Source organism: Setaria viridis, chromosome 4 (assembly GCF_005286985.2).
Source record: "Setaria viridis chromosome 4, Setaria_viridis_v4.0, whole genome shotgun sequence".
Taxonomy (NCBI): Eukaryota; Viridiplantae; Streptophyta; class Magnoliopsida; order Poales; family Poaceae; genus Setaria; species Setaria viridis.
The window spans coordinates 13,373,696-13,444,560 of record NC_048266.2 but is presented as its reverse complement, the minus strand read 5'-3'; the positions used below and the strand labels follow the sequence as shown (position 1 = coordinate 13,444,560).

Here is a 70,865-nt window from a genome sequence, read left to right as displayed (position 1 = left end):
TTTGTGAGCATATTGATTCAAACAGAAGTTGCTAAAGAAGTAAGGCCAAACACGCACAATAGCTGCGAGAGTTGCAAGAACATGTAGCTTTGACAGAGGCAAGAATGGAGGAAGAAATCGATCGGTGTGTGGCTCTAACTCTTAGCAAACAAGCTACTGAATAAGCAGTTGCATCATCAGGGGCTAATGTCGACGTAAGCCCCTCTCAGCTTTGAAGCAGCGTTGTTTCCATGAAAGCTCCAGTTGGAGGATCTTCTGACATATTTCAGGACAACCAACGCTACCCCGTGGACGACATCACTGGGAGAGCCCCTTGTGAGCTTGTTACTCCCGTGAAAAACAAGGTCATCATGGTGGCTTATGGTGTGGCTGAACAACCGACACAATGCCAAACAATTCATGGCGTGGAGATTCTAGCTCGCGGTTATGCTAAAGTTGGGGTGGACTGAGTGGTCGACGGTTGGGATGACCTGCAGAAACTGGAGATCCCTAGAGGTGACGGGGAAAAGAATCTTGGAGAAGCCATCCATGGTTGAATTCTATGGCCCAAGCGCTACATAAGGATTATGCAGCCGAATCCCCCGACCTTGGGATCATCTCCTCAAGGCTCAACGGCAAGATCACCTACGCGATCTGCCAAGACACCCTCTCTACTACTAGACAGGGATCCTAGCATGAGTCCACCAGCTGGCAGGGATCCTAGCATGAGTCCACATCCCCCTGTTATGAGCAAGGCTACACGGGGAAATACGACTTCAGTTCCGCCTACTGCGGCTATAAAGAAGCAGAATAACCCAAAGGAGAAGCAACCAGAGCCTAAGAAGCCTTGTGATATGACTGATGTGGAACTCCGCGCAATAGTGGATACTAAGGTTAAAGCTCACTTCGCACCAAAGCCTCCCGTGAAGAAAGATCCACCACTTGATAAGGTTAAACTTCGAGCTTTCATTAGAAGCATGTAGAAAAAGGAAAAGAAACCACCGCTATCTGACTACGACCGACAAATAACAAAGACTTTTTAGAAGAAGAAGAAGAAAAGTGAGTCAAGTATTCTACAGCTCGGAACCCAATCCAACCAATCGATTACCCTGCTCCAGGTGCTTTTGGAGTTTGATGAAAACCTGCTTAAATTCGCCAAAGATACAAATCTCACCCCAGCTCAACTTCGATGGGAGGATCACATCCCAAAGCATCCCGGGGCTGCTAAATGGAAATATGAGTTAGGGAAACCACTTGTGTGGCCGCAGTTGGTGGACCGTCTTCCAATGAAGATGTACATATTGCACCAATGGTACATGGAGACTTCAGACAATAGTTTACTCATGCTCGAAGTTCGGATTGGAGATCAACATTATTTCCGTGGGGAAGACATTATAAATGTGCCGCTGGAGGAACTCTATTATCTTTACAATCAAGACGCACTTGACAAGTCACTCATCAGTTCTTGGGTTCTGTAAGTCTTTAATTTGCTCTAACTTCAAAATCTCCGCTTTAGTCATTGTGTGATGTCTTAACTCCTATTTGATTTTGTATCATGCAGGATGGAGATTCAAACTTGTCGGAGGAAAAGATACTATGACATATGCTTCATGGACTCGAATATTATAAACGAGTCAACTCTAAGAGATAGACCAAATCGGACCTTGAAGAACATATATAAGTTCCTCAACAACCAACATTACAAGAAGTATATACTTCTACCATACAACTTCAAGTGAGCGTATTTCCCATCTCTTTTTTTTGAACTCAGCTAAATATAAGACTAACTACCTTTAGCTATGCATATATGTATAGCTTCCACTAGCTACTTGTTATCGCGGTTGATCTAAGCGTGGTCTATGTCATGGACTCTTTGAGGAAACCAAGAGATCAATACAAAAACCTTATAAACATTCTGAACAAAGTATGGGCTCGCTTCCGTCGACATCACGCAGGTGAATTCAAGAAGGAACTTGATTTCAAGCCTGAATTCCCGGTATGTGTTGAATTTCCACATCTCGTGACACTTCCTTGAACACAACAAATATTTCATAACTTCTTTTGCCATATATATAGTGTTTGAGATAGGATCTGGGGAATAATTTATGCGGATACTACGTATGTGAGTTCATCCATGGTTTTGTAGGTCCGAAGCGTGTGACAGACCACGAAATTAGAGTATGTAGACAAAATTCTTAACAATAAATTAGTTCTAATTGTGCAGACCCATTGATCTACTATATAATAACCTTTGATAATGACACAGATGAGAGACATGAAGGTAGCACTTCTCAATACGGAAAACAATCAGGGCAATTCAAGAATAACTCAGTGGATTTCTTCTGAACGAGGTAATAAATTCATCGGGGGAGTTCCATAACGATGGATCAAATCTGCATCACCGTCAGGACTCGGGTTCAGAATAGTTGATTCGAAATGTTGAACTTGGAAAGTTGATGCGATGTAATATTATTCATATATGTATATGCACAATAAGTATATATATATATAATATTATATCAAATGTAATACTATAGATAAATACAACTTTATATATATTAGCATATTAGAACTCGTATATGTAAAGAAAATAAATATAAAATACTAATATACAATAAAGAAACAGAAAAGAAAATGAGAAAAGAAACAGAAAAAAAATAAATTAGTACCGGTTGGGGAGACCAACCTAGTACCGGTTGGTCTCGCCAACCGGTAATAAAGGACCCCTTAGAACCGATTTTTAGTACCGAACTAGTAATACCGGTTGCACAACCGAAGTAAAGGGGGTTACGAACGGGTACTGATGATGAAGATTCGATGAATCTTTGTACCTTTCTTTTATATAATGCGGCCGCCCCAGCTACCGACGGCATGTTCGCCTGGAATAATCCCTTTCCTCTTCCTGTCGAACTCCTGCCTCTCGCTGTCCCCTCCGTTCCCATGCCTGACGCCTAGACTGCCATTGCAGGCGAGACCGCGAGATTGAGACGATGACGACTAGGCGAGCCGCGAGCAGGCAGGTGCCCAACCCATCAGCCAGTAGGACTAGGTCGCGCGTGAAAGGCCCAGACTCGCCGCTAAATCCGGCGATAATAATCCAGATCACGCATGCTGAAGCGCACCGCACCTTGCTTCTTCCTTTTTTCGTGGGCCAGCCCACATCGCCGCAAGAATCGTAGCATTTTGTGGTCTTCTAGGCCACACAAATCAGCGCTAGCTGTTACAAAAAAAAAAAATCAGCGCTAGCTGGATCGAGTCATGAAGTTCTTTTTTGTGAATGCTTGTAGACGCTGATTGCAGGTCCTACATAGCTGATAGCTACGTGCCGACCTAATGACGTCGTCTCATTTTTTTCTTCTTTTTATTTTCTATTTCTATTTATGTTTCTTTTATTCATCTTTTACTTTATCTATTTATAACTGGCTCAACATTTCTCATGAGACTAGTTGATCAAAAAAGTTGATACAACATTTCTTTGGAATGACCCAACATTTTCATCTAGGAATGTGGTTGATTAATTTTTATTTTTTTGTATTTTGCGATGTATATGGCGCAAGAACTATTCAAATTTAAGGTAACATTTTTATAAATTCAATTGTGTTGTTCATCCACTTTTTGGTTTAGTTTTACCCCTATAAAAGTCAACCCAGCTAAATTTTTTTTGCTGGCTTCACCACTGGCACGATTCACTAATGAAGTCGTCACATGTATGAGTAAATTGATCATGTCATACATATGATTCACATATTCGATTTTGTCCTTAAAACTTGGTGAGGCAATCGAAGTCATGCTTCATAAAAAGAATTATATCACCAAAGTATTTGCAAAATAAAATGACCATTGTAAACTAGATGTGGTACAACCCATTTCAATTACCTCAGCCATTGCAGTGAAAACAAAACGGCTAGTTTCGTATCCACTATTACATGACAAAGAAACAGCATATCCACTACGACATTAAAAGAAATATGTTATGTCTATTTTTGTTTGGAAAAAAATCATTTTACTACAAGACTTTGTCCTCTTAACATACTCAACAAAATCTAGGCTTGATTTACTCACGCACACTATTTTAGTTGCTCCAATTTTTCCCTAATGAGATTTGTCTTTTTTATTTTTCTTGTACAAGTTGAGTTTTAAGTTCAACTTTGCGAGGTGACTTATAACACGATGTTCTCTATTATAAAAATATATTATGAATTTTCATGATTACTTTTCATGTGGTTTTCTATTCGTAGGATCAATTTCATATTTAGATATTCCTAACTTATGTAAATAAAAAAAAGATCTTAATGTATTTTTCTAAGATAAGGCATCATGTTCTCTATCACCTTACAAAATTTGAATTTAGAACAAACTTGTATTTGGAGAGAAAAAAACAAATCTCTTTAGAGGTAGATTGGACCAATTGAAATAGTTCAAAGAAGTGAATCGAGCCTAAATTTTGTTGAGGGGGTTGGATGGACAAAGGGTATAGATGAGGGTAGTAAAATGGATTTTTCTTCCTTTTATTAGTTTTGAAGTATCAACTACAATCCATATTTTATGATAATATTTATAAACAAAACATTCCCCCTGCCTGCGTTCCACCAGCTAATTTTGGGCAGCTCTGGTTAATCAGTGGCAGCTGCTGGGGAAATGGTTACATGCTACGTCGTCACGTGATCCGGCTGGGATTAGAAGGATGTGCTGCAATTGTACAACCACGCTTGTTCTTTGGCAATTCGGAGCACAGTTGGTCGTTGGTAGTTGGATCGAACGATGGAGCCCTTTGGAAAGGCGATAGGCCGATGGTTAGATAGCTATGCCCAAGCTCCTCTTGCTTTGAACGTGATTGTTCGAGTGACATACCTAGGCACGTAGCTTCAGTACCAGTTTCCTGCTGATGTCATGTTCAGACACATCTCACGAGGCCACTCTGAAAGTCTCCGTTAGCTTCTTTAATTTGTTGTTTCTCAAAAAGAAAATTCATTCCAGACTTGTACTTTGTACCATACCACGCGCTTCTTAAAAAAAATGACGCGACGCCTCTGAAAAAAATAAAAGAAAAAGGAAGAAAATGACGTACGGCAGGAACGACTACTCATGCCCGTCCAACACTCGGACAACACGGGAAGGAACACTCCTCGCCTAGATTGTTCATATGCAGAGGCAAGTAGAAATTCGTTCCATTTTTCCCTTCTCTTGTCCTAGGTCTAAGAAGCGAGGCACGACCGCGCACGAATGAGCAATCCATGCCTCAGATGATGAAGATCATCACCAGCTTCCTCCTCCTCGGAGTCGTCCAAACCATTGCTGCACTCGTCGCCGGAGGCGGTGCCGATGACCAGTTCGTCTACTCGGGCTTCACCGGCGCCAATCTCACCATGGACGGCACGGCCACTGTCACGCCGGTCGGCCTCCTCGAGCTGACCAACGGCACCCTCCAGCTCAAGGGCCACGCCTTCCACCCGACGCCGCTCCGCTTCCGGGAGGGCGGCGGCGCAGGCGCGGTGAGGTCGTTCTCCGCCTCCTTCGTCTTCGGCATCCTCTCCGCTTACCCCGACATCAGCGCCCACGGCATCGTCTTCGTCGTGTCCCCGACCACGAACTTCTCCGCCGCGCTGGCGAGCCAGTACCTGGGCCTCGTCAACGTCACCAGCAACGGCGACGAGCGCAACCGGATGTTCGCCGTCGAGCTGGACACCTTGCAGCAGGACGAGTTCCGCGACATCAACGACAACCACGTCGGTATCGACATCAACAGCCTCATCTCTCTTAACTCCAGTGATGCCGGCTACTACGACGATGATGGAAGCTTTAAGAATCTCTCGCTGATAAGCCATGAGGATATGCGAGTGTGGGTCGACTACGACGCAGTTAGCAACCGGATCAACGTGACCTTAGCTCCTCTCGGGTTGGTAAAACCTGCCAAACCCCTGATCTCGGCCATCTATAACCTATCTGCGGTGCTGACCGACATGGCGTATGTCGGCTTCTCGTCGGCAACAGGCTCGTTCAACTCGAGGCACTACGTGTTGGGTTTCAGCTTTGCCATGGATGTTCCTGCTCCGGATATCGACATTACCAAGCTGCCAAAGTTGCCCCGTGAAGGCCCAAAGGCTCGGTCCAAGGTCTTGGAGATTGTCCTCCCAATAGCATCTGCAGCAGTCGTCTTCTGCCTCGGCACTGTCATCATTTTATTCATGCGTAGAAGAACGAAGTACTCTGAGCTACGGGAAGATTGGGAGGTCGAGTTCGGGCCACACAGGTTTCCCTACAAGGATCTGCACCGTGCCACTGAAGGATTCAGAAACAAGAACTTGCTCGGCGTCGGAGGGTTTGGGAGAGTGTACAAGGGTGTGCTTCCTATTTCTGATCTTGATATTGCTGTGAAGAGGGTGTCACATAACTCAAGTCAGGGCATGAAGGAATTCATCGCAGAGGTTGTCAGTCTAGGCCGCCTCCAACACCGCAATCTTGTGCAGTTACTTGGTTATTGCCGAAGAAAAGGTGAACTCTTTCTAGTCTACGACTACATGTCTAATGGAAGCCTTGACAAGTACCTGTATGATCATGAAAGAAGGCCAACTCTGAGTTGGCCGCAAAGGTTTAAGATTATCAAGAACATAGCCTCTGGCCTACTGTACCTCCACGAGGAGTGGGAGAAAGTTGTCATTCACCGAGATATCAAAGCAAGTAATGTGCTCCTCGACAGTGGGATGAATGGACGCCTTGGCGATTTCGGCCTAGCAAGGTTGTACAACCATGGCACAGACCCACAGACCACTCATGTGGTTGGTACCATAGGTTACCTAGCCCCAGAGCTTGCTCGCACAAGCAAGGCAACCCCGCTAACAGACGTCTTCGCCTTCGGTACATTCATCCTTGAGGTCACTTGTGGGAGAAGGCCTATTTTCCAAGACGCAAGTGACAAACAGGTTATGCTGGTTGACTGGGTGCTAGAGCACTGGCGCGAAGGAACGCTTGTTGACACGGTTGATGCGAACCTCCGGGGTGACTTCATTGTTAGTGAGGCATGTCTAGTGCTCGAGTTGGGGCTCATGTGCTCACATCCTTTTGTGAATGCAAGGCCCAGCATGCGGCAAGTGGTGCAGTACCTGAGTAAGGAGGTACCACTGCCGGAGCTGATCCCTACCAATATGAGCTTCCACATGCTGGCACTGACGCAGAACCAAGGATTTGACTCGTACATACGATCATATCCATCGTCGTCTAGGGAAAGCATTAGAACAACATCTCTGGCCTCTCAGTAGGAAGATGGCATGCATGCAGTGCTATCTATTGTGCTTTGTCCCATACAAAATATATATTTGTATCAAGTGATTTTTCCCCCGATCAATGTAAATAGTTGGAGCCAAGTGGTGGCTAATAATTGCGCATCGTAAAACATTAGGTCTCAATTTAATATCAGGATTGCACAATTAACATTCAAAGAGTTGGGAATATAAATATATACTCCATCAATTTTACAAAAAAATCCGCCCGCATATAGCCTCCACCATGTCCAATCCACGAAAGTATCAATGAGAAAAAAGCATGCTACATAGCAGTGTGGAATTAACTGAAAAATAAAACACTTCACCTCTTACAAAATATCTGGTTACAGAGAGTGAAAAGACTTTAGGACAACTACATTGTTGATTTCTTCTGCGAACAAAAAAAAAATCATCGCACATATTTGCAAGCACATTGTCACTACACCATAACATCAAATTAGCATCGCACACGGGTCGGTAAAAGTCTGTTATCACCTATAAATCGTCGGTCGGTAAAAGGTTACAAAGAACCAATAGTCGGTGTGAACCATTGTTTGAAACTGTGGAAGCATAAAGATCCTCAAAGTTGTGGGCCGTTCATCTTCAATTCTGAATCCGACCATGCGCCACCGACTGTACTGGGTACTAATCAACCCTTCCTGGTCAATGACGGCATCTCTACATGTATTGATTGTTCATCTCGCATCGATGAAGGGTTGTGTTGGTTGGTGGCTCACATCAAATACCTTGTTCACAAGGCAGCCGTGAATTATTGACAAGTACGTACTATATGTCTGTATCTCTGATGTGGATGGGACTTGAACCTGCTTCTTTGACGTGTTTAAAGGTAATCTGAGATATTTCAACAGGTTCAAATCGCAGAGGAAACTGCAACAGGGTTTTCGTACGTGTTAAAAAGTCAGATCAGCACGCCGCGGAAGATATTTTGGATTCTCTCTCCGAGGTTGCAGCTTACAGGATGGTCAATTTTTTGCTTTCTCTGTTACGTGTGGCAGCTATGACCTATGGTCCACACTGACGGCAGCTGGACAATCAGGTGACCTTGAAGACTTGAACCACCGGGAAGCCACCAAACACGACTTGTCAGATTGTAGAATACTCCATCCATTCTACAAAAGTTCGTCCATATATACATCCAGAAAACAAGATCTTTAATTAGGCGATTTCTGCTGAATCTAGATGTTTGGTGTTCATAGTTATGTACCTTCCCTCTACATTCCATGAAAGTTGCTAGAAGGACAGGGGAATCGTTAAATAAATTTAAATTCCCCTGGAAATCCCCCTAACGTGCCCACAAGTTTAACCTTGATGCAAAATCCACCTCAAGTTTTTTAGAACACGGAATTACCATAGGAGCCTCAATGAGCAAGGTCATTTTTTAAGGCACAACCTTTTTATAGATGACATCATGTACTGCATTTTTGTCAATGTTTTGATCTGAGAAGGACACCCAAGGAAGTTTGTAGACAAGGGACCAGGACACGTGCCTTACTTCATTCAATGAATCATCCAATTGCAAGTGAACTTTTGACAATACATAGCAGACAGGATATGAAAACCATGAGTCTAAGGCTTTCCCAAGAGAATTTATACTCACTTCAAAACATCGCATGATCCTTCCTCAGAGGCCACAACCCAGCTTCGATTTCACAAGAGGAAAAATGTTCTTCCTTCTACACCTTCTCCTCATCGTATCCCTTGGCCCAAACCTGCTTGAAGTATCTGCCGATGGCGGCCAATTCACCTGCTCCGGCTTTGCAGGGTCGAACCTCACCTTGGACGGCACCGCCACCATCACCTCTGATGGCCTGCTCCAGCTAACCGATGGCACGGCCTACCTCAAGGGCCATGCTTTCCACCCAGCTCCCCTGCGCCTCCGCAATTCGACCAACGGCACAGTGCAGTCCTTCTCGGTCACCTTCGTCTTTGGCATCGTCTCCATCTACCCCGACTTCAGTGCACATGGCATGACCTTCTTCATCGCCCCAGGGAAGGACTTCGCCGCCGCTCTGCCGGCCAAGTATCTGGGCCTCACCAACGTCCAGAACAACGGCAACGCGAGCAACAACCTCTTCGCCGTGGAACTCGACACCATCCAGAGCGTCGAGTTCAAGGATATCAACAACAACCACGTCGGGATCGACATCAATGGCCTCCAATCCCTGCGATCCTACAACGCTGGGTACTACGACGACAAGAGTGGTGAGTTCCAGAAACTCAAGCTTATCAGCCGTCAGGCCATGCAGGTTTGGGTGGATTACAATGGCGAGAAGAAGCAGATCAACGTGACCCTGGCACCCCTCAGAATGACCAGACCACTCAAGCCACTGCTCTCAACCATCTACGACCTCTCAACGGTGCTCACTGACCAAGTGTATCTCGGCTTCTCGGCGGCAACTGGTCGTGTGAATTCGCGGCACTGTGTTCTTGGCTGGAGCTTCGGATTGAACAGACAAGCTCCTGCCATCGACATCGCCAAGCTGCCGAACCTACCTCGTGCTGGTCCGAAACCGCGTTCCAAGGTTTTGGAAATCGTTCTACCAATTGTTACCGCAACATTTGTGCTTTGTTTGGGCAGTATCGTTGTTCTAGTTGTCCGGAGGAGATTTAGGTACGCTGAGCTACGTGAGGATTGGGAGGTTGAGTTTGGGCCGCACCGGTTCTCGTACAAGGATCTTTACCGTGCAACCGATGGATTCAAGGATAAACATCTTCTCGGTGAAGGAGGTTTTGGTAGGGTTTACAAAGGAATTCTTCGGACGTCTAGGATGGAGGTTGCCGTGAAGAGAGTGTCCCATGAATCAAGGCAAGGAATGAAGGAGTTTGTTGCCGAGATAACCAGTATCGGCCGCATCCGGCACCGCAATCTAGTACAATTACTTGGTTATTGCCGGCGGAAAGGTGAACTTCTCTTGGTTTATGACTATATGCCAAATGGTAGCCTTGACAAATATCTGTATACGGACGACGGGGATAAGTCAAATCTGACCTGGGCACAAAGACTTCACATCATAAAAGGTGTTGCAGCAGGATTGGTCTACCTGCACGAGAGGTGGGAGAAAGTGGTTGTCCACAGAGATGTCAAAGCAAGCAACGTACTGCTTGACAGAGACATGAACGGGCAGCTTGGTGACTTTGGGCTGGCGAGGCTGTACGACCATGGCAAGGACTCCCAAACCACACATGTGGTCGGCACCATGGGATACCTATCCCCGGAGCTCATGCGCACAGGCAAAGCCTCCCCTCTAACTGACGTGTTCGCTTTCGGCGTATTCCTCCTGGAGCTCACCTGTGGGCAGAAACCCATCAAGGAGAACGGGCAAAGTGGCGGCGGCCATGTTGTGCTGGTCGATTGGGTGCTCCAGCACTGGCGCAATGGGTCACTCATGGAGACAGTAGACGGGAGGCTCCATGGTGAGTACGACGTCGAGGAAGCGGCATTGGTGCTGAAACTAGGGCTTCTTTGCTCACACCCGTTTGCCGATGCAAGACCTGCCATGGGGCAGGTCGTGCGCTATCTCGACGGCGTGACGCCACTCCCAGAGCTGGCATCGACGGATTTGAGCTTCCATGTACTAGCGATGATGCAGAACAAAGAATTTGACATGTCCACCATCTCGTATCCGGATATGGTGACGAGCTTTGGTACAATCTCTAGTCTATCAGGAGGAAGATAACAACAATAATACGTCCATGGAAGCGTTAGTGTGTTGGTTGCTGTTCTGTGTTGTAAACTTGTAATTGTTTTTTTATTTTGTATTTTTCACCTTCTCTATTAGTACATAGACCAGCAGTTAACCTGTCGGCTTCTGTTTAAGAGAGAGAGAGAGAGAGAGTGTGTTAGGAGTAGCATGCAGCATTTTGTGGTCTGGTTCTATGGAGAGAAGTAGCATATGTCGTGTGTATTGTGGAAGTGATACAAGTAATGTGTTGTACCTGTATAATCTCCTGGTCTGATCTCAGCCAACGCATAGACCTCTGTAATGGTAACAGAATAAATATAACAAGTGAGGCCTCTGTTTTCTTTATTGATGGCTGCTTGATTTTTTTTTGTTTTCCATCAGGTCACAAATCCATTGTCTCCTGGCTACTTTCATAAACTAGCACGCAGTTCCCATGGTCGTGAGCTACTTTGTTACCAGATCAGGGATGAGCAAAATAAGCAGAGGCAGATGATGCCTCTAGTACCCTTCCACATCATCAAGAAACAATAATGGTGAGAACTTCTGCGCCATGGATTGTTGATTAGGAGGTCTGTGTAATCTCTAGTTCTTACATGGACAAAAAAAATATGTTGATCAATTATTGTGTAAATTTTATCTTTGTGGCCTGCTACATGTACGTGCAATAATCCAAATGCAGAAAGGTTAGTTTGGCTTTTGATTGAGCATCAGAGAATCAAATTCAACCGTGTATCTCCCACCGTTGAAGAAACGAGCATCAGTCCCGGTTCGGAAACCTTACGGGTCTCGATTTTTCCAACCAGGACTAATTATTTAGGAGTAAAGGTCCCGATCTTTCACCTAGAACTAAAGCCATATCTTTAGAAATACCAACCGGGACTAGAGGGTTTTACGCAAAAAAATATTAGAAATTCCCGGGAGGCCCCCACATGCATAAGTCATGAGTTACAAGTCACACGATTTTTCACGTGAAATATGCATGTGCGCTATGTGTGGGATTAGAATCCACGACCTCAAGCCTCACATGTAGTTTCCTTACTATCTCACCTACACAACACATCTAACTAAGTAGGGGATACAATCATTTTATTTTAACTCGTGAAGGATCTTTAGTCCCGGTTGGTAACTGTTGGTAACTGGATGGAATCAATTCTTCCGGCGATGTTTCCAGCCATCAACTCTATTCCAGAGGCGATCGTTGTCGCACTGACTTAGCAAAGAAATCTCAAAAAAAATGTTTTCGTAACGGGCTGTTTGTCACGGTGGTGGAGCAAGAACTAAATTCATTATATGGTGAGGATGTCAAAATAGTACTGCTAGCAGCTAGACGTCAAATTTGGATGCTAGTTACCACGTACTTCTCTTTTATTGATCTATTTTTGTTCTGAGGAGGAAAAGATCCCACCACAGCAAATGTCTTGTTCTAACTAAAATAGTTCGTCCTCCAATTTGAAATTTGAGCACCATCTCGTTTGTAGTATGTACAGGTGCAAGCTGTGCGGATACTGATTTGGAGCCATGTTTGGAAGATCCTAATAATGTTTTGATATCTTATTATTACTAATTGGAGGTTCCTTTTGAGGTCTTCAGGTGAAGCCACCTAGGATTTCTAGGTGGATAGTTTTTCTAGAAAAAGAGAGAAATCCTAGAAATTCTCACAAAAAGCAAAACATCCGACCATCAATCGATAGATTGAAATCATTTGGATCTATTATGTTTTCTAAATAATTACCCACCTATGCCATTATGTAAATAGCCTAAAGTAACCCCCTAAATCTACATATAAATTACCCACCTAAAGTAACCCCTAATCTTCATCCAAATTACCCACTTATACCATTATAAACAATATTTAAAATAACCCCTAATTGCAATTGAATTGCCTACCACTATTCTTAAAAACCTTAAAGGAACCCTAAATTTGCATCTATATTACCCACACATGCCATTATTAAAAATAACATGGGGTAACCCTACGTTTGAATCAAATAACCTTAATTAAAAATATACAACAATATATGATTTCTAAATCTTCTATATCTTTCACTATTGATATACGATATAATAATTAAGGTCTATACAAAAGATGTGTGTCACCGTTTATAAGGATATAAAGTGATGAGAATATAGATTTCTATGCTAAAATTGTATCTCAAACTTAAGGTTCATTAAACAAATTCAAGCGCATACCTGCGATGCAAAGTGAAAAGTTAAAGATTACAAATGTGGATGAAAATATTATAGAGTAATTACTAACTAAAATATATCATAATTGGTCTAATTGGAGGCTCCTTTTGAAGCCTCCAGATGAAGCCACCTAGAATTGCTAGTGGGCACTCTAGAAAAAGAGAGAAATCCTAGAAATTCTCACAAAAAATCAAAACATCCGACCATCAATCGATAGATTCAAATCATCATAGCTATTGGATCTATTATGTTTTCTAAATAATTACCCACCTATGCCATTATGAAAATAGCCTAAAGTAACCCCCTAAATCTATATATAAATAACCCACCTCTGCCATTATAAAAAATAAACTAAAGTAACCCCCTAATCTTCATCAAAATTACCCACTTATACCATTATAAACAATATTTAAAATAACCCCCTAATTTGCAACTGAATTGCCTACCACTATTACTTAAAAAACTTAAAGTAACACCTTAAATTTGCATCTATATTACCCACACATGCCATTATTAAAAATAATATGAGGTAACTCTACGTTTGAATCAAATAACCTTAATTAAAAATATACAGCAATATATGATTTCTAAATCGTTTATATCTTGCACTATTGGTATACGATATAATAATTAAGGTCTATACGCATGACATGTGTCACCATTTATAAGGATATAAAGTGATTAGAATATAGATTTCTATGCTAAAATTGTATCTCAAACTTAAGGTTCATTAAACAAATTCAAGCGCATACCGGCGATGCAAAGTGAAAAGTTAAAGATTATAAATGTGGATGAAAATATTATAGAGTAATTACTAACTAAAATATATCATAATTGGATGAAGATATTAAGTATATATATACATAAGCATTGTGTGTTCGAATATATTTAACAAACAAGAGCTACTTATGGTAATAGTTTTCTAGCAATGTAGTCTTATTTTTTTCCATTGGAGGCTCCGCATTAGTTCCCATGAGACAAGCCAGAAAAAAGAGACAAATTCTCATAAAAATTAAAAACGTCAAACACCAATCCTGTAAACTCTAATAATCATAGCCATTGATCTATTATATTTTCTAAAAAGTTACCCACTACTATTATTGTGAAAATATTCAAAAATAAGCTCTAAACCTATATTTCAATTACCGAGCTCAGCTATTATAAAAAATAATCTAAAATAACCCCGTAACCTTCATCCAATTTACTAATACACATCATTATAAAGCATAACTTAAAATGTCATTCTAAAATTTTATCTATGTTATCCACGTATGTCATCAATAAAAATAACCTAAAGTAAACACCTAAATCTTAGTCTAATTATCTTCATGTGCATCATACAGAAATGTCAAAAAGTAAATTAATATATGATTTTAAATTACCTATTTATATCATTATTAATATAAAAATAATAAGTTAAAGTATATACACATGATGAGTGCCACCATTTAGACCATTTATACATGTATGTGAGGAATCGTTGAAAAATATTGATTTGTATGCTAAACATAATGTATGGAGGATTGGAGGTGTGATACAAAATGGAAAAAATATGAATATGGATAAAAAAGTGCATTGAGTAATTATTAATTAAAAATCAATCACAACTAGACAAAGATAGGTACATATATATATAAGTATTATGTTAAAGTACTGAAAAATAAGATAGTAGTAGATAAACAATTTTAATTATTAGCTAGGAGTTTAATTCTAAATAATTTTTAAATACAATAGCTTCTAAAAATATTTGCCCGTGCGGGAGCACGGGTTCATGGACTAGTTAGATACAAATTCGGATAGTTTTGTTCGGTGTCAGATTTGGATACAAGGAGAATGTCTGTTGTGGATATCGGATAATCCTGATAATTCATTTGACATAAGATTTCGGGTAGTTGGATCAAGTACCGATTAAGCATTGTCTATAGGCCCAACTAAAGGCCCAAGAGGATAAGTGAAGCATATTTTCTTATTTTCTTTTCCTTAAATTTTTATATATTCAAATAAATAACTCGTTCAAATTATAACTTCATAAAATATTTTAGTAAATTAAAAATAAATCTAGAAACGTAATATAAAATGTAATTTCATAAATTAAAAATAAATATATAAACAATAAGAAATTGTTAATTAACATAAGTTTGTGTATATAAAACTTTACTTTTGGATTTATTTAGGATGGTTTGAAGGAAATCTGCCGCTAGGACAAAAAGAAGGGGTGAAAGAAGATCTGCTTGCCTGACCCCTCTCTTGCAATGAAAAACTTTGTCTGGGACTCCATTTACCATGAGTGAAAAGGTTCCAGAGGTGATGATGCTGGGCCTGTTCGCTTCAGCTTATAAGCCGGCTGAAAAGCTGAAACGGTTGATTTGTTGTGAGAGGAAAACACTGTTTGATGGCTGATAAGCCAGCTGAATAAACTGAAGCGAACAGGCTCGCTATCCATCCAGTTAAGACATTTCTGACCAAAACCTTTATGCTTCATAATTTCTAGCATAAACTGGTGCTCCACCTTATCAAAAGCTTTTTCAAAATGAAACTTGAGGATGACTAATTTTTTCTTGGACTGATGGAAGAGATGTAGATATTCAAATTACCATGCTAGACAATCTTGGATTGTTTTTGTCTTAATAAGCCCATATCGATTCAGATGTATTAGCTCTGTTACCTTCTACTGAAGTCTATTGGCTACTCCCTCCATCCCAAATTGTAGTTTGTTTTAGCATTTTTAGGTTCATAGCATTTTCTATATGTACATAGATATACATCATGTCTAAATACATATCAAAAATTATGTATCTAAAAAAGTTAAAACGATCTATAATTTGAAACAGAAGGAGTAGTAGTTTGGTGATTACAGTTCAGTAGAGAAATTGGTGTATAATCAGAGTGTTGACGCTAAAAATCGGACGATGACTCCAGCTCCTGCATCGGACACACGACCCGAGAGAATCTGCTTAGCTCCTGTTCGAGTTATTTGCCCTGGTATGGTTCGCGTGGTGTGCTATTCAATCTGACCTGTTGATTGACAAGGAAGAAAAAATATCAAATTCCAAAGACTCGATCGGCTGAAATTCCGATCTATTCCAAAAGATGGATCAGCGAATTGGCCGATTTAATGTAAAGATGACCGGCTATGAAACAATCGATAATCACGTAGCAATTGAAAGAGAAACTACCGGAGTAACCTAAACAATGCTACAGGGACAACACTTGGAGCAGATCTAATCGGTTGTATGATAATAAACAGAGTATTGATATAGCCGATAGTTCGTACCTCAAGCTGCATAACCGGTGATAAAAACTAAAATAACAGGTAAAACCTATAATTCTAGTAAATATCAATAACCAATGAATAAATCTAAACGAAACAACAGCGATACGCCTGAAGTTAAAGCTTACATATTACTCGATACGTGGAACTTACAAATTGGCTAGAGATCGTGTTGATGCAGCACTGCAACTCCCACGAACTCGTGAAAAGAAAAAGGATTTGGCGAAGTCGCCAACTTGAAAGTAAAGTTGCGCGAAAAAGTAGATTTGTATTGATGATTGTTATGTTGTTTTACAAGCCTCACGAGGCGCCTATTTATACCTTGTTACAACTGATTCCCTAAGCGACTATGATTTTATCTCTTATTCAAAATAACAAAAATTTACATACGGATATAGCTCACATCGGAGTTGAACACCAATTAATTCTCTATGGACCAAACCCTGTCTTCGTCTTGTCACCGCCTTGGCCCATTCAAGCCCATATCGGTCGAGCTGCTCTGGCCTCCAATCGGCCAATCCTTATCGACTCCCTCGGCTAATCGGCCGAAACACTATAGCTCTGTCGGCCGATTCCTCCAGCCATATCTTCTTGTTTAACCGCATCGGCCACTTTTTCTCTTCTTGACGCCGATCCTAACACATGTCAAAAACCGGCATCAACACATGCCCCCTAGTTTCGAAGTGAAATATATCTTTTGCTCCGAAATTTTCTCAACTCCGATTCCTTTCTCCGGAGAAAACGCAACAATAAATGCGGAAAAACCCTTTTCGTTCCGAAATCTTCTCCTTGATGATTGCATTTTTTCGAACAGAGTGCCCGCAGGCAACCGCTCTTTTCGAAATTAGCGCGGACGGTGTGGTAAAAATTCCATATTTACCCCTCTCTCAAGCCATCCTCCAGATATTCATCTCTTTCGCCGCTTCTTCTTCCCTGGGCGAAAAAAGTTTCCTTTCTGGCGAATCATCTCCAGATGCACTCCAGCGCCTCCGCTTGTTCCAGTGCATTCCCGTGACTTTCTCCCATTCTTCGTCAACTGCACCAGTCTTCTAAGTCTCAATGGCGATTCCTACAGCCACCATGGCCTTCGTCCCGGAGGTAAATCTTCTGAACTCCCCTTTTCCTTTTACCTTTTCGTGATTCCTAGATCTGTTCTTAGTCTTTCTTTGCACTTCCTTAGGAACTCAGGCAGAGAATTACCATCCCCATGGCCGACCTGATTAACCTGGAGACTCATAGGATTCCATTTAAACAATCGACCATGGATTTAGACAATTGGACGAACACCTTCAGGTCCTGGCCAAATGAAACTCCTGGCTGGAGAGAGTGGTTTTTCAGGATGTTGAATTCTAAGAGAGTCTTCTGGGACAAGCAGAAAATCAGCCACTGCATAAATCTGTCCTTCTCTCATATGGAAAGGAATGACTCTTTGCTCATCGCGGCATCTTATTTCTGGTCCGACGTCCTCAATGCATTTGTTTTCGGCCACGGACCAATGACTTCCACCTTGGCCGATGTTCTGATGCTGACTGACCTCGATATCTCCTCCACCGATACACTTTTTGATCTTTTAATCAAACCCACCCACCGGCTGGAAATGAAAGCCATCGGCGGATGGAAAGGCTTCATCGAGAAGAACATGAAGACCGGACCCATCACGGAAAAGGAACACACAACCTTCTTGATGATGTGGCTAGAAAAACATCTCTTCTGTGGCAAATTGGTAAGTCCTACCTCCAATACGCAAGCTTTGACCGAAGCACTAGCAAGAGGCGCCGTTGTCCCTTTGGGAAAACACTTGTTGGGGTCAGTGTATTACATGTTGCATCAAGTCACTGTGAAGCTGTCATCTAGGGAACCCATTGGGAACCCTGGTGGTCCCTGGTGGTTTATTAGCCTCTGGCTCAATTTATACATGAGCAAAATCTTCAAAGAGCGGATCAAAACCAAGTCCTTCCCCAATGTCGAATCAAAGACTGACCCATCAGCGAGGCGCCGCTGCACCTCCTTCGGTGAAGTCGTATCTTGTTTCGCAGGTGGCAAGTTTGCTCCCTCAAGAACAACTGAGCACTTCAGATGCTTTTATAATGGCTTTAGAGAAGAAATGACAAACTGGTATCCATGCTAGAGAGAAAGTCCAACTTTTGAGAACCCTAACTGCTTTGACTTGAATACCAATACCTTTGATGAAGGAGTCATGGATATCTTGATTAAACCTGGAATTCTGCCAGCAAACTTCTTTTTTGGGAAGGACTCCCCAACATACGAATTCTACAACCCATCGGTGGCAGCCAGACAATTTGGTCTAGGGAAAATGCCAATCGGAGTCTACTTTGTTGGCCGAGTGAAATTTCAAGAACCACTTTCAACAGGATTTCAATACAACAAATTATGCAATCTGACACCGGACTCCAACACCATTGATCTGAGCACTTGGCTGGTAGTACCCTTCTCTACTCAGCAATTCAAATTATGGTGGGCCGAGTGGAAACAACACCTTCTCTGCGCAGCCCCTATAGTGTACTGCAATCAGCTGGACCCTGCTCACGCCGATCCAAATGCAGAGGTAACAGTACTTTTTCTGCCGGTTTTTACTCTCATGCCGCAAAATTGACAACGTTCTGGAACATCATGCCATATGCCATGTTTCAGAAACTTGGCAAGGGAGAAGAAGACTTGATCAAGACGGACATGATGCTCAAGGACTTCGAAGGCAACATATCCCCAGCCTGGGGGGCACTCTACGTCGACCTCACCATTGGCAGTAAGACCCTACCCACCACTTTCTTTATCATTAATGGTAAAGGGTCCTATAATATGCTGCTTGGGCGAGACTGGATCCACACAAACTGCTGCATCCCATCTACAATGCACTAATGCCTCGTCCAGTGGATCGGCGACACGATTGAAGTGGTAACCACCAATTTCTCTTACAGCACTGCCACAGCCGATGCGCAGTAATGGAGTTACAAACACGTCAGATGCATATCTGGTAGGACCTGGGACACCGACTTCTTGAAGGTGTCCGATTTCAGTCTACAGCCGATCCAAGCAGTCGGCTCAGAAGGATCGTCTTAATGGATGAGTTTGTCCGATAAGATGGAAAGCTTGGGCATGGGTTTACGTCAACCGATTCGTTAGAGATGGTAGACCTTGGAGATGGTAGCAAGCCAAGGCTGACGTATATTAGTGCTAAATTAGACCCTTTGTACATGCGTGAGTTAGCAGATTTGTTAAGGGAGTTTAAAGATTGCTTTGCTTGGGAGTATCATGAAATGCCTGGTCAAGACCGGTCATTTGTTGAACATCGGTTGCCCATAAAACTAGGGTATCGGCCATATCAGCAACCCGCGCGATGTTTTCCTCTACGCAGGTTGATAGCCAAGTGCCTCCAACACACAGTCGGAGCGGCAGATTGATAGAAACCCACCATCTGTACACGTTGTACCCCCTCATCGGCTACCACGCCCCATCAATGGAAGATATAGCGACCGGCCGACTGAAGCACAAGCTCAAAATATCCACCACAATGAAAACAAGTCGTAGGGTACGAGCTCGTACCGAATCGGCGACAACTCGAACGGCAGACCAATCGGCGGCAACATCGGCCGAGCCTTTAGCCGCACCAATCCAAGTATATGTCCTGCCGACAATTCAGGATATTGATCCCCTGGTGGCATCAGAAGCTGGGTCGGCGGTTGCATCTCTCTTGGTGGAGGTCATACAGGTAATCTTACTGCTAGAGCTTCTTCATATGTATCCTAATGCTAAATTCAACCCTTTTTAACAGGCCACACAAGTCACTCCAGAGCAGACTATTTCTCAATTGGCTGATCCCCAAGCTGAAACCATGCCACCAGCAAATCTTCAGATTGAGGTAAAGAACATGCTCTTCACTTAATCTCCATAATTTTTTCAACTAAAATCGGCTGATTCTTGGCACAGGATGCTCCAGACACATCAGTCGTCCCTTTTGAGCGACCATCGGCCGCACAATTTCCAGAGGTAGGAAAAGCAAGACCCACATTTAGATCTAATATTCTTTTTGTACTTACAAATTCTTCCCTTTCCCTTCTCCAGGAGGCTGGCCTAAGCACCTTACCGGCAATTACCAGAGAGCCGATTATTGTTGAATCTTCTCCCTCTGACGACCTACCGCCACCGATTCCTGAGACGGGAGCAGCAATCCTACCAACCCAGGCAGAAGAGATTCGTTTTAAAGAGGTAAGAGCTTTCTATCTCAACTAGCCGATTTCTTGCTTCTGTTGGCTAAAACGTTTTTTCCCTTTCCCTACAGGAACAAGATACGCCAAACAACAGTTTCTTCTCCTTTGCAAATGCGGTCTCCGATGATGAGGAAGTTACATCACACCAGGTAACCTTGGGCTCAATACTAGAAGAGATCCGCGCTAAGCTTCAAAACATGCAAGCCCTTCTCTAGGAAAACGTCGACTGATTGGTGGAGGATGCCGAACCGATACGGCAAATATTCAACGAGATCAAAGGCCACGTCCAGAAGACGCAGAAGAGGCTCTCGCACCCGCAGCATACATTGAAATCATGTAGGTTCCAGTGTTTAGAGCCTTGCGACACATGGCTAATCGTGCTAAACTGCAGAAGGCGCGTCAAGAAGAAGAACCTTACAAGCATCGTGCGCAAGAGGTACACCGACGGATTGGTATCTTTGAGACTTCCCGTCCGAGCATTATTAGTGCAATAGACCAGCTCAAACAGCGCAGAGAAGAACTTGCCAAAGAAATTGAACAGGTCGTAAAAGCTATCACCACCGAAGAGAAGAAGCTTGAAGACCTCCCGACTGTCATCGCTGATTTGAAACAAGAAAGACAGACCCTCGCTCATGAGGCTATCCGTCCCCATCGTAACATGCTAGAAATCCTAGGGTCGGCCGATGATGATCAATGAGTGCTGGATGCGGCCGACTAGGTTCGCCTGTGAGCAATCGAGGCCATAAACAACCTCCTTGGATAGTTAGACTGAACCTAAACGGCCTTTGAATATCTCGTATAACATTGACACTTTTGACATTTCTATCTTGAATGCGAATCTGAACAGCTTTTCCCGCGGCCTTTTGACTCAACGGTCACTTGCTTTGAATGCCTTCCTTTTACCAACAGTTGCCCGTCGTCCTCTTAATCTATAAATACAAGTTCTTCGCATCCTCTCCAAAGGCATTCGCATAGCACCCATTAAACTCGCCCCATGTAGATGTTTTCAAGTCTTTGATCAGGCAACCCGAATGGCTTCCTCCTCTTCCATCAATCAGGTACAAAGTTATCTCTTTCCCTCTTCGACTGATTTTTCTATCAATTGATCATCTATTACCCTCTCAACCAAACTGGCTCAACCCCGATCTTGAACGAGCCATTGAGATCATGCACTCTGACGAACCGCTGACCCAGGCAGACAAAGATCTAATCCAAACTCCTCGTAAGGAACTCAGGGATCACCTTCCTGCGCATATCAAAAGGATTGTAGACAACATCGAGGCCAACGCTTCTAGAAGGCCAACTCAGCAACCAGTCGAAAGGAGTCACCAACTGCCTCGTCAAGTTGTACTCGAAGATGACATGGTGGAAGTAGAGGAGAAGAATGCCCATCTTCAGATCAAATTAGACCGGCTTCAGAAAGAGATTGACATGAATAAAGCCCGACTGAAACTAGATCTATTCTTAGTCTTTTTACATTTTCTCAGGAACTCAGGCAAAGAATTACCATCCCCATAGCCGACACCCTTGGATTCATCGAACTTGGCCCTATGGGAGATCCTAACCCAACCAATCTGATTAACCTAGAATCTCATAGGATCCCATTTAAACAATCAACCATGGATTTGGATAATTGGACGGGCACCTTCAGGTCTTGGCTGAATGAAACTCCCAGCTGAAGAGAGTGGTTCTTTAGGATGTCAAATTCCAAGAGAGTCTTCTAGGACGAGTAGAAAATTGGCCACTACATAAATCTATCCCTGTCTCATATGGAAAGGAATGACTCTCTTCTCATCGCGGCGTCTTATTTCTGGTCCGACGCCCTCAATGCATTTCTTTTTTGTCACGAACCAATGACGCCAACCCTGGCCGATGTTCTAATGCTGACCAGCCTCGATATCTCCTCCGCCGATACGCCTTTTGATCTTCTAATCAAACCCACTCACCAACTGGAGACAAAAGCCATCGGCGGATGGAAAGGCTTTATTGAGAAGAATATAAAGATCGAGCCCATCACGGAAAAAGAGCACACAGCTTTCTTGATGATGTGGTTGGAAAAACACTTTTTTGTGGCAAATCGGCCAGTTGTTCCAACACGCAAGCCTTAGCCGAAGCACTGGCAAGAGGCACCGTTGTTCCTTTGGGAAAACACCTGCTGGGGTTAGTATACTACATGTTGCATCAAATCGTCGTGAAGCTATCATCTAGCGAGCCCATTGGGAATCCTGATGGTCCCTGGTGGTTTATCAACCTCTGGCTCAATTTATATATGAGCAAAATCTTCAGAGAACGAATCAAAACCAAGACCTTCCCCAACGTCGAATCAAAAACTGACCCATCAGCAAGGCGCCGCTGCACCTCTATCGGAGAAGTTGTATCCTCTTTTCCAGGTAGTAAGCTTACTCCCTCAAGAACAGCCGAGTACTTTAGATGCTTTTATAATAGCTTCAGCGAAGAAACGACGAGTTGGTATCCATACTAGAGAGAAAGTCCAACTTTTGAGAATCCTAATTGCTTCGACTCGAGTACCAACTCTTTTGACGACAGGATTATGGATATTTTGATCAAACTTGGAATCTTGCTGGAAAACTTCTTCTCTGGGAAGGACTCTCCGACATACAAATTCTACAACCCGTCGGTAGCAGCCCGGCAACTCGGCTTAGGACAAATGCCCATCGGGATTTACTTTGTCAGCCGAGTGAAATTTTGAGAGTCAGTCTCAAGAGGATTTGAATACAGCAGATTATGTAATCTAACACCGGACTCCAGCACTATAGACTTGAGCACTTGGCTAGTAGCACCCTTTTCTACTCAGCAATTCAAGTTATGGTGGGCCGAGTAGAAACAACACCTTTTTTGTGCGACTCATGTGGTATATTGCAATCAGCTAGACCCTGCTCATGCCGATCCAAATGCAGAGGTAACAAAACATTCTCGGTCCATTCCTCGCTTTTACTTTTTATGCCACAAAGCTTTCATCACTGTCTTCTCTTCTCTGCACAGGTTGATAACCGAGTGCCGCCAACGCACAGCCGGAGCGGCAGGCCGATAGACACCCATCACCCGTACATGTCGTACCCTCTTATCGGCTATCATGCCCCATTGATGGAAGATATAGCCACCGGCCGATTGAAGCACAAGCTCAAGATGTCCACTACAAAGAAAACAAGCCATAGGGTACGAGCCCGCACTGAATCGGCAACAATCTAGATAGCTGACCAATCGGCCACGACATTGGCCGAGCCCTCAGCTGCACCCATCCAAGTAGATGTTTTGTCGACCATTCAGGACATCGCCCCATAGGCAGCATCAGAAGCTGGGTTGGCGGCTGCATTTCTTCTGGTGGAGGTCATACAGGTAATCTCACTGCTCTAACTTCTTCAAGTGTATTGCCAATACTAAATTCGTCTCTTCTTATCAGGCTGCACAACTTACTTCAGAGCAAACTGCTCCTCAATCAGTCGATCCCTGAGCAGAAGTTGTACCACCAGCAAACCTTCCAATTGAGGTAAGGAACATGCTTTTCACTTAGTCTCCCTAATTTTTCAACTAAAATTGGCTGATTCTTGGCACAGGATACTCCAGACACATCGGTCGTCCCCTTTGAGAAACCATCGGCTGCACGATTTCTAGAGGTAGGAAGACCCAGATCCACATTTAGATCTAATATTCTTTTTATACTCACAAATACTTCCCCTTTCATTCTTCAGGAGGCTGGCCCAAGCACTTTACCAGCTATCACCAAAGAGCCGATTATTGTTGTATCTTCTTATTGTGGTGAACTACCGCCGCCGATTCCTGAGATGGGAGCAGCAATTCTGCCAACTCAGGTGGAGGAGATTCGTTTTAAAGAGGTAAGGGCCTCCTATCTCCACTAGCTGATTTCTTACTTCTGCCGGCTAAAACAGTTTTTTCCCCTTCTTTACAGGAACAGGATACGCCCAACAACAGCCTCTTCTCCTTCGCAGTTGTGGTCTCTGATGATGAGGAAGTTGCATCACGTCAGATAACCTAGGGCTCGATACAAGAAGAGATCCGCGCCAAGCTTCAAAACATGTAATTCCTTCTCCAAGACAACGTTGGCCGATTGGTGGAGGATGCTGAACCGATTCGGCGAATATTCAACAAAATCAAAGACCAAGTCCCAGCAGACGTAGAAGAAGCTCTCACGCTCGCAGCATACATTGAAGTCATGTAGATTCCAGTGTTTAGAGCCTTGCGACATATGGCCGATCGAGCTAAACTGGAGAAGGCATGTCAAGAAGAAGAATCTTACAAGCATCATGCGTAGGAGGTACACCAGCGGATCAGCATCCTCGAGACCTCTCGTCCGAGCATCATCAGTGCAATAGACCGGCTTAAGCGGCGCAGAGCAGAACTCACCAAAGAAATGGAGCAAGTTGTAAAAGGCATCGCTGCCAAAGAAAAGAAGCTTGAAGACCTCCCGACTGTCATCGCCGATTTGAAACAGGAAAGGAAGACCCTCACTCATGAGGCCATCCAACTTCATCGTAACATGCCAGAAATCCCCGGGTCGGCCGATGACAATAGGCGAGTACTGGATGCGGCAGATCAGGTTCACTACGGGCAATTGAAGCCATAAACACCCTCCTCGGATAGTTGTACTGAACTTAAATGACCTTTGAATATCTTGTATAGTATTGACGTTTCTATCTTGAATGTGAATCTGAACAGCTTTTTCCGCAGCCTTTTGACTCAATGATCACTTTCTTTAAAAGCCTTCTTTTACCAACCGTTGCCCATTGTCCTCTTGGTCTATAAATACAAGTCCTTCGCATCCTATCCAGAGGCATTCGCATAACACCCATTAGACTCGTCCCCGTAGACACTTCCAAGTCTCCAATCAGGCACCCGAATGGCTTCCTCCTCCTCCGTCAATCAGGTACGAAGTTAACTCTTTTACTCTTCGACTGATTCTTCTGTTAATCGATCGTCTATTATCCTTTCAGCCAAACTGGCTCAGCTTCGGTCTTGAACGAGCCATCGAGATTATGCACTCCAATGAGCCATTGACCCAGGCAGACAAAAATCTAATCCAAACTTACCACGAGGAACTCAGGGATCACCTTCCTGCGCATATCAAAAGAATTGTAGACAACATTGAGGCCAACACTTCTAGAAGGCCAACTCAGCAACCAACAGAAAGGAGTCACCAACTACCCACATCCAATTGCCCTCGAACATGACATGGCGGAAGTGGAGGAGAAGAAAACCCATCTTCTGATCGAATTAGGCCGGCTTCAGAGAGAGATTGACATGAATAAAGCCCGACTGAAACGTCGTTGAATCATTGTAATTTATGAGTGTGTTGGTACCTTTTATTCTAAGGGCCACTTGTACCTTGTCGGTCATGTATCCAGTTGAATAATAATCGGCTTATCCACACGAATCCTTTCTTGCCTCCTTCACCCTTAAGGCGATGCCCTTCGCATCGGGTATATGAACACGAGTCAATAGGCATCGGCCGTGAGAGCCCGATATGCCACATTATCGGCTAAGCGTCTACCCATATACTGGGGTAGTATCTTTTCAAATATCTTCCATTCAGAGCTCTTGTAAATTGTTCTCCCTCGAAGGTCTCCAGTATGTATGCATTTCTTGGGGCACATTGGCTAATCTTGTACGGCCCTTCCCAAGTAGGCGTCCACTTTCCATATTTGGGATCTTTAGATCCTATCGGCAGGACCAACTTCCAGACTAAGTCCCCTTGGGAAAACTGCTTGACCTTGACCTTCTTGTCATACCATCTGGCAACTCTTTTCTTATTTTCCTCAATACTAATCAAGGCCCTTAGCCATTGACTTGCCAAATCCTCCAACTCTCCTTTCATGAGAGTGGAATAGTCATCGGATGACAACTGATCCTAAAGCGACATACTCCTAGACCCAGTCTTCAACTCCCAAGGCAATACTGCTTCATGCCCATATACTAACTAGTAAGGGGACACCTTAGTGGCACCATGGCAAGCCATCCTATAGGCCCACAAGGACTCACTCAACTTCGTATGCCACCATCTTGGTTGTTCTTCGATCTTCCTCTTAATCAGTTTAATAACTCCTTTGTTGGACGATTCGGCCTCACCATTGGCCTGAGCGTAATACGGAGAAGAATTTAACAACTTAATCCCCATACCGGCAGTGAACTCCTCGAACTCTCCTGAGGTAAACATTGACCCCTGATCAGTCGTAATAGTCTAAGGAATACCAAACCAATAAATAATATGCTCCTTCACAAACTCAATCATGGCTTTTAAAGGAATTGCCTCAACCCATTTAGTGAAATAATCGGTAGCCACCAATATGAACTTATGCCCTTTGCTCGACGGTGGATATATCTGACAGATGAGGTCAATTCCCCAGCCTCTAAATAGCCACGGCTTTATTATTGGGTTCATAGCCGAAGCCGGAGCGCGTTGTACGTTGCCGAATTTTTGACAATCCTGACAGCCTTTATAATACTTAAAACAATCTTCAAGTATTGTCGACCAGTAATACCCATTGTTTATAATCATCCATTTCATCTTAAAGGCCGATTGATGGGCTCCACATACACCTTCATGAATCTCACCCATCAGTCTTTGCTTCCTCTACGCCGAGGCATTTGAGTAATATTCCATCAATCGTCTGATAAAATAGATCATCTTCGAGTAATACGTACTTTGTGGCTTGGAAGCGTATCCGCCGGTCGACTTTCTTTGATGGATCTTTCAGATAGTCGGCAATCTCTCTCCTCCAGTCGTCGGGTGCCAACTCTAGAGCCAAAGTGCCAAGAATCGGCTGATAACCAGAAGCGTGCTGGTCAAGTCTGTTGGCTTCTTCGTTGTAATCCCTGAGGATATGTTCAATAACTACGGTTTTGAACTCCTTTAGTAATTTGAGGCATTCTTCATAATAAATCCTTAGAATATCATCCTTACACTCACATTTCCCAATCAACTGATCGACGATAAGCATGGAATCCCCAAATATTTCCACCGCGTCAGCCTTGACCTCCCTCAACAGTTGGATGCCCTTTAAAATAGCCCGATACTCTACTTGATTATTAGTGGCGGAAGCCTCAATCGGTAGGGAGAAATCATAACTTGCCCCCCGAGGCGATATAAGGATGATGCCGATTCCTGATCCAGCCCCACACGAAGATCCATCAAAGTACAATGTCCACAGAGCTGGTTCAACGATAGTAATTTCTGGTCCAAAGTGCTAGGTTACGAAGTCGGCCATTACTTGACCCTTGATGGCTTTGGCCGATTCGTACCTCAAATCGAATTCTGAGAGGGCCAGAATCCAGTTTCCAATTCTTCCCTTCAAGATCGGCAGAGATAACATATACTTTACGACATCATCCTTACATACGACCACACGTTCCGCCGATAACAGGTAGTGCCTGAACTTGGTACAAGAGAAATACAAGCAAAGGCACAACCTTTCCACCAGAGAATACCTGGTTTTGTTGTCCAAGAGTCTTCTGCTAACGTAATAAATCACCCTTTCCTTTCCTTCAAACTCCTGGACCAGCGTCGAACTGATAGCTCGTGTATCAGCCGATAGGTACAATTTGAAAGGCTTGTTAGCCTGAGGAGGAACCAATACGGGAGGGGACACCAGGTATTGTTTGATGTCATCTAATGCTTTCTATTGTTCTTTACCCCCAAATAAATGCTTGGTCGGGCCTCAACTTCAATAATGGGCTGAAAGCTTGAATGCGTCCAGACAGGTTTGATATGAATCTCCGGATGAAGTTGATCTTGTCGATTAAGAACTGCAACTCAGTCATGTCTTGTGGGGCCACAACTTTGTTGATGGCGGTTATGATCTTCTGGTTGATCTCAATGCCGTGCTCGTGGACCATGAAATCTAGAAACTGACCAGCCGAGACGCCAAAAGCACACTTGTTAGGATTCACTTTAACCATGCTTCCTCGTGCACTCCAGCACTTTGCACAAATTGGCCAAATGCTGTTGATGTCCTTTTGACTTGACAACAACATCATCAATGTAAATTTCCACCAGAACACTGATAAGCTTGTGGAATATATAATTCATGGCCCTCTGATATGTAGCTCCAGCATTTTTCAAACCGAAAGTCATGACTACCCATTCAAACAAACTGAGATGACCCGGACACCTGAAGGCAGTTTTGGAGATGTCTTCTTCGGCCATTAATACTTGATTATATCTAGCATTACCGTCCATAAAGCTGATGACCTTGTGTCCCGCGGCATCATCTATCAAAACATCGATCGTCGGCATCGGGTATCCGTCCATTGGCATAGCTTGGTTAAGATTTCTGAAATCAATGCAAACACGTAGCTTTCCATTTTTCTTGTACACATCAACAATATTAGAGATCCAGTCAGCATACCGACATTGCCGAATGAACCCTGCTTCAATCAATCTTGTGATTTTGGCCTTTATATCAGGTAGAATTTTTGGATTACAACGTTGTGCAGGCTGCTGATATAGCCGATACCCTGGTTTTATGGGCAAATCAGTGTTCAACAATTGACCGGTCTAGACCAAGCATCTCATGATACTCCCAAGCAAAGCAACCTTTAAATTCTCTTAGCAAATCTACTAACTCACGGTTATACTCAGGATCTAATGTAGCACTAATATACGTCGGCCTTGTCTTGCTACCATCTCCAAGGTCTGCCATTTCTAACGAATCGGCCGACGTGAACCCGTGCCCAAGCTTCCCATCTTCTCAAACGAACTCATCCATTAAGATGATTCTTCTGAGCCGACTGCTTGGATCGGCTGTAGACCGAAGTCAGACACTTTCAAGAAATCGGTATCCCAGGTCATGCTAGATATGCATCTGACGTGTTCGTAACTCCATTGTTACGTGTCGGCTGTGGCAACGCTGTAAGAGGAATCGGCGGTGACTACTTCAATCGTGTCGCCGGTCCACTGGATGAGGCACTGGTGCATTGTAGATGGGATGCAGCAGTTTGCGTGGATCCAATCTCGCCCAAGCAGCATATTATAGGATCCTTTACCATTAATGATAAAGAAAATGGTAGGTAGGGTCTTACTGCTGATGGTGAGGTCAACACAAAGTGCCCCCTGAGTTGGAGATATGTTGACTTCAAAGTCCTTGAGCATCATGTTTGTCTTGATCAAGTCTTCTCCCCCCTTGCCAAGTTTCCAAAACATGGCATATGGCATGATGTTCACTACCGTGCCTCCATCTACCAACAGCTTGGTGATAGGTCTGCCGTCGACTTGTCCATTGAGGAATAGCACTTTGAGATGCTGGCATTTTTCATCTTCGGGTTTTTCAAAAGTGGCAGTCATTAGCTCCAAAGCCAACTGTGCCATCTGGTCTTCTATCTTTGTTGCGTTATCACGGTCAGCGGGAGCCATGAACTCCATTGGTAAGATGAACACCATGTTCACGTCGGCAGCTGAACCCTAGTCATCGTTTTCTTCATCGCCTTTTCTTCTGAGGTGCCAAACTTGAGATTTGACTCCTTTCTTATCCAATGCTTGCCTCTGTTCTTCCTCTTGTTGTTCCCATTGGTGCAAGAGCTGGACCCTTCTCTTCTAGGACTTGGTCAAACCATCCGAGCACCATTTGGGGTTCACTGGTTTACCCGGCGGCTTCATACGTTTCCAACTTGGTTCTTGGCCCAATGGATTTTCGTTGAAGACTCTTGTGTCGGCTATCTCTCCCAGCCGATTATACGCGCTATCTCTCCCCAGCTAATTATGCTCGTGTACTCTGCCCCCCAGCTGATCACGCACTGATATGCGCCTGTCGTCTCATTCGGGCCAGTTTCTATTGATCGGTTCCTGCCCTCGATCTTCGGAGCATAACCTCTTGAATGGGCGGCTGCTGTGGTATTGACCGTTGCACTCAGGACAGTTATCAGCCGACGGCAGTCTGAGATTGTTCTCCCAACTGTGGATGAAGAACAGACATCTCCAGTGGTCCTCGTGCTGGCGCATCATCTCTTCTCTGCGTCTTGTGTCTTCCTGTTGCCTTTGATAGTTGTTGAGTAGATCCCGAGACATGATAGGCCGATGGGGCCTTTCCAAGTTCTCATCCTCTGTTTCTATTTGGCCTTTTCCTTTAACATCACCGGCCGAGACCTAGTTCCTGGGGTCCACAGCCCCACTCCTTCTGGCCGATTCTGATATCAGCACCTTGGTTTGGAGTGCATTCTTTCCGCCGACGTCAACCATGTTGGCTGGGAAGGGATGCTGGTGAATCTTCATCGGTTTTGCTGGCTCTGTGGGGACCTCGAATTTAAGTCTCCCTTGCTCAAAGGCTGACTGTATTTGTTGATGTAAGTCTTTGCACTCATTGGTGTCGTGAGATGTGGCATTGTGCCACTTGCAGTACTTCATCTTCTTAAGTTGTTCAGCGGACGAGATTGTGTGATAGGGTGAGAGTTTGATCTATCCTGCCTGTAGCAGCAAGTTGAAGATCTTATCGGCCTTAGATGTATCGAAGCCGAACATTTCTGGTTCCTTTTTTCCAAACAGGCATGAGATTGGCTTTTTGCCTTTGACCCATTCTGCCAGGCCGATTTCTGCCTCCTCTTCTGAGTCAAATCCTCCCACGTACGCTACCTTTTTCTGAAAGTTTCTTCGTTAGTCAAAGGGGCGCGTCTCCTAACCGGACAGTCGGTGAACTATCTGGCTCAGACTCTCAAACTCTTGGGAAGCGTATTTTTCTTTGATGTGCGGCAGGAGCCCTTGGAAAGCGGTATAGGTAAGCTGACCATCAGTCAAAATCATACTGTAGCATTTGTTCCTGACCTCTCTGAACCTCTGTATATAGCTGGCCACCGACTCGACTCTTCTCTGCTTGAGGCTAGTTAGATCCAAAAGCTTCATCTTGTGGACCCCGCAAAGAAGTACTTGTGGAATTGTTTTTCCAAATCAGCCCAAGTGACGATAGAGTTAGGCGGTAGCATCGTAAACCATTAGAAGGTTGACCCAGATAGAGACGATGAAAACAACCGCACCCTCAGAGCGTCCTGTGTAGCAGCTTCTTCACACTTGATGATGAATATGTTGACGTGCTCGACTGTGGACGTGTCATCTTGGCTCGAAAATTTAGTGAAGTCGGGCACCTTATACTGATGAGGAAACGGCAATAGGTCATAGGTGGGTGGGTACGGCGTCCTGTACGTGTAGGTCTGCACCTTTGGCTTCAGTTCGAATTGATCTTGTCTTATATCAGCTATTCTTGCGGTCCAATCCACCTGTTGTTCCTGCTGCTGATGCGCAATCAGCTGAGCCATCGGCATATGCTGTTGAACTTGCAGCACCGTGATTGGGTGGAAGATTGGAGCGTGCTGTAGATCTTGCGACTAGACTGTCGGCTGAGGAGCCAATGGCTGCTGATGAGTAGGATCAACGTGTCATAGCGCATCTGTTGCCTTGTCATACAACACCATTGGCGCTGAAGTTCTGAGAAAATCTTGGGCGCCTGTCCCCCTGCCGATCTCCAGAGTAGCCTGTTGATATTGCGGGACTGTCGACCAAGAAGCTAATGGAAATAATGTCTGTACCGGAGATTTTGGGGCGTGAGCTCCTGGAGGCACCCCGTAACTAGTGGATGGGTCTAGATCGGCAGGTACTCCCGCCGTTCCCCACTGCACCGACGTCATCAACGGCGATTGTACGGAAGGGACAGGTGTAGGGTGAAACGGTACTTGCGATTGGAAATGTGGTGCACCGCTATAACTTAGGGGCAATGTGGTGTTGTACCCCCCCTCCCCCGCTCTGCATCTGCATCAGCTGAGGAGCCGATTGGAACTTGTTGGGTGCCGCCGAAAAGTTTCTGACCGGTGTGCTGATGGGAGGGGCGTAAGTTGGTCCTTGATACCCCAGCGCCACACCATTGGCCATGGAGCTAATGACGGCAATGTACATCGTGTAGGTCATCACCTTGGACTGATCAATCATAGCTTGATAAACAAACTGCTGGATCATCTCGGACATCCTCCCTGAGTCTTAGGTAATGGTGATCTGGCGAGGAGTCGGAAGGGCGGTCTTCTTGACGGGTTCCCCGCTTCTAGTACGACTATAGGATTGCAGGCATGTCTTCTTGAACTCTTCCATAGCCTTTGCCATCTCATCCCTCTGGTCGTCCTTGAGATCTACCTTGGTGACTTCAATGACGTTGTCTTCCAAGATTTCAGCAGCTCTTGACATATTGGATCTTGCTTCGGTCCCACTGGGCGTGCCAAAAGTGTGTTGATGCTAAAAAATCGGAGATGGTTCCGGCTCCTGCATCGGACACACGACCCGGGAGAATCTGTTTATCTCCTGTTCAGGTTATTGCCTTGGTGCAGTTCGCGCGGCGTGCCAGTCAATCTGACCTGTTAATTGACAAGGAAGAAAAGATATCAAATTCCAAAGATTCGATCGGCTGAAGATCCGATCTATTCCAAAAGATGTATCAGCAAATCGGTCGATTTAGTGTAAGGTTGACCGGCTATGAAATAGCCAATAACCACGTGGCAATTGTAAAAGAAACTACTGGAGTAACCTAAATAATGCTATAGAGACAACACTTGGAACAGATCTAATCAATTGTGTGATGATAAACAAAATATTGATATAGTCGACAGTTCATGTCTCAAGCTAGATAACTGGTGATAAAAATTAAAATAACAGGTAAAACCTATAATTCTAGTAAATATTGATAACTGGTGAATAAATCTAAACGAAACAATAGCGATGCGCCCGAAGTTAAAGCTAAGATATTACTCGATACGCGGAACTTACAAATTGGCCGAAGGTCATGTTGATGCACCCCTGCCAACTCGCACGAACTCGTGAAAAGAAAAAGAATTTGGCGAAGTCACCGACTTCAAAGTAAAGTTACATGAAAAAGTAGATTTGTATTCATGATTGTTGTGTTCCTTTACAAGCCTTACGAGGAATCTATTTATACCCTGCTTCAACTGATTCCCTAACTGACTATGATTTTATCTCTAATTCAAAATAATAATTATTTACACATGGATACAACTCGCATGAGAATCGAGCACTAATCAATCCTTTGTGGGCCAACTCTATCTTCATTTTGCTACCGTCTTGGCCCATTTAAGCCCATATCGGCCGAGCTGCTCTGGCTTCCAATCGGCCAGTCCTCATTGACTTCTTCAGCTAATCGGCCGAAACACTATAGCTCTATTGGCCGATTCCCCAGCCACAGCTTCTTGCTTATCTGCATCGGCCACTTTTCTCTCCTTGACGCCAACCCTAACACGTGTCAAAAACCGGCGTCAACAGTATCATATTGCACCTTGTACACTTTGCACTAGATGAGCTTCTTCTATATATTCTTAGCATTTCCTTATGCTATTTGTGAGCTAGTGCATTGGTTGATGATTGTGTAGCAATGTGCAGTTATGCTCTTGATGATATTGTCTTATAAGCATGATGAGATAACTATTTTTGAATCCAATACTATTTCTAAGCTATAAACTTGACTTTCTTATCGCCCATGAGTAGTTGCTTGGTTATGCATTGTTCTAGCTTGAATGCTAGTTCCATTTAGCTTTTGCTTGGAATTCATATTCTTTTCAATTGGATCAAAGATCTAAGTATCATTGCAAATGTTTAGCCCATGATACATTCCTTGGGGAAGCATGGCTTCTTTGTGCCGCAAAGGCACTTCATGTACCTTGTTTTATGTGAATGATGAAAAGAAAAATTTAGTAATTCACCAAGGTTTTGTGCTTAATGTTAATATTCTTGCTTGCTTAGTTGTTACAAGATGTCTACCAAAAGAATTAGGCACCTGGTTTCAACAAGCTTTCACATGACTTGTGATGCATATGTGGGTGTTTGCAATGATCTCTTATTGAGAATGTATCTTCCTTGTATGAGCTCTGATGGCCTAGTTTACTTCTTGCTTGAGTGAGTCATGACTAGGTGCTTGCTCATGTGGTGATACTTTTATAAACTACAAAACTTGACAACTTGCTTCGTCTTTTGCTTTTATCATAATATCCTCTTGATGGCAATGCAATTGCTCTTTATGACCTACCTACTTGTGCATTATCTCACTTGTAGCCTTTGTAAATGCTTTGTGTTGTATTTGAGAAGCTTGGTAGGTTGTACACCCATGGCATGCATTTTATGCTCCCATGCAAATCTTGATGTTTGCATTAAGGGGGAGTCTTGCATTTAATGAGGAGTTTTGCGGGGAGCATGCATTCTTTTGCTCTTGTACATGCATTTCATTGTGGCATATTTTCAAGGGGAGTGCATGTGTTTAGGGAAAGCTTGTGAATTTTGTGCTCTCTTTTGCTCTTTTGCCGGTTGTGTTGAGCTTTTACCTCTTCTCAAGGAACCGACGTTTGGTTTGAGCTTTCAATCTTCACATGATTGGTGTTGAACCCTTTTCTACCTCTTCTTAAGAGATCATGTGTTTTCGATCTTCACATGATTGGTGTTGAACCCTTTCTGCCTCTTCTTGAGGGATCATGTGTTTTTGTCTCGGTTGTGGCGAGCTGTTGCCTAAGTCTCTGAGGACCGAGACTTTCCAGGTTGATTTGGCCTTTGTGATGCTTCTCATGCCGAGTAACTTTGATCTTTGCCTTTATGTGATTTTTGATCAATTGGATGAGAGTTTTACCTAATTGGAGTCACAACTTGGCTTTTATGGTTCTTCTCATCTCTAGTGACTTTGATCTCGATTTTTACTTAGCATTCGATCACTTGTATGAGATTTTCGACTTTTGCCTTTCAAACCATTTCTTTGTGCTTGAATGTTGTCAACACACTCATCAAAGGGGAGATTGAGAAATCAAGTTGATATGAACCTTGATTTGATTGTGATGAGTGTTTGACAATTTTTGAAATGGCTTTGACGGTTTTTGGGATGCATGAAGCTCTTGTGTCTTTTTCTTGACTTTTCGGTTGTGTTAAGTCTTTGCCCTTTTCTTTGTGAACCGAGAGTCTTTTGTTTGGAGCTTGCATAATCCCTTCTCATTTCAAATGGTCTTGTGTTTGCTTCTACTTGGATTTTGGGCACTTAAATGAGTTCTCTTGTGCCTTCAAATCATCTTTTGTCAATGCACTTATCAAGGGGAAGATTGAGAGACCAAGTTGACATGTGCCTTGGTCTATTTGTGATAAGTGATTGACTAAATGATTTGAGGCTTTTCCGGTTGAGTCAATATTTCATATGTGCTTGATTGTGCTAACGGCTAACCAGAGGTGTTGTGTTGAGTGCGTTGTGTTGTTGTGTGTGTTGTAGAACATATCTTGTGTGTTGTGTCTCTTGGCTTGTGATGTGCAGGTGTAGGATGTGACATGGCGGTTGATGGCATGAGGTGAAGGTCAAGCGAAAGGTTCATGCCAATGTACTAGGGCTGTGAAGGGTGGACACAAGTAGGCTTGGACTGAGGGACCCAAGGAATCCAAGCAGAGTCATGGGCGATCCACACGGTGCACAGAAGAGTAAGAGTACACGAATAGTGATGAAGACGGCGTCGGCCGAGTCAAGCAGGATGGAGGCAAGACGAGTAGGCGGCCAGGAGCTGGGAGCCAAGAGCAAAAGACTTGGAGGCATCGAAGGTTTGGCGGAGGCCGGACATGCGTCGACATCGGTGAGTCACGTCGTGCGCGGCGTGCAAGAGGGTTTAACCGGCTTGACCTCAAAACCGAGGACGAGTCACGCCTGCGGGGTGTGCAAGAGGGTTTGACTGGTTTGGCCTCAAAACTAGGGATGAGTCACGCCTACGGGGTGTGCATGAGGGTTTGACAGGTTTGACCTCAAAACCGGGGGACGAGTTCAGTGCGGCTGGACGGCGTCGAGTTGGAGGATGCATGGCACCATCGTGAAGCTTGCGTCAAGGCGAAGCGAAGTCGTGAAGGCACTGGGTCTGTCCGATGTACGAGGAAAAATTTTGACAATTTTACCCCTGGGGTATTTCAATTGTGTGCTTTATGTAAGGGCATTCTGATCATTTTTCGGATGCCTATATATATGTGCAGAGGGCTGTTGGACAGCCACATCTCATTGGTGGTGGGCTTCTCATTTGTTTGTGAGAGCCTTTGGGTGTGTGTGAGAGAGAGGAGGGATCTTTGATTTGATCTTTTTACCATCTTAGCTTTGTTTATGCCTAAGAGTGGCTTGTAATCGAACATGGTGCAGTAATCTAAGGATCAATTTCGTGCTCAATTGCTTCTCCTTTCCTAGATCTATGTTTTATCTTTTTCAGTATTTTCGGAGCTATTTTTGGGGATTTTTCATTCTTCGTGTTTGAGCCCAAATCCCATGAGGTTTGTTATGGGAAATTGTTGCTAGGACCCTTGTGAGCATCTTTGATGTGATCCTCCCCCCCCCCCAAATCCCCCACGAATTCGGCTTGAATTTGAAAATTTCCCAAAACTCTCTCTCTTTTGTGTTCTTGACTATATTCCATGAAATCCATAGTGAAGTCTTGATCTTTTTGAGGGGATCTTTTGGGCAAGGACTCGTTAGGCTATTGCGGAGCTATGGTTAAAATTTTGTGAATTTTGGAGGTCATTAGATTGAATTTTGAAGCATTGACTTAAACTTTTCGGGTTGTTTTTTTGAGCTGTAGGAAGTTCTGACGGGATGAAAATTCCGACACCGAACCGGAAGTTTTGATGATTTATTTTTGAAAGCTTGAGAGTCCTTTTACGGCAGTTTCTCAATACATCCAATAGCTGCCGGAAGTTCCGATACAGGATCGAAAGTTCCAACAAAACCGCTGAGGACCTCTTGTCGGAGCTTTCCAGACAGTTTTGATCCTATTTTTGGAAGTTTCGATAAGAGGTCGGAAGTTCCGATACCTGGAAGGTGTTTTGAGATTGGTTTTGCCTTAATCTTTTGTGTTTTCTTCCGTGTTGCTTCCGAGCCCTCCTGGCATCGTTCCTAAGGTTAGTAGGTCCAGTGTGACTACATGATCTTGATAATAACTAGAAGAGAGGGTTGAAGGTTACTTTGGGAATTAGGCCGAGTTTCTTGGAGATATTTTTGAATTGGCTCCCATTCACCCCCCCCCCCCCCTTCTGATCGCCTGTTTCGGTCCTTTACTACCTCGAACCATTTGAGGATTGTAGGTGTTGCTGGTTCAATGGACATAATCTCTCAGAGGGCGAGCTTCTGGGACCGCCTAGTAGCAGTAACCGGTGTGTCGCCAAAGATGACGTTGATGGTGTTGGAAGGGTTCTAGAATTTGTTGTTGTTGCCATCATCTTCATCTTCCTTGGCCTTGCCCTTGTCCTTAGTTCCAGAAGGTTCTAACAGATCTTTCATAACTCTGCGTAGACTGTAGCAATCCATCATAGAGTGCTTATGATACGGGTGCCATGGGCACTGCTTCTTCAGGAGCTCGCTGAACAGAGACCTGTCTTGATTCCTGTCGCCTTTCTTGGATGACTGAGACATTGCCGCGATAGTATTGTCTGGCTTCCTCTTGCGATTCTGATCTCCCAAGTAGTTATTTCGGTTGTCATTGTTGGTGCGATCGTTACGGTTTTTGTCATTGCACTGGCCATTACTCTGATTGTTGTTGTTCTGACCCTTGTTGCGACTAGACTCGAACCTCTGGATCTCCTTATCTTCTTTGTCTGCCCACTCCTGTATCATGATCTTAAGAGATTTGATGTCTTTGGGGCATCTCCTTCCAAAATCCTAGAACATCTAGCGGTCGTAAAGACTGTTCTGGAAGCAATATATGGTGTCGCACTCTGTGATGTCCATGATTGTGGCCTTCTTGTCGAAGAAATGACGTAGGTAACTGCGCAGGGTCTCGCCTTGTTATTGTTTGACTTGAGACAAGTCGATCCTATTGTTAGGACGCTGCATTGCCCCTGCGAAGTTGTTGATGAACGCCACCTTGAGATCTTTCCACGTGTCGATGGAGTTCTTGTCTAGTGACTCGAGCCACATGAGTGGCGCTGCCTCCATGCAGATAGGGAAGTAGATGACCTTGGTGCCGTTGTTTCCTCTTGCCACCTGGACTGACAGTGAGTAACACCACAGCTATTGGACTAGGTCCTGCTTGCCATCGTACTTGGTGGTACCCGGAGGTTTGAATTTATCGAGTAGAATTGTCCTCCTTACTCATCTTGAGAAGGCAGGAAACCCGTCGGAATCCTCTTCTTGGTACTCGACTTCTTGCTCACGCTCGCAGCGGCGTCCGTCAATGATTGTACGGGCATCGCGGCTGGCGTTGATCTTGTGACGGAGATCTTGTACTGGGCGTTCAGTCTCTGGGTTGGGCCCACAGTAGCCACGGCCTCCCAAGAGTTCCGCCCGACTAACCTCTGCTCCGGCTTGACTTGGTCTAGCACCTCCAATTTGACTTGGTCTAGATTGAGTGCGCTTATGGCTACTGCCATGCTGGGATGAGGTGTGTGGAACTGAATGTATCGGGTTTTGTTGATCGAGTTGCTCGTACGCGCGCTCCGCCAGCTCAGCCAGTTGCCTAGTATACTTGTTTTGTGGCATTGCTCGAGTAATGAGATCGATGGATGCGATGGTGGCAAGAGAAGTACAATATTGACGCGATTGAACTGTTTCAAACGCGTGATCCAAGTTCACGATTGGGACGGAGGAAGAGGATTGCATCGCTCTCCTGAAGTCACTATTTGCATCTCTTGTCTTTATATTTATATTGTTTGGCCCCTTACTTTGGGGGATGGTTTCCTACCCCAACATCTAGGTAGAGTTGACTCAAAGTCATAGAAAGTGCTTAGGAACATGTCCATCTTTCATCTATTACCATGGATTTCTCATGTGTGCATTATAGAACATTGCTCCTATCATTTCATTTGGTTTACTCCCACTCGTGCCTCGCTGCTATTTTCATTAGTGGATTCATAATGTTAGTTATCAATGCTTTTTAGCCTTGGACACCTAAGGATGCCATTAGCCCTGTTTGGAACATGAGGCGCTAGCTGCTTTTCTAAAAATCGGTATATCCATATGCTTTTCGTCCAACGATGTTAGAGGGACGTGTGGTGGACACAGATCATCCAGCGGGCTTTTCTCGCATTTCTCCGTGAGAAGAAACGTCAGCACGGTCCCAAACAGGACCGATGTTTTGTGTGCCTTCGCCCTATCTAGGTCCACCACGGATAAAAAGGTTTGCAGAGGATAGCCTCTTATTAGCAAATTAAACTAGTTAAACCACAATACTAGGTAATTTTGACCAAACGTGGTTACCAAGGCAATTCACTTTTTCAACGATGAAATGACCAAAATACTCTTACAAAGCTACTCCCTCTGTCCCAAGTTGTAGATCATTTTAGCATTTCTAAGTTTATAGATTTTACTACTAATCTGGACATAAGTGTATATCTAGATGCATAGTGAAATTTATGAATTTAACCAAAACGATCTATAATTTGGGACGGAGGACATTCATGCAATATTTGCGTAAAGGGCAAAATAGAAAAGTGTTTTCGGGGAAACATGGAGTGCCACATATTTTGAAACAAATAAAGTGATCAAAAGTGACAAGTATTTGGAAATGGAGGTTGGTATCGTATTAGCGCCTATCAGTTCGTACTGTTGCGAGTGGGAGAGGGAGACTAGTCCTTTGCTTCGTTTTAACGTTTGTGCTTCGGAAGGATCGATGTTGGGAGATGAGCGTAAACCTCCCCGAGCGCACTCGCGCATAAATTTTGTGTTGCACTAGCAATGGGCAGCGCCAGCGGTCTGCAACGAAGTGGATCTGAAAATGTTAAGCAACCGTAAGCACCCGTGGTGCCCCTTCACGTAGCAACGAACCCCGGCAGATCTCTTCGCGTTCCCGTCCCGGTGCACACGGCGCCGGTGCACGTACGCACGCGCCCACAACCGCCGCGTCGGCCATCACGTCCACGTCCACTCCCACTCTATCTCCCGTCTATTTATCACCGACGATCACTCTCGCCGTCGCCTGCACTACCACTATCCAGTTCGCCCTTTCGTCTTGCCAGTTGCCGTGCACAAGATCGGAGCGAGATCGCGTTCCCGTACCATGGCTCCGGCGAACGAGGCATCCCCGCGATCGTCGTCGCCGTTGCTCCTAATGGGGCTCTCGCCGGACGCGCCCGCGGAGGACATCGCTTACGTGCTCGGCGACGTGCGGCGGGCGCAGTCCCGGGTCGAGTCCAAGCGCGCCGCGCTGCAGGAGCAGATCGCCGCCGCGTCGTCCCGTCGCGGCAACAAGCGGCGCGCCCCTCCACGGAGGGCGCAGCTGCCGGCCGCCAACGACGCGCCGCTTCTTCCTGCTGCGGCTGACGATCCCGGCGCGTGCGGGTACACCAGGAAGGGTGGCGCCGGCGCCGTCCGTAGGAGGCTGCGGGCCGCGGCCGCCGACGTCAAGAAGGAGCGGAAGCGCCTGGAGGCCGTCCGCGGCGATCTGGAGGAGGCGCTCGTGGACGCCAGGGAGATGCTCGCCCTCCATGGGGGAGGAACCGCCTAGGCCTCTCGCGCGCCCGCGGGAACTACTAAGTTCATTCGTTCTTGGTTCTTGTACTGTTCCGTACTTCCCGTTCGGTCTTCACTTGGTTCTTCCACTGCCTTTTGTTGCTGCTGCTTCGTGGGCAGCAGAATGAAATTGAAGGAGTTTGTTGTTGGGGAGATTGCTTCCTTTTCACCACTGACTTGGCACCTTGATTCCCTTTCATTACTTCGAATCCCATTGTTGCCGCTCGCAGCTCTCTCACTGACACTGATGACAGTGAGATGTATGTCAAAATTCTACCCGGTGGTGAAGGCGGAATGAGGTTACAATGGTCCAGTGATGATATAGAAAACAGACATGTGCACGAAGTTTAAGTTTGTAGCAATTGTGCATTTGTGAATCTGATACGGCGGCGTCTGTGTATCCCATACAAACGTGTCCGCCTTTACAATAGCTTCCTCTGGCTCTATGACAGAAATTCTATATTACTTGGAGCTAAGAATTTTGGGCTGCTAAACATTTTTGAGCATCAGTTGGGCCGCTAAAAGGCCTCACTGTTTGATTACGCTTTCTTGAAAGCCCATCATCACACCTTAGGCGCCTTCTTCCATCACTCTCCTCCTCGGCGGCGCCGCAATAAACCCCAGCAAGAGACCCCACCCCGCCTCGCCACCGGCGGCTCACCGGAGACGGCACCCATGGCCTCCCGCCGGGCGCTCCACCTCCTCACGGCCAACCGCGGGATCTCCTCGACCCCGCACCTCGCCTCCCTCGGCTGGTTCGACAAGATCAAGTCCACCTTCACCGGCAAGAAGCCCGACGCGGCCTCCGAGGCGGACTCCTTCACCCTCATCAGTAAGTCGCCGATGAACCCGGCCGCTGCTTCGAATCCTCTCCTTATAGCTAATAGCGAAGCCGCGGCTTGAACGGCCTCTGGGATTGGGTCTGATTTACAGAGTTCGCGGACACCATGGAGACGGCGAGGAAGATGGGGGCGTTCAAGAACTTCGTCGCCGGGCGGGCCAGCGAGGCCACCGTCGTCAACGCCTTCGAGAAGCACTCCGCCGTGCTGCGCTACCTCGGTGCCATCGACCCCACTGGCGAGGTACACACTGATTTGATGTTTCTTTTTTTGGATAGAGGGCCTGGCATTTGGGTTGGAGATTAATTGATTGTCTACTCTGTAATTTTTTTTTTCTTCAGAAACTCCAAAACAGTGACAAGATCAACGCGACCAAGCACTGCAACTGCACGATTGCTGATGTGGAGCACATACTGGCCAAGTATACATGGGCTAAAGAGGCTCAGAAGAAGATGACAAAGCTCAAGGAAGAAGGAAAGGCACTGCCGAAGACATTTAATGAGGTAAAATTATAAGACAAACTGAAAAACTGACAAGGACATGGAGCTATGTGTGTTATTAAGCTTGTGTGGGATGTTTATGCAGCTTTGTGTGTTATTAAGCTTGTGAGGAATGGCTGCAAAATACACTCTTGAGGGGTATTGGGGATTGTTACTTTGTTTAATTTGATTTATAGTCTATTATTCTACAATGCATTGAAGAGGAACGAATGGATATTATAGACAATTGAGGCAAACAAATAAAAACATACAAGCGAGTGAGGAGATGAAAAGAACAGAATATACCAGTAAAGTGCATATTTTGAGTAATGTAAACTTGTAGCCACATTTAGCTGGATAAAGGACATTATATCATACCGAAAGTGAGGTGTGTTGTTACAGATATATAGACAAGGAAATGCAGTAGCCGGTTTTTTCCATATTAGCTTGAAATTATTCATCATTAAACATCTTAATTGGTATGCCAAGGTGAAAACATAATAATTCAGTAGCAGCAGGCTGGTTATGCTTCTGGTACCTTTTTCTCTTTTTTTATCAGCTTTTGTGTGGTCATGTTTGGTATGTCTGACTTATGATCTTGCTCCATTCACAAATGCTATTCTTAGTGTCCTCCTTTCATCATAAACAACTTTCTGGATTATATTTGAGGAATTCTGTAAAGCACTCTGTGTAACTCAGTTGGGCTGCAAAAAGTGTTGGGTGCGATTAGATTAGATTCTAATTTTCTTCTTCTATTAACATCATATTCCGATCGCCTTGATTACCTCGCATGAATAGATATTTCATTTAGGTTTTTTGCATTGTGGTGAATCATTTGATATTTCTAACCATACTTTTGCTTGTAGATCCAAAATCTAATGGGTTCTACACCAATGGATGTCGGCCAATCTAATCTGGCAAAGAGTGGTCAGATAAGTAGGAATGCTCTCTGCCCATGTGGTTCTAAGAAACGATATAAAAGGTTCGATACTTCAAGAACTAGTTGTCTAGTTCCATTACTAAACTGCCATGCTGCTCTTCGATTGATGACCTTTCCGATTGCTATGATTCACATAAGCCATAATGCCTGCAATACGGTTACTCGTAGAACATAATCCGCACATTGTATAATTGTTCTGCTATATACATTGTATAGCATTGTAGTATTATATACAGTGGAATTTGACTAAATAGTAGATTTTGGATTGACTAAATAGTAGATTTTGGATTGACTAAATAGTAGATTTTGGGAAAAGGGTAACTTTTACCAGCATTAGTTTTGTATGTCTACGGATTCTTGCTGGCTGATTTTAGGTAGATATTATTTCATATGTATTGTATAGAGGGTTTGGCAACTATAATAGTATAATCTAGTTTATTTCCCTTGTATTATTATAACAATTTGTTCTTTTCTGCCTCAAATGTGAAGGTGCTGTGGAGCTTCATGAGGTGAACAACCATGCTACTTCGTGGGCAGAATGTAAAGGAGTTTGTTGTTCTGGAAATTTCTTCCTTCTCACCACTGATTTGGCACCTTGATTCCTTTTCGTTACTTAGAATCTCATTCTTGCCACTGGAAGCTCTCACTAAGATACTGAGATGTATGTCAAAATTCTACCTGGTGGTGAAAACGGAATGAGGTTACAGTACTCCACGGATGAAATACAAAATAGACATGTGCACGGCGTCCTAATTTGTGCTTGAAATGGAGCTTTTACTGGTTGGAGTAGTTGTGATTTTTGTGAATTTAATAGTGCGGCGTCTGTGGGTGCATGTATTTCGCTGTCTTTGCAACAGCATTCCTCTTATTGACAAATTTTGGATGGAGCTAAGCATTTTGGGCTGCTAAACATTTTGAACATCAGTTGGGCCGTCGTGAAAGGCCTCACTGCTTGATTACGCTTTCTTGAAAGCCCATCAGCTTACGCGTCTTCCATTCCCCCTTCTCGCCGGCGCCGCAATAAAACCCAAGCAAGAAACCCATCCCGCTCGCCGCCGGCGGCTCACCGGAGACGGCACCCATGGCCTCCCGCCGGGCGCTCCACCTCCTCACGGCCAGCCGCGGGATCTCCTCGACCCCGCACCTCGCCTCCCTCGGCTGGTTCGACAAGATCAAGTCCACCTTCACCGGCAAGAAGCCCGACGCGGCCTCCGAGGCAGACTCCTTCACCCTCATCAGTAAGTCGCCGATGCGCCCGGCCGTTGCTTCGGTTCCGCTCTCGTCGGGCTGGTAGCGGTGCGGCGGCTTGACCGGCCTCTCAGATTGGGTTCGATTTTGCAGAGTTCGCGGACTCGATTGAGACGGCGAGGAAGCTGGGAAAGTTGAAGAACTTCGTCTCCGGGCGGGCCAGCGAGGCCACCGCCGTAAGCGCCTTCGAGAAGCACTCCTCCGTGCTGCGCTACCTCGGCGCCATCGACCCCACTGGCCAGGTACACGCAGATTTTATGTTTCTTTCTTTTTCTTCTTTTTTTCTTTGGATTTGAATAGAGGGTTTGGCATATTGGTTGGAGATTGATTGATTGGCTGCACTGTAATTTTTCTTCAGAAACTCCAAAACAGTGACAAGATTAATGCCTCCAAGCACTGCAACTGCACTATTGCTGATGTGGAGCACATACTGGCCAAGTATACATGGGCTAAAGAGGCTCAGAAGAAGTTAGTAAAGCTCAAGGAAGAAGGAAAGCCACTGCCAAAGACATTTAATGAGGTAAAAAATATAAGAAAAACTGACAAGGATATGGAGCTATATGTTATTAAGCTTGTGTGGGATATATATTCAGCTATGTGTATTAAGTATTATTAAGCTTGTGTGGGATGACTGCAAAATACACTCTTGAGGGGGTGTTGGGGACTGTTACTTTTGGTCAATTTGATTTATAATCTATAATTCTACAATGAATTGAAGAGGAGCAAATGGGCAGTATAGACAACTGAGGCGAACAAATAAAGACAATACAACCTAGTGTGGGGAGGGTGCATATTTTGAGTAATGTAAAGTTGCAGGCATATTCAGCTGGATAAAGGACATTAGATCATATTATCATACCAAAAGTGAGGTGTGATGTTACAGACATATGGAGAAGGAAAATGCAGTAGCCTTGTTTTTCCATATTAGCTTGAAATTAATTATCATTAGACATTTTAATTGGTAATCTGGTATGTCAAGGTGTCAACATAATAATTTAGTAGCAGCAAGCTGGTTATGCTTCTGGTACCTTTTTCTCCTTTTTTCAGTTTTTATGTGGTCATGTTTGATATATCTGATAAATGCTATTCTTAGTGTCATCTTCATTGTTACAACTTTCTGGATTATATTTACAGAACTTTGTAAAGTGCTCTGTGTAACTCATTCTGTCTGCAAAATGTGTTGGATGCCATTATATAAGATTCTAACTTTCTTCTTCTGTTAACATCAGTTTTCGATCTCCTTGATTGCCTCGCATGAATAGACTTTTCGTTTATGTTTTTTCATTGTGCAGAATCATTTGATATTTCTAACCATATATTTGTTTGTAGATCCAAAATCTAGTGGGTTCTACACCAATGGACATCGGCCAATCTAATCTGGCAAAGAGTGGTCAGATAAGTAGGAATGCTCTCTGCCCGTGTGGTTCTAAGAAACGATATAAAAGGTTTGATGCTTCGAGAACTAGTTCCATTCCTAAACTGCCATGCCACTTTCTGATTGATGACCTTTCTGATTGCTGTGGTTCACAACTTCACATGTTTGTGGGTAATAATCCACTTCTATAAATATGCATGATTTTAGTGTAATAGTATAGCATTGTAGTATTATATGTTGTGGAATATTACTAAATAGTAGATCTTGACAAAAGGATAACTTTTATAGGCATTAGTTATGTATGTACACAGGTTCTTGCTTGCAAATATAATCTAGTTTATTTCCCTTGCATTAGTATGACAGTTTGTTCTTTGCTGCCTCAAATGTGAAGGTGCTGTGGAGCTTCATGAGGTGAACAACCATGCTTTTGTTTGCTTGCAAATGACGAAAGCCGGAGGCAGCATTTTGCTTTGCTGTGATCAAGAAAAGCTTTTTTGGCAATTCTCAATGCGAACATGCAGCTATTTCCTGGACAGCAAACCATGCGAATGTGAGCACATGACGTTGAAACTTGTAAAGCACAATATGAGTCCTGTACTTCGGAAGAAACGTTTGCTCAAATTGCGTGATTTCTTGGTTGATTCGATTCGTCCATGTTGATGAATCTTGGTGACATCCATTTAGCTTGTTCAGAGTTCAGATACAAGCTTGAGTATTTTTAGCTTCAGTGTTGCTCAACGTTTTTATGTTCTAGGTGGCTTAAGGGCTAAGGCATTATGCTGGATGAATCTGAAAAAAATAACTGTCTTTTGCTTCACATCTTATCATTGTTGAAATTTCGCTTCTTTTTATGTTGTTGACTCGGAAACCCGCAGATACTGTACATGCTGTACTCCTGCGGCTTTGTTTTTTCTCCTCGCCACCTCGCCCAATGACTTGTTCCGTTGTGGGCAGAAATAGTTGTTCGGCCAAATACCCAACAAAAAATTGGGCACCCCTAAACCTGAGATTATCTTGTGGTGGGAATTTTTTACAAGTACTTTTATCGTGATATGATGATGTTGCAGTGCGACAGACACTTCAACCTTAAGGATGGATGTTGTGGGAATTTCTACGTGTATTTTTATTGCGATAGGTACGCGATGATGTTGCAGAATGTTTCAGTTGGGTATTAATATTGAGATAGATTTAGGTTATTGTAGCAACTGCTTTAGTACGTTGCAAATAGTTATTTTAGATGTTCCAATAGTTGATTTGTCTTGTTGTACCTTTTTAGTCTAATTAACTAATTTGGTTTGTTTTTTGATATTTTTATTAAAAATGATTTATAATGTTGCAACTGCACAATTGTAATTTTTAAATATTCTATAAGGTATGTGTTGATGTTGCAAACTTTATTTCTTCTAGCTGTCGCTTTTTCAAGGATATTGCATGAAATATTTGTATCATGTTACGGTGATAATCTTCTATCTTATAATCGGATAACATATTCATTTTAATACATGCTTGTGTTACGTTGTGAACACTATTTCCAGTGTTACAGGCGCTACCATTTCTAGTGTTACAGGCGCTAGCAAGTTCGAAGTACCGTTCTTTTCTCAATAGAGTAAATTTCATGGCCGGCTGTTAAGCTAAACAATTGGACGATTCTTATCCTGGTTCCCAAATTGCATTTTGAACTCCCTAAACTATTTAAACTATTTAAATGGGTCATCTAGGTCTAAATTATTTGAGTATAAATGAATTGCTTACCTCTTCCCATCAGGTTAAGCTTTTGAGTTGAATTGATTAGTGTATGCAACTCAATATAGTATCAGTGTCAGAGGTCTTATTCAAACCCTAGCAGGCACGATTAAATAAAATAATTGTAGTCCACTCCAATTTCCACGTATGCGGTCTGAGGGAACCTGCACGTGAGCGGGAGTACCTACCTCTCCCTTATCAGATTAAGTTTTTGAGTTGAATTGGTTGGCACCCACGTCCCGGAGCTGACATGGCACGCTGATTATGTAGCAAACGTGGAACTTACGTGTGGGACCCACATGTCATTTCTTTCTCCTTTCTTCCTCAGCCACTCCCCGTCTCCCCCGCCGTGCTACCTCCAAATCGACGGCCCGATCCCTTCCGGCGCCTCCCCGAGCACAGAGTTGCTGGATGCGCACCTGAGCTCCGCCCCCTGCGCCCTTCCCTGGGCCTCCATGAGCACGGAGTATGGCCGCTCCTTCCCTAGCGGTCGGGGGCTCCGAGTCACGACCGCGCTGGCCGACGGCGATTTGGGTGCGCGGGGCGAGTCTGTGATAGGATCTGGCGCACAGGCATAGCGCGTCGACGGGGCGCGCGTGTGCAATGGAGGAGCGGAGCGGCGAGCACCAGCTATGCGAGCCGCGCATGGGCGGTGTAGCGAGCGGGGCCACTGAAGCTGGCAAGGTGGGCCGTGCGCGTGCGGTGCAGGAGTACGCGCGGGTGCAGGTCATGTGGCCCGAGCGGTGGCGAGCATCTGCTGTGGGGATGTGGTATTCGAGCGTGAGGGGCCAGGGTAAGGTGGGCGGCGGCGGCGGCGCCCACGCAGTGGAGACGGGGAGTGGCTGAGGAAGAAAGAATGGCACGTGGGTCTCACATGCAAGTTCCACGTTTGCTACACAGTCAGCATGCCATGTCAGCTTCTGGGGTGTTGCGTGGCTAATTTGGACCTAGATGATTTTAGGGAGTTCGAAATGCAGTACCATCAGGAACTTTGTGCGGTAGTTCCTTTTTTTTTCCCCTGTCGTGCTCGTGAAAGAAGCCGCAAAATACGGTGTTGGCGACTAGTTTCTTTCCTCGCGCTCCTGAAAATAGTGGCCCCCTGGAAAACTACGAAAGGTTGAATCGTCTAGTTTACCTTTAAGTGTGCAAGGGACAAGCCCAAGCTCATCCCAGTACTAAACGATTCGTATAGTTCCTCCGGCAAGCTTTGGTGCTATCCTCCCATTGAAGCGAAAGGGAAATTTTTCATAAAAACTTTACTTTCCGTGATCATTCTCAACATTTGTTCTTTCTTTTTTAAGGGCACAAGGAGATATCTACAACAAAAACTGAGCAGCCGACCATACAGCTGATGCTACATGCATGATCAAGGTAGTCCTATCTTCATTTGGTTGACTGCCTAGGTTGGAGACTGACCAGTCCTATTTTCATTTCGTTGGCCGCTCCCAGGACGTCTCCGATGTGAGGCTGTTCCCGTAATAGACCTGCTTAGTAGATTCATCCAAGTATGCCTGCACGGTGAGGTAACGAATGTCAGTACCTTCTTTGTAAACACAATGGCATATGAACAAGGTTTTACAGCACACTGGACCACAGGATACACAAATGGGTAATGACTGCTGTCGTTAGCTTATTTGGATCGGATGCAATAGATATGCAAATCTTGCAAGCTACAACTCCCGGTATGCACAACATCAAAGACAGCCTCAGTATATCAATCAAGTGAAGAGGCATAACCTGCCAACCAGAAGGAAGACCCTTGGAGAGCTCTGCAAGATCAGGTGACCCATTGTGCTGTAAGGATGCAGCAGCAGACTCTTTTGACTCCTTTTTTACTTCAGCTCTTCTGCGTTTCACACGATCACGCCTACAAAGAAATTCAAAGAGTCAGGACTATAGCAGCTACCCAGTTAAATCAATACAAGAAACCATGTCGCTATTCATAAACTTCAGATTCAGAATATAGGTTGTCAGCTGTGCTCATAATGGGTCGGTAATCAAAGGCAAACTATTGTCTCCGAACAGCCTATTCTTAAATGGTAGCTAAACACGGGGCATGTAACCTGAAGAACATAAACTAATCATGTCATTTTACGCTTATTGCATAAGGCGCATTTCATTGGGAGTATTGGGTTCAAGTTCAAATTTGAGCTAAATCACAAAACTTCCAAATGAGAACACCTACAAAGCAAACAGGTCCACCAAGTCTAACATGTTCTTCAGGTATGTCAAACTAACATGGGTGTACCAGAGAAGATGAAAATGTTAAACTAACATGTTCCACCACGTCTCAAGAACCAGGCACCACCAACTAACATATTCAGCTATGTCACCAACCTAAAAGCTTTCTCACAGGTGTTTTGGCTACTCAAACCAATTACTGTTGGTGCCAGGCAGAGAACATATAGAACAAAGATGTTGTATCAATTTTAGATACACTTAACAAGAAAAAGCAAATCACTTGATGCAAGGGAAGATCAACATAAGAATACGCTATACATGTCTGCAAAATATTAAAAGAAATTAGTAGGCACTAGGCAGGGCAGACAAACCTAGTAAGATGAAAAATGTAAGTACTGGAGTCAGTGTGAACACCTCCTTTTAATAAAATTTTAGATGCAGGAAGGTTGACTCTGTTTCTAGAAATGTTTCTTTCGGTTTGAAAGTAAAACATTAAGAGTATACTTTCCAGTAAATAGGATATCAGAGGCCATGAAATGGTGAACAGATTGGGCCATGTCCATGACAAAGGCCATAAACTTATGGTATCAAGGTACTAGACTCAACTATCATAAGGTAAAGAAACAGTACCAATCACCACGAACAGGAACGAAATTGGCATTTTCCTGAGCTTCCCCACTAGCTATCTGCTGTTTCCGCCATTCCTGGAACAAATCGACCATAATTTAGATTCAGAAAGCTTTGGAGAAATTTTTGCGCATGAGTACTTCAAAGGGAGGTACCTCTATTTCCTTTTGACGCTTCCTTTCTAAAGCCTCCAAAGCACTTTCAGGTTCCTCTTCCTCTTCATCACGAAGTTCCTCTTTTGCAGCTTTCCACTGTTTAAAAAAACGAAATAAGATGCTTTACCAAAACAATATTGCCAGGGCACCAGTTATCTATACATCACTACTCACCTCAGTTTAAACCTATAAACTAACAAATTGTAACCATGAAACTAAAAAATAACCAGGCAACAAAACGTAAAATGCACACAAGAAAACTAGCTGAAAAGGTGCTCCCTACTTGTTGATCAAAAAGGATAGTTGAGATTTCAGAACATATATCAAGCAGCCAAGTAAATGAAACTAGCACTTGCTGATTCCGTTCCATGAATAGACAGGAAGATGTTCAAAATATTTTGTAAATTTAAGCATCATCTTGGGAAGGGTGGTGCGTGCATGTGGTAGTACTAGCATAGTTAGGGGCGCAAGCCACCTATATTCGCATGCATATGTGACAATAGCATTGAGTGGATCGTTATAGAGAGCTACCTTATCCACCAGACTGGAAACCTTCTTATTAGACCTCAGGGATGATGTAACAGCAACAGCCCGCTTCTTACTGCGAATAACTACAAAACAGCACAAAAGGTCAAACAATGTGATGGAGTAACCATGACCAATAGGGTCAGATGAATTGCCTCAATAAAGATATTCAGAAAAGAATTACCTTTAGCCTGCGTAGAACTAGTAGAAGACTGCGTAGAACTTCCAACTAAGGATGTTGTTCCTGCAGCTGATGTTGCTACTACTGCTTGGGACAGAGGCGCAATACTTGCATCCTTGGATATAACCTTATCAGGCCCTTTGGGATCCAAATTGCTATTTGCAGAAACAAGAGAAGCTGAGCTTGTTTTGATATCTGCCGCACTAGAAATGGCAGAGGTTGATGAAGCATAGTATCCAGAATGTTCGGCTGCTACTCCGCTGGCAGCCATAGTGACTGAAGGATAGGTATAGTAAGATTCTGGGGCAATAGATGTGCCATCAACGGGAACAGATAAGCCACTTCCAGATACTGGTGCATAATAAGAATGCTGCTGAGCTTGAAGGGCATGGGGCTCACTCACTTGCATATAGTAATTGGCAGTTGTACCTTCTGTACCAACAGTAGCATAGTACTCCATTCCTGAAAGTGTATAACCAACATTTGCTTGAGCTACATATGGCTGAGCAACTGTATCAGCATGAATGTATGATGCAACTGGCTCTTCTGGGGGAGCTGGAGGAGCAGGAGGAGCTGGTTCATTATCAGGTGGTGGAGGTGGAATCCATTCCTCCTCTGGTGGAGGCGGAGGGACATCATTATCCTCCGGAGGACTAGGACCTTCCAAAGGTGGTAAATCAGGTGAACTCACTTGTTCTGGTGGAGGATGCTCCTTGTTAGGTTCAGAACTGCAATGTACCTGCTCTTCAACACCATCTTCATCAACTTCCATTTCCACATCCATATCTTCATCATTGTCAGATTCAAATTTTGAAGTAACTGCTGCAGCATCCTTATCTTGTGAGCTTTGAGCAGATGATGTTGAAGCTGGCTTATCAATCTTAACATTTTCATCAATAGTAATCCCAGCACTAAGCTCAGATTTCAAAGCCTCACCATTGGAGAGTGCTATCATATCAGCTTCTGGTGTCTTGTGTTCAGCAACCTCTGTTTTTGAATCTATAGGTTCTGTTTCTGCACGATAGTTCATTTCCAACTTGGAAACAGAAGAGTCTAGTTGCTTAAGGTGCACCTCAGCATGCAACCACAACGGCAGCAAAGAAGATCCATATGATGAGAGTGCATTGCAATCTGATATTCGTATCCCAATTTCTCTTCTTAACAATTCAATACCTTCGTTCGAACCATGGAGCCTACAATTATATAACTTATTAGTTTTCTACACTCTAGCAACAAGAATGCATGCAAAGTATAACAAAAGAAAATAATAAGCACCTCTGCAGCAGGTTCAATCTTTGCAGCAAATCCTCGCCATATTTTGCAAGATACAAGGGATCAATGTCCATAGACTCATGACTCGCGACAGGTGCAGTATAAGTATAAGCATCTTGAGTAACCTGTGCACTTCCACATGCCATTCCAAAAGTAGCATAAGTTGCTGCGCCATTACCAACAGACATGTCACTTGGATATGCTTCCAGAGTGTTGTGGGGAAGGACATGGGCTTGACCTTCTATTGAATAGTCCATTTGAGTAGGAACAGATACAGATGCAACTCCTGAAGCTAATCCGTTTGGTATCTCCCAAGAAGTTTCTCCAGTAACTGTGTTCCAGTAATAACACTGATTACTCTGTTCATGCATTACTGCTTTCCAATTTCCACCAATATCGGCAACAATTTGCATGCCAGATGAATCAGGAACAGATCCAGCTGCTGTCACATTCTCTTCTTGCAGAGTTGGCTCAGGAACAAGAGTCTTTCCTTCAGAAACACCTTGAGTATAGTTCTTAACATCACCAGCTTCAGGTGCTTCTTGTTGATCACCAACAGTACCTGATGGTTCGGTTTGTGCATTACCGTTATCACCAGGTGTGTTGGCATGCTCAATAGTTGTCTGTAATAAGAAAACATACAAGAATAACAAAAATCAGCAAAGCAGCGAACTTATACTCCTTAGCTGCAATAATGTCCTCTGTTTGAAAAGAGAGATGCAGTTGACCAAGAAGGTGAACAAAAAGCATTGCAAGAAGCACAAATGGTTTGAATAATATAAATTAACAAAATTTACTTATGGAAAGAAATAAGATCAATGAATCTAAGGCTAGCTTATTGGAGGCTTGAGCCTTATCAGCATTTTTCACTGGCTTCAGCTATTCGGGACCTATAGTAAAAAAAAAAAAGACTAGAACTATATGTTTAACCCAAGAAGGTTATTTGGGACATGACATGCACAGTGAGAAGGTGGAATTACCTGAGCACTTGCATCCCCTGGACTCCCCTTAGCTTCACCAGTGGGTTGATCTGCTGCTTCTTCATCCTCTTCTTCATCATCACTATATTGCCCAAGCAATGCTAAAGGATTCTCCTTTTTATCTGAAAAATAAAATACATGCAAAAGTTAGAAAAGAAAAGGATTGTATATGACAATATACATTGCAATTCTTTTCTGAAGCATACATGATGATATCAACAGTGTGTAAAATTAAATCAGAAAGTTGGTTAAAATTATTAATATGTGGCCATAAATAAGAAGACCAGGTTAGGAGCTACATACAAAGAAAGAGACATACGAACCGAGGAGGGAACAATCACATCCTGAAATCCCCACGCTTAGATGCTGCCAAATGAGAAATTACCCGTAGGCATTCACTCAATTTTGACAGTGGCAACTCGGTCTGAAGAATTAGTCAATGTTCCTTGCAGGCCGGCAACCCTACATGTATCTCAGAACCAGACATGCGGAGGGCATACATGCTTGTACAACAAATCCAAATTTCCACCATATTTATGTTCCATAATCCATAGGCATGTCTCCTTTACATATCCCTTGGAAGGAAATTGATGAAACCCACCTGAAGAAGATGGTGAAGTGGGAACCACAGTCTGTTGGTCACGGATTTCACCTCCTATTCCCTCTTTCTGTGATGCCTCTCCTGCAAGATCAGGAGTCAGCTTACGTGTGGAGATATATCACAATCTATTGGAAGGCTAACAGATGATGCAGATGGTATGTCTTAATTGCCAGATCTTACTAATATTCAGTATATCTACTGTTACAGGTGTTGAATCACTAATATGAATAAAATACATCCAAACATTAGATACCTACTACTATAAACAGCTGATGCAAACAGTTATGATGCCCATCCTTGAGGAAAATCCAACCTCAGTTTTTCGTCACCTCAACTAGCATATGGTATTAGGCTGCCTCCGTTTTTATTGTTTCATTTATTGAGGCGACTAACCAGTAACCAATAACTTACCCTGCACCATTAGACCCTCAAAGCCCATTTATTGCCATAGCCGTAGCCAGTACTGGCAGAGGCAGAACCACTGTTTCCTGTCACTAATCCCCCCAAATGGCAAGGTCAGGTATGCCTCAGCATGGATGCTAGATCACATCTACCATCCTAGTTCCAAGATTATGTTCTCTAGTAATGTAAAATTCAAAACGTGATTGAAACTTTCAAACATAAGGACAGTGTTGCAATGCTTCAATGTGCTTTGGTCCATTGTGGTAATGAACCTATCCAGCTATAGTTCTGTTACTTGCGTCTGAAAAAAGAAGGTTGGCAATTATATGTTGGTAAGTCAAAAAGGTTTAATACTAGAAATGATTTCATTCTTTGGGTTCGCACATTTGGTAGGTTTGACCATCACCTTACACTGTTTCCTAAAATAGTAGGCAATTTAATTATGCTTTGTAACAGACTAGCAGCAGAAGGAATTGCGACTACAGTATTTCTCGCTATACCACTGAAACTGCAACTGGCTTGATGAATGTTGAAATAATGTAGAAAAAGATGAACGACACAAAAAAAAATGCCCAGTATTATTGCCTTGTTTGTGCACAATAAGTTTTACCTTGACATCGATTTTCACAGCAACCAGATTCTACTGATAAGACCAACTAAAAGAGTGAACGGCTAATCAGCATCTTGCTGCCCGAAAATGAGAGTAGATCAAACAACTTAGCCTAAATCCAGCTGCTCAAGATAAGGTCACTGCGTCCACTCATTCAGGATGGGTGGATTCAGAAGACCATACAAACCCTAATCGTGAAACACTAGGTGCAGGCCACAATTAGCTCCTAGTGTTCGTCCTAATCAAGCAGAATCGAGATTGAGCGCTTTACAAGCTAGACAGTTAAGGCGAGCAATCATAGATCGATCTCAACTCCCAAACCATGTCGAAAAGCTGGGACGCATCACGCGGTCGAACGCAACCAGATCGAACCAACCAAAGCGGGCGGGCAACGGAACTTACCGGGGGAGGGATCGAGGAAGAGGTCGAGCTTGACCCTGCGGCCCGCCGCGGCCATGGCCGCCAGGCGGCGCTCCTTCCTCCTCCCCATCGGTCGGGGAACGAGGGATTTCGATGCGTTGCGGGGGGTGAGAGAACCGAACTAGGGTTAGGGTTTGGACGTCGAGGTGGGCAACCGAGGGCCGGCACAGGCAAGCGAGCAGGCGAACGCGAAAGGGAATGAAAGCGGGGAGAGACGGGGCAGGCGGCGGCGTGCTCGTGGCGTACTGGCGTGGCCGCGTGGGTGGGCGCGTCGATGCAGGAAAACATTTTGGCCTCTGCCACGAGATATAACAGACTAAACAGCACATAAAGCCCATTTAGCTGGCCCAGTCCACATCGAATTAAGCCGGTCTCGGCTGAGGGTTCTGATCTTTTCTTTTCTTTTTTTTACTTTTTCAAATCCATATTGGTATTGGAGTTCTCCCACGTCCCACCATTTCTTGTTCTTTTTAAAAAAAATTGAAACGGACCATTTCAGGATGGAACTCTGAATTGGTGTAAAATAAAAGGGATGTAACTCTAAGCTCACAGGCACTGCCGAGAGAAAAGCCCCAAAAGAGAGAGTTTTTTCAAACTATACTAGACAATCCCTGCAAAAATGGGCATACGGCACCTCCTCAAACCATTTCACAACATTGGACCATGAGTTTTCTTTTTATATTATAATAAAATAAAAGGAGAAAAAAGAGTATGAAACATATTTCAAGGATATACTCCCTCCATTCCAAATTACTATACACATCTTTTGACATACACCTATATATATAGGTATGTCTAGATACATAGTAAAAGTAATGTATTTAGAAAAATCAAAACGAATAGTAATTTGGGACGGATACATAGTAAAATTAATGAATTTAGAAAAGTCAAAACAAATAGTTGGTTATGTTTTATTGCGGTAAAACCTGTCCAATCGGATTCAAATCCTCGCAAACTATGCTTCGAAGAAAAAATAGAGCAGGACAAAATGTTGACGAGCACTGTCATTGAAGCTGACAAAATATTCTTGATCGTGATATTGTTTAGGCACGCTAGCTAACTGTTGGTTATCTGGTGAGAGTACTTTTCAGTTACACCAACTTCTTACATACTTATTCGAGTAAAGCAGGCAAGATACTAAATAAGGATACAATTTAAGTAAATTGCACCACCATACAACAACTTGTCAGGTGTGTGCAAATCGGTCCAACAACTTGTAAAGAGCTCAATTTAGTACAATAATCTGGTGAGTGCAAATTGGTCCAACAACTTATAAATGGTCAAATTAGTGCAATAACTTGGCAAATTGGTGCACCTACGGTCCAAACATTACAGCGAAAATGTATTAAGCAAAGATGGACATGTGAATTTTCTTTTGTACAATAATTTTTAATTTTTGTCAATAAAATTTGTTGATCATAGCCAACTATGTATATAACTTATTTATTCATTAGTTAAAAATTGAATAAAATTTTAGGATTAGGCTATTGGCATTATCAAAAGACTAAAGTCCACAAGAGAGATCATGGAGCTTAGATTTTTTTTCTGCACTTCTACTCATGTATTTAACAACTGTGAAGCAACATGTCTGTTTCTATTATTTTAGCTCATGATGCTTTAAAAAATATTTAAACCAAATTTTTAAAAGGTATTTTTAGTATGTATTAACATATTGGGTTTTTTTGTGCAACATATAATAAATTTGTAAGAACATAGTGAGGGTGAACTTATATTGAACATGAATTAAATATTTCTAATCAAAATTAAATCATTGTATAAAAATAATTAATATGAAGAAATAACATTAATTTCTTAAACACAAAAGGTTTTTGTTTTGGCCAAATACAGTGACATTGTGACGCGAATATCAATGGTCAAATAATGCTCAATAATTTATTCTGTGAATATACTCTGATCCGGCATTAGTAAATATGTTACTTGTTATAACATTTTGACTGTGGATGCACCAATTTATCAAGTTATTGCACTAATTTGACACTTTTACAAGTTCTTGGACCAATTTATACCCACCTGTCAAGTTATTGCACTAGCTTGAGCATTTACGAGTTGTTGGACCAATCTGCACCCACTTGATAAGTTGTTGTACGGTGGGTGCAATTTACTCTAATAATTTTAACCCATGTTATCAGTCCAGAGGATATGGTATAAGGGGGCCAGGTTTTCCTCCTGTTTTATTCATAAATTGTAATCAATAAAATCTTCAGACTGGATACATGTTGTGAAGTGAATAAAAGGTAGGAGCAGTCTTGCCTTCTTTCTGTTTGTCTTGGGTGTTAGGTTGAACATGTGCCAAGTAATGTAGTTGGTATCGTGTTCAAGAAGTAATTAACCACAAGTAATTGTAAATTGTAATATGTATAACAATTTAAATGCTCGTAAGTGGATCTGGAATCTGATTGCTGTTATTCCATAGTTTTGTTTGCACATAATTAGACCCAGGGGCGGATCTAGGGCCCGAGCTGCCCAGGCTGCAGCCCGGGGCGAGCCCATGTAGTCCCTTTAACATATGTGGTATTTAGCCTAACAAAAGGAGGTTTATGAGGCAAGATTAGACTGTTTTGACTGTGATTCAGCAACTTAGCCCGGGGTGCAGCCCCGTTTTGGATCCGCCCCTGATTAGACCTTCTTTTTGTGTTTCATTATATAATTAGTATAGGGTTCATGGCTCATGCTTTTCAGCAGCCCAATCTGATGCAGCTTGCGAAGCATAATCTGGGATGTCAAACCCAGAAGTGACAGGGATATCACACAATACAAGGAGAAGAAGAGAAGAAAGTAAGTTCATCTCTTATAAATCCTCGTGTGCTTTTGTAACATTGTACTGATTTGTACCATATATCAACTCAACAAAAAAACATTAGCTGCAGTAATGTTTAGCATAATCATCTCATGCAGTAGCATGAAACAACAGTTCAACCTAATCTTCTAGACAGAATTTGCACTAAACTCCTTGATATGGCAGCAGCAACAACAACAACATCAACATCAGCTATTCTGCATTGTTCACACACATAAGTTCATTCAATATCTTTATTCACCAAATAAAAGATTATAGCATCCAGAAGAAAAGAAGGCAAAGGTTTGATTCCCGTAGGCATGAATCATTGCAACATCGCTGTAACTCTTGAGGCCTTGAGGGATAGAAAACTAATACAGTCCAGTCCATCGTTGTAACATGGAGGGAACAACAGTTATGGTATTATTTTCCTTTCAATCTTGTTCGTAACAACAGATAATGCATCCTTTGCAGGAGTGCAGGGAGGGAAATAAACAGTTAGGTTTTCTGTGATTCCTAAACTCTACCTGTGCCTCTAATCTAACTAAAAGGGTGTAGGCAAGATTCCAATTCTGTAACGTTTTGTAGAAGTCAGAACAACATCTGAACATTCCAGGCTCTGCACCTGCAGTTAGTTCTCCAATCTAAAATTTTGCGATGAGGCCCTTGCCGTGTAAAATTCTTGCTGAGGGCTTTGCCTTATGTTGAAAGTTCCTCATGATATCACTGATATTTGCTCAGCATGGCAGCAAGGCGTCGTAGGAACCACCATTTTGCCAGAACATGCTTCCTGGTGATCTGTATGCATGTGCATCAGCAAAAGTAGGGCGTGGACAAAAAGGGGTTCCTACTTGGCCGCTATAGATTCCTTCTCGAGTTGGCTGAATATCTTCTTGAGGCGTGAAGATGCACTAGATGCTACGTCCTGCGTAATCTTCTTCCGATTCTTGCAACTTTTTAACCATACTATGCCAATTGATACTTGGACAGTACAACTCTTCTGCTTGGATGCATTGTTCTCCAGTTGATATCTAATATGGAGCTGCAAGGGATAAGCCACAAAGGGCAGCACAATCAGGTGACAACTGACAAGTAAAAAACTAACACTTCCAATGTATAAAGTGATGAACGAATAGATGACTGTTGCCTAAGACAACAGAAACTGCCTTTCATCTTTCCCTATTAAGTGCAACTACATGTAAACACTCTGATGCTTTTGCATAGTTTGCAATGGCAATGCACATGGAATTCAGAATCAAGATGACCCTTTAACATAGCAACCATTGTAATTTCATTGAGAAGATAACAAATAGAAAATGGCCAGTATCCACAACAGTACCTATGTGCGCAGCATCCAGAAAAAAAAAGATACGCGTCACTGTGTGTCAGGCTGACAGTAGAATTTTTATATAAAAAGGAAAAATAATATTAAAGAAAGAACATTCAAGACTACCAAGCTAATAAATACTGAATTGCTTGACAACAAGGACACTGACCATAAAAAAAGGGAGTTGTGACATGGAAACAACAGAAGCATGTCAGAATGTTACAAGATATATAGTAACAGATATTGAAATATATATAATAAAATACTAGGAATCGGCTCTTACATTGAAGCATTCACCAATTGGAATACCTTCAAGTGTCATAACTTCTTCAACAAGCCAGCCATTCTTATTAGGCAAAGGGGACTTCTGTTGGGTGCTCATTGCTTCTCCCTCATGCCGCTCTGATTTCTTGTCGAACTTATGATGAACTTGCCTCTGGTAAACATCAGCTCTGACAGGTTCCCATTCTGTAACAGAGTAATCCACACAGCCAACTCTCTCCATCACCCGATGCTCCAAAGGACCACCCTCAAAAATGCTCATGAGTGTTGATACCTAGTGACACATAAAGTTGATTACAATGTGAAGTGTAACTCTTTGACCCTTTGCGGAGCACATAGTGGATTGCACAATATGTCTCAGATGTAAAATAAGGAATCTTACATCAAAAGGTTTTGTAGATGAAAACACTGCTGACATTTTGGCATCTTCTATCCCTAAGAAAGACCCACCTTCCTCGTTTTGGAAATCTTCTGTTTCTGATTCCTCTTCTACAAGCTGAACTTTTTGTTCAGGAGTTAAGGACCTTGCCTTCCACAGTGCCATTATTGTTCTGCAAAGCAGGCCATTGGCATTTTGAACAAACATATCATGAAGAAAGTGATCATATTGGTGAGGAGTAAATGGACCGAAAGGTAAGTGTGCTTTTCAAGGAATTCACTTGTGATGGCCAGTCACATGTGACAAATTAGGTCCATATGTATCATCCAAGAAAATGTACTTACTTATGTGCGACATTGAATGAGACAAAAGACTGGAAATGAAACTTGAGTCTTCCTTCACTGTCCAGTTGCTTTGCTCCATGCTTTGCATCCAGTCCCCTGCCCTTGCGAAGAATGATTACCAGAGATGGACTTCCCATTGAAGCTAGGGTTGCAGGAACCACTAGGATATCTTCAATATCTTCCCAAAGAAAGAAGAATTTTGTTTTGTGACCAAAAAGGTTTGTGTAAAACCCAAATATTCTTGGGGATAGAAAAAGGCGACCCTGCAACACAGGCAGACATGAGTCAGCTCTCAGAGATGATGACATAAATAGGTCATGTTTAGTTTTCAGTAAAGTTACAGTAACATGGCAATGTGAAATACAAAACGGTCATAATCTTAAAGTATGGTTATTCTCTGCCTTTTGGTGATCATTGATCAGAACAACTGAGTCAAGACAAGTAGATGATTAGTTGAATATATTGTTTAAACAGGATTGCAAAGCTGAATCATACGAATACAAACAATCAGGAATAGAAGGTGAAAAGTGTGACTACTATCTGTACATTTTCAAACCCCTGGTGTAACAATTCATGTGTCTCAATCCGATCACTTTGATAACAAGAACATGGTACTGAAGTACTATAAAATGGATGGAGGCTCACATACAGTATGATAGTAAAGCAGCACAAAAAGCAATTAATCGTAAAGAATGAACATATACCTGTGTTAGCATTTTCCTCTTTAAGTGACAAGTAAAGTCATTGATAAGAAATTCTTCTGCTGGCAAAGAAAAGATTTTCTGGAATGCCAAATTTGCATGAGGAGACCTCACAGCAATCTGCATGATGAATTTTCTGTAAGTCAATAAAGACAAGATAGGATGATATTTGCACTTGATGACACGGGAGGAAATCCTTACCTTTTTGCCAACTTCTTTCTCCATTTTGTCCAGGTAATCCTTCACAACTTGAGTACCCCTTGTATTGTTCAAGAATATTCTCAAATGTAATTTTGACTGACATGCTTGAGCCAGCTTTCCCTTCAGAGGAATCCAAATGTCAGCAAGCTCGGATATATTATATTTCAAGAAATTCACTTCAGCATGACCAAGGCAAGCAACTTCATCGAAGGGTCCATCGAAATCATACACGTTTATTTCCATCACTGAGGGAGGATCTTCCATGGCATCAAACTCAAAAATTTCTGCAAGTTTTGGTAAATTAAAATATATAAGAGAAGGCCCTCGATAATGTATGTCTAGTGAATCCTGTAATGGCAGGTGGATGTCAGAAAAGGGAAAAGTATAGCTTACCATTCCATTGAGGCTCAAGGGTGTGAAACTTAATTGAACTTGCCTTTGTCTTTCCATTGCATGTAAATACAACATATGGATCAGAGTAGCCAGATGACTTGGTTGCTGCCAGGTTGGTTCCCTCAATCAGAGCAACAGTCAGCAACCAGCCATCCCCTTGTGCTTTGACTCCATGATCACCTAACAAACATTCCAATCCAAATTTTAATACGAGCAGACTATAAGATTAATAATCCGAAACGATGATTGAAGCCTGAAAGTTATGTTGAATAAAAGACAAAGTGTAACCATTTCTTCCAATTAGGAAATGCCTAAGAAAGCACTTGTATTGAGGCCTAACAGCTAAACGCAAACTTGTCACTATTAAGTGCCATGTAGAGCAGGATTTATCTGATGAAATTCCACTACTAATAGTAATTCTGAATCTCTAATGAATAACACTTAAGCGCATATTCTAATCCCACTAAAAAAAACAATAAGAAGCCAGATATAAGCTACCTCTCTGCCTCTTCGCCTGGATGAACCGTCCAATCATATTTAGGACACGCTGTCCTTGTAGAACAAGAACACCACAAACTACAACTTCACCAGCAGAATCTGGCAAGTCCAGGCCTGGGAACTCAAGACCTTGAATTATACTAGGACTTGCAAGAATGATGTGAGCAGAAACATATACAAATGCAAAAACTGAGGATAAAAGAGCAAAATTTCCGAATATTCGAAACGCTAGCTTCCAATCAGATTCTTGCTCTGGTTGCACAGAAGACAGAACTTCATTATTGTCTGTTGTATCTTTTGTATCAACCGGCCTAAAAGTTCGAACAAGGAGCTCAGAGAACTGAACATAGTTATCCTTCAAGCCTTGTCTTGCCCCATTTTCAATCATGCTCTTCATCATGGTACTCTGGAGAAAATTTAAGCGCCAAGAGACTACAAGACGTGAAGATTGTTCATCATCTGGCAGTTGAGGCCCTGGCATTATACAGGTTAAAACCTCCACTCTGAAATTATTGCCAAAAGGAACATCAGGAGTACTAACATCTGCTAAAACTGCAAACATCTCTCCATCTGCCTTCAAATATGTCATGTCCTCTGTTGCTTTCACTGCCTTAACTAATTTAGTAGGAGCTTTTGTGTAGCTTACAACCCTCTTCAAGATTTCACCATCATTTTCGAGTCTCCATTGTTGAATTTCAAGACCAGTAGTTCCTTGAATCTCTGCTAGCGATTGCAGAAAGTCTGAACTTGGAGAGAAAAGATGTGCATTCAAGGCACTCGGTGCAACAGCATAAACTTGATCAAGGAGTACTCCACCTGACAAATTTTCAGGCATTTCTTTCCCTTCATGCTGAGAACCAAAGGCCTTCAGTAGCTCATCAAAGGTCATAGTTGCACTAACTTCCTGATCCTGCCTCTCAGGAGATTGCGAGCTGGTTGATGGTGTTTCTTCAAGAATATTGGAACTGCTGTCCAGGTTGGAGGCAGGTGGAGCAGGAGCTTCAGCATCTTTTGGTTTAAAAATTTGATACAGCTTGTTAACAAATGACGGACCACCATTTGATTTATCTTCCTTGATAACTTGTATCTCATCGCTCTCTGATACTGCTGCGGATAATTCTATTGGAATATTCGGCAAAGAAGATCCTTTCACTAATTCAGCTGATTTGTCTGAATTTGATGCAAGGTCATCTGAAGCCCAATGTGCAAGTGCCACTGTCTCTTCAGAGTAATTTTGAGCTAGAGATATGCTGAGCTGAATTTCTCCTGCAAAAGCCATAATCAGCAAACGAATACATGCCAGCATCAAAATTATGAGCACATCAACCTCTCCTAGTGATATACTCCAGTACAAAGTATGACTAACACACTATTGTCATGGGCAACTAATTAGGGGAGGAAAAAACACAAATTGAATGAACATCAACGAAAGAATAAATAAAACAAGATAATTTCGCGACATGTGCTTACCGCAATCCTTGAGCTTGGTCTTCTTGCTCTTGGGCTGCAGCTGGTACCACTGCGTCCCGAGCGTGAGGTTTTCAGCGTCGAGCACGGCGGTGAGGGGTACCTTGACCTGGCCGAGGACGTCGTCGGGGAAGTAGCGGTCCTCGTGGAGCACGGAGACGACGAGCTGATCCCTGAGGTCCCCGACCCGGAAGGCGAACTCCTCGTCCCAGGCGGGGCTGAGCGTCTTCCGCAGCACCTTGGTCTTGGCCCGCTGCTTGCCCAGCTGCGCCCTGGCGTAGGGGTCCCGCGGCCCGTCGGCGTCCGTCGCCGGGAGGCCCCGGGCCTCGATCACGCGCACCACCAGCCTCATTTTCGTTGGAAAAATGGGACCTTTTTTTTAAAAAAAATCTTGTTCTGTTACTGTTCCCAAGAAATTCGATTCGGGCGTCCGTACGCCGCCTCCGATCGAATCGAAGCAATCCGAGTTCCGAGAAGCCGCGATTCTCTCTGTTTCTTTCTCTTCCGCTCTTCTTCTTACTCCGGTGGAAACTCGAGCTGAGCACTTGGATTAAGATTAACCAATGGAAGAAGAACCAGGGAGATATCCCCGCCTGTTGTGGGCGGGTCCAAGAAACGAAGGAAGCTCAAACCGGCAACCGAAATATGAAAAATCGCCAAAAATCCGGATTAACGCGGCATGAATCCGGGAGAAGGACGCGTGAGGAGGCGCTAACGGGAGCAAGAAGAAGACGACGACTTGAGAACGAAGCAGCGCAAGCACAGAGCAACCTCCCTGAAAATCAGAGAAAGAAGCCCCCAGGAAATCCGAGTGGGGTCGTTGTTGGGGGGCGATTGACTCGCTGGGAGGCTGCTGAGGTGGATGAGAGGTCGGGTTCAGGCAATGAAGGCTGGGGACGGAGGGAGGGAGAGGGGAGAAGAGGAGACCTGTGGAGGTAGAAGCCGAGGAGGAGGGAGTCCTCCCCGCGTCGCGTCGTCCCTGCTGACTTTCAAACGAACCGGCCTCGTCAGAGCTTCAGTCGTGCCCTGCTCGCTCCGCCGAGGTTTGCTCTTCCAAAATTCAACCGGGCCGTTTTTCTGCATCCAGCACTTGCAGGCTTGCAGAGACTTTTTTTTAAAAAAAAGAATCAAATCTATTTCTTTTTTTTTTGCTAAGAAAAATCTTGAGGACGTGAATGACACGTGCAGTTCCTGTGGATGCCATTGATGAGACATAGCCTGCATACCTGTTTGAAGAAATGGACACATTGGCATGGATGAAAAGGAAAGAAATTAATTGGTGGTGATGTAACCCAATGAAATTGGCGTCCTTTGCAAAAGGACCAAAGGTTTGAGATATACACTCGGACCATGCTGCAGCTTTCTTCTCTCGAGCCATGATGGAAAAGTTAGGATAACAAAGGTGCGTGTTGAAAGGTGAGTTTTTCTTTTTTTTGCTTGATGCAAAGAACTAATTTAAATTAAAAGTAATAGGGATGGTGCTTTGAATGGTCCTTTTTCGCTTTTTTATTGTGCCACAAAATCTTTGATTTTTTAGTTTGATGAAATCTTGCTAAGTTTAATTTTTTTCCCCTCTCTTTTGTTGCTTTGAGCTCGAGCCGACACTACTCAACCATGCGGTCATGCTATGCCACAACATTGTTTTCATATGTTGCATCCCAATAAAAATCATAGTGGAGATCACCTCCATGGAAATCTTCCAGGATGTCACAAGGTGACAGAAACTATTCCAAAACCAAAATTTTGACTCATGCTGGCATAAAAGCGGAAAGCTTGCTACTTAACCTGGAAATGTTCATAAAATTTAGTCTCATTTGGATTTTTTTTATAAAATCTAAAATCAAGTTGTCAATTTCGAATCATAACTTTTTTGATTGAATTGTTTTTTTTTCAAGTTGAGTTTAACATTCTAAATCTGAACTTAACGTTTTCATGTTTGAGTTCAAGTATGGCGAAAACAAGAAGAAAAAAAAGTAGGGACAATAAAAGAGCCGAGGCCGGAGAAGATCTCCATATGGTAATAGGCTACCAACCTTAGTGTCATGTCTTAAGTAGGTTATTTTGTGGTTGTATCGAACTAATTTTCTTACATAAGTTATAGTTATGTCTCGAGAAATCTGTACAATATATCACGTATGGGAGATATGTCTTAAATATAAAAAGTATTCAAATGTAGACGTTAACCTTCGATTTCTCTTGAATACATTAGTGGTGGCTAAAACAATCAACATTATTATATATCAAAGTACTTTAAGATGGAAGCGGCTCAAATATTTAACAACCTTCCAGGAAATCAAAAACTGGGAAAACTAATAAGTAGTAGTTAGCCAAACAGGTTAATAAACTCCATGGCCTTCTTTAGTTACCCCAAAATCCCAACTTTGGCACTATGCAAAAAGAAGATTCCCCATCACATCAAACTTACGGTACATGCATGGAGTAATGAATGTAGACGAAATCAAAAACTAATTGCACAGTTTGGTTGTACTTTGCGAGACGAATCTTTTGAGCCTCATTAGTCAATATTTGGACAATAATTCACAAATACAAACGAAACACTACAGTATGCTACAGTGCTGGCGCAGTGATTTTGGTTGTCCAAAATCGGGCAACTAAACACGCCCCATGTTTTTCTGAAACTAGTAGAGTGGAGCTAAAAAAAGATGGAGTTAGTGGAGTGGAGCAGTCCCAAATAGACCTGAGCATTATGCGGGCTCGGGTCGGGTCGGCAAAAATCCGGTTCATTCCGAGCCAAAAATTGGTACCCACGAACTGCCCATGGACGTCATTGGGCTCGGGCCGGACCCGGGTCAGGCTCGGGCCACCCGTTTTTTAGTTGAAAAATAAATTAAATTAATTGTTTGGGTAAGCTTAGGCCGGCCTGATTTTTTCGGGCTTGATTTTCTCTGACCACACCGGCTCGGTAGATGACGTGGGTGGGCCAAAACCCATTGGGCTCGGGCTGGGCTAGGCTTAAAATGCTAAGGTCTAGTCCCAACCATGCCCTAAGATGCTAGGAACAAGAGAAGTTGTGGATGATCTAGATATGGGAGGTTGGGTTCAAGGAACGAGTGCTTCAATTTGTGGTGGAGGGAAAGGGAGAAAAGGGTCACTACTACCTTTTGAAACAAAATTTCAGATGTGTTCAGAATTCTACTTTCAACCATTTTCTTTCCCTCTTTTTTTTCTTTCCTAGCATAACTATAACCACTCCACTTCTAGATATTTTGTCCCTTTTTCTCACTATCGTACATACATCTATGGGTTCACCTTGGGGTTGGACACAGAGGTGTATCTGATATGGAGACCATGGGGCAGGACGACGTAGTCTACATGGAAAGACAGGAACTAGTCGAGGATTAGGAAAGTACTCGTTGTAATAAGAGTAGGACTTCTCTAATTGTACCTGACTAGTATTCTTGTAACCAACTGACCTAACCCTGCCCCCGTGAATATAAGGTGAGGCAGGGATCCCCTCCAAAGCAATCCAATACAACCAATACATAGGACGTAGGGTATTATGCTATCCAGCGGCCCGAACCTGTCTAAATCGTGTGTCTGCATTTACCTTTAAGTTCTTGATCTCGACGAGGCCCACCAACCAAAACACTACCTTAGGCACCCCTCTCGGTAGGTTGCTGGGTCTAAACACCGACAGCTAGTGCGCCAGGTAGGGGATCTCATCGAGAATCCACTAGCGAACTCGATGGCACAAGTCATCATTAAGCCAATCATCACGTTTAAGGAAGACGCGACGTTCATTTTCAGTTCCTGGATTTGCATCGCAGACGGCACCAGAAGCTTCCGCCGCCACATTACGCCAGCCCCAGAGAAGAAGCGCTCGACCATGAAGCTCCAGCGCAAAGCTCTGGAGGATCTCGTTGAGAATTTTGGCGAAATTTCAATTTCTCACCTAGTTAGAGGTTGGGGGGACGATTCGAGTACAACTCGACTTCTTCCGCCAGTTGGATTGATTTGCATGAGCCGTCGCAGCAGCCATTGTGCGAGTCGGACTACTTCCCAAGTCGATTCCCGTTCGGACTCCACAACGCAGCCACTGTTTACCATGTGGCCTTGTCCAGATCGCAATTCGATACGGATGAGATTAAGGATCTCGACTACTACTCGAATCCGAACAAGGAGACTCCTTTATCAGGCCCGCAAGAGGGCTTGATAGTCACATCAACCCCAAAAGGCAGATTCGTCTACTTGCCCAACATGAAGCCATCCGCTCTAACCAAGAACGACAATTCACGCCTCATCACCTACCTCGACACTCTCCTGTACCAGGAGGGGACTCCTCTTCGCCTACGGAAGTCATCACCTCTAGTTCGGGAAGCTTCTCACCAGAACGGGAAGTTTTCGCTGTTCTTACAAACCAAGATGGCGATCAGGAAGAAGAACAGTGGGATGGGAACCCTCGACGTGAATGGCACCATGATATCTCTCAAGATGAACACACTGTTGACATCGGTGGGGAAGAAACGGAAGCTCAAAGAGCTCGACGAAGGGCAAGGAACATGTTGAGGGCAATTAGCATGCTAATTTGTGAACCGCAAGCGCACAAATCATTATAGCTTTTCCCTTATAGTATTACATCCAAAGTTTATCAATCCGTGGATCGATAATGAACTGGCTAGGGTTTTCTATCTAGTCTAACGGATCTATCCTAAGATGAAGCATAGATTGCATATGAAGGCAATTTGTTGTAAAAGATTGATATCATGAATAAGGGTAGATCATATCCACAGATATATATGATATAACATCAGCATGGGCAGTAAGAGCCTACCATCTTCTAGTTGCCAACGAGCAAGCATATCATGCATCTCGTTTAAAGCAATATTTAAACTACTACCTCCAGTCAACCTCCTGAAAATCCCCACCTTACACGGAAGCTGACCCCGTCACAATCCCCCCTATCGGCGCAAACAGTTTAAGAGCACGAAAACAGATGAACATGTCTAGCTATGAAGAAGGGTCAACATACTAGATCTAATGACTATGATTACATAAAGCATGCTATGTAGTCTAATGGCGAATTAGACTAAGGAACAAGCATATTCATGATAAGTAGAAAGTATAAAAGGAGGCAATGAGTCGCTAACAAATTGGATGACAAGAAAAATATTGCTCACATAATAGATGTATTTAGATCATCATCTTCGAGTACATACCATGGATCACAACTAGCTCCTGAACTCCACCATGGCACAACTGCGCAGGGAGGCCATGGCGGCTAGGGTTTGGCCTAAGCTAGCTCCTAGACAACTCCGAAGACTTGCGGCGGCCGTTTGCTCCCTCTGGTGAATACCCTAGGTTTCGTTGAGTTCTGGTGGATGAATTCCATGTGCCGATGAAAATTGGGCATATTTATAGTCCAAATGTGCTGTGGGGCGAAGGGCACGTCGATCGGGGTCAGAAACGGGCCAGGCCAATTGGCCTAGGAGATTTTGCCACCTTGTCGGCCTCAAACGCCAAAACTTTCTATATGAAAGTTGTAGATCTTTTTGAGCCGTGCAATTTAGACACCAAATTCACCCCAATCAGAGTCCAGGCAACGGAGATATGCTTCGTGCATGATTTGTTGCTTCTGCGAGCCTTCTGACCTTCCAATCTTGGGTTTCCCTTAGCTTGATCACGGGATTGACTTAGCAAATCATCACATACTTCGCGTCTAAGTTATCTGGAATGATGGTTCATCGAATGTAGACGTATTTGGATGGTGAAATGGTCTAGGCCGATCGGCCTATTTGTCCTAGGCTGATTGGCCTACCCTCTTTTGGTCCCGTTGGTTCTCATCTTTCTCGTGTAGACTTCTTGTGTTGTCCAACGTCCAGGTCCAAATCCAACCTGTAGAAAAACCCTTTATTTTTATCGCATTTCCTATCATTTTGCAATATGGTCCAAAACACAACACATATGCGAATATAAGTTTATTTCAGGTGCTAAGTGGTGGGTTAGTATAAGAATATGCATGAAAACACTATTCAAATGACACTAAAAGTGTGTCAATAACGAGCATGAACAATCCCTCATGTTTAAACCATGCTGATCCCTCATGTTTAAACCATGCTCGTCCTCGAGTAAGTCCAGGATATTTGTTTAATCAGGAAATCAATATTGCCCTCCGATATCATCCCTGCACTCAACTAAGAGAGAGATCTATTAGGATTATTGAGACTTGTCAAGAAGATCGTGAAAAATAAATGTTGGAGAGTGAGAAGGATGAAACACACATGATGTTTCTCGTCCGGCTTCGTGTGCAATTGCAATCAGACCGTGTAGAATTTGCATGTTAGGTTGACAGGCATATATGTGTACTTTTCTGTATTTTCCTCTCGTCAATATATGCGCGTCTAGTCGTTTTGAGCATCTGGATGTGGTATTTGGTGTGAAAAACGCATGGGTTGGTGGACTCCACAAGCTGCATGCCCGTCAGAAAAAAGTGGTGGTAGCAGCTTTGCCGGGAAAGGCGGTGCGGCAGGTTTTTCTAAAAGGGAAATCAGATAAAAACTGATGATTGGTTTGCTAAAAAGGGAAGGGCCGTACGAGAGGCCCTTAAGTCACATCAAATATTTAAATACTAATTTCTCTTAAGTCACATCAAATATTTAAATACTAATTAAAAGTATTAAATATAGATTAATTACAAAATCAATTACACATATGGAGGTTAATTTACGAGACGAATCTATTAAACCTAATTAGTTCATGATTTGACAATATGATGCCAAAATAAACATACGTTAATAATGGATTAATTAGATTTAATAGATTCGTCTCGCAAATTAGCCTCCATCTGCGTAATTTGTTTTATAATTA

At 43.4% G+C, this 70,865-nt stretch overlaps 5 protein-coding genes across 7 annotated transcripts; 3 read left to right on the top strand and 2 right to left on the bottom strand.

Moving 5' to 3' along the window:
• Positions 1-4,648: 4,648 nt before the first annotated feature.
• Positions 4,649-11,287, top strand: LOC117851569 (L-type lectin-domain containing receptor kinase SIT2). The gene is made up of 2 exons (XM_034733401.2): positions 4,649-7,159; positions 9,244-11,287. The coding sequence occupies exons 1-2, from the start codon at positions 5,214-5,216 to the stop codon at positions 10,934-10,936; spliced, it is 3,639 nt and encodes a 1,212-aa protein (XP_034589292.1). The 5' UTR covers positions 4,649-5,213; the 3' UTR covers positions 10,937-11,287.
• A 30,363-nt stretch (positions 11,288-41,650) lies between these two features.
• Positions 41,651-44,084, top strand: LOC117854134 (uncharacterized). The gene is made up of 5 exons (XM_034736429.2): positions 41,651-41,905; positions 42,007-42,155; positions 42,254-42,415; positions 43,258-43,373; positions 43,821-44,084. Exons 1-5 carry the CDS (start codon positions 41,749-41,751, stop codon positions 43,837-43,839), a joined length of 603 nt encoding a protein of 200 aa, XP_034592320.1. The 5' UTR covers positions 41,651-41,748; the 3' UTR covers positions 43,840-44,084.
• Positions 44,085-44,235: 151 nt separating this feature from the next.
• Positions 44,236-46,771, top strand: LOC117854133 (uncharacterized). The gene is made up of 5 exons (XM_034736427.2): positions 44,236-44,569; positions 44,673-44,821; positions 44,938-45,099; positions 45,909-46,024; positions 46,346-46,771. Exons 1-5 carry the CDS (start codon positions 44,413-44,415, stop codon positions 46,362-46,364), a joined length of 603 nt encoding a protein of 200 aa, XP_034592318.1. The 5' UTR covers positions 44,236-44,412; the 3' UTR covers positions 46,365-46,771.
• Positions 46,772-48,921: 2,150 nt separating this feature from the next.
• Positions 48,922-55,911, bottom strand: LOC117854132 (uncharacterized). Its single transcript, XM_034736426.2, has 10 exons — positions 55,634-55,911; positions 54,220-54,300; positions 53,619-53,740; positions 52,642-53,261; positions 51,370-52,559; positions 51,192-51,271; positions 50,661-50,756; positions 50,509-50,582; positions 49,435-49,564; positions 48,922-49,208 (listed from the first exon to the last, which is right to left on the bottom strand). Exons 1-10 carry the CDS (start codon positions 55,719-55,721, stop codon positions 49,125-49,127), a joined length of 2,565 nt encoding a protein of 854 aa, XP_034592317.1. The 5' UTR covers positions 55,722-55,911; the 3' UTR covers positions 48,922-49,124.
• A 2,937-nt stretch (positions 55,912-58,848) lies between these two features.
• Positions 58,849-65,131, bottom strand: LOC117852605 (C2 and GRAM domain-containing protein At1g03370). Of its 3 annotated transcripts, none has more exons than XM_034734767.2 (10): positions 64,968-65,127; positions 64,044-64,893; positions 62,574-63,839; positions 62,076-62,255; positions 61,683-61,966; positions 61,485-61,601; positions 60,781-61,043; positions 60,440-60,608; positions 60,059-60,331; positions 58,849-59,490 (listed from the first exon to the last, which is right to left on the bottom strand). In XM_034734767.2, the coding sequence occupies exons 2-10, from the start codon at positions 64,390-64,392 to the stop codon at positions 59,296-59,298; spliced, it is 3,096 nt and encodes a 1,031-aa protein (XP_034590658.1). In that variant the 5' UTR covers positions 64,393-64,893; positions 64,968-65,127; the 3' UTR covers positions 58,849-59,295. The 3 variants fall into 3 exon arrangements, with proteins under 3 accessions (XP_034590658.1, XP_034590659.1, XP_034590657.1); XM_034734768.2 differs by having other exon boundaries at positions 64,044-64,890; XM_034734766.2 differs by having other exon boundaries at positions 64,044-65,131.
• Between the last annotated feature and the right edge of the window lie 5,734 nt (positions 65,132-70,865).

Excerpts from the sequence above, each read along its gene's own strand:
- LOC117851569 (XM_034733401.2), top strand. The coding sequence starts at position 5,214 with ATGCCTCAGATGATGAAGATCATCACCAGCTTCCTCCTCCTCGGAGTC. Across the intron at positions 7,160-9,243 it reads GCACTGACGCAGAACCAAGG|CCCAGGGAAGGACTTCGCCG; the intron begins ATTTGACTCGTA and ends CTTCTTCATCGC.
- LOC117854134 (XM_034736429.2), top strand. The coding sequence starts at position 41,749 with ATGGCCTCCCGCCGGGCGCTCCACCTCCTCACGGCCAACCGCGGGATC. Across the intron at positions 41,906-42,006 it reads GGACTCCTTCACCCTCATCA|AGTTCGCGGACACCATGGAG; the intron begins GTAAGTCGCCGA and ends TCTGATTTACAG. Across the intron at positions 42,156-42,253 it reads CCATCGACCCCACTGGCGAG|AAACTCCAAAACAGTGACAA; the intron begins GTACACACTGAT and ends TTTTTTCTTCAG.
- LOC117854133 (XM_034736427.2), top strand. The coding sequence starts at position 44,413 with ATGGCCTCCCGCCGGGCGCTCCACCTCCTCACGGCCAGCCGCGGGATC. Across the intron at positions 44,822-44,937 it reads CCATCGACCCCACTGGCCAG|AAACTCCAAAACAGTGACAA; the intron begins GTACACGCAGAT and ends ATTTTTCTTCAG. Across the intron at positions 45,100-45,908 it reads TGCCAAAGACATTTAATGAG|ATCCAAAATCTAGTGGGTTC; the intron begins GTAAAAAATATA and ends ATTTGTTTGTAG.
- LOC117854132 (XM_034736426.2), bottom strand. The coding sequence starts at position 55,721 with ATGGGGAGGAGGAAGGAGCGCCGCCTGGCGGCCATGGCCGCGGCGGGC. Across the intron at positions 50,583-50,660 it reads AGCGTCAAAAGGAAATAGAG|GAATGGCGGAAACAGCAGAT; the intron begins GTACCTCCCTTT and ends GATTTGTTCCAG. Across the intron at positions 49,209-49,434 it reads GTCTTCCTTCTGGTTGGCAG|GCATACTTGGATGAATCTAC; the intron begins GTTATGCCTCTT and ends CTCACCGTGCAG.
- LOC117852605 (XM_034734766.2), bottom strand. The coding sequence starts at position 64,392 with ATGAGGCTGGTGGTGCGCGTGATCGAGGCCCGGGGCCTCCCGGCGACG. Across the intron at positions 61,602-61,682 it reads AGAAAGAAGTTGGCAAAAAG|ATTGCTGTGAGGTCTCCTCA; the intron begins GTAAGGATTTCC and ends TTCATCATGCAG. Across the intron at positions 59,491-60,058 it reads CAATTGGTGAATGCTTCAAT|CTCCATATTAGATATCAACT; the intron begins GTAAGAGCCGAT and ends TATCCCTTGCAG.